The sequence below is a fragment of the Triticum urartu genome, chromosome 3 (genome assembly GCF_003073215.2).
Source record: "Triticum urartu cultivar G1812 chromosome 3, Tu2.1, whole genome shotgun sequence".
NCBI classification, from domain to species: domain Eukaryota; kingdom Viridiplantae; phylum Streptophyta; class Magnoliopsida; order Poales; family Poaceae; genus Triticum; species Triticum urartu.
In genome coordinates, this window is record NC_053024.1 from 659,843,643 (window position 1) to 659,915,731 (window position 72,089).

General features: G+C 43.7%; 2 protein-coding genes and 1 non-coding gene across 3 annotated transcripts; 2 read left to right on the forward strand and 1 right to left on the reverse strand.

Annotated features, from left to right (window-relative positions):
* Positions 1 to 24,258: 24,258 nt before the first annotated feature.
* On the forward strand, positions 24,259 to 33,592 carry LOC125545753 (mannosyl-oligosaccharide glucosidase GCS1-like). Its single transcript, XM_048709786.1, has 22 exons — positions 24,259 to 24,729; positions 25,373 to 25,446; positions 25,807 to 26,058; positions 26,271 to 26,445; positions 26,571 to 26,657; positions 26,739 to 26,807; positions 26,970 to 27,066; positions 27,339 to 27,421; positions 27,755 to 27,862; positions 28,047 to 28,168; positions 28,299 to 28,406; positions 28,523 to 28,596; positions 29,263 to 29,388; positions 30,546 to 30,613; positions 30,770 to 30,919; positions 31,004 to 31,054; positions 31,603 to 31,659; positions 31,740 to 31,880; positions 31,997 to 32,088; positions 32,725 to 32,834; positions 32,931 to 32,994; positions 33,094 to 33,592. Exons 1-22 carry the CDS (start codon positions 24,382 to 24,384, stop codon positions 33,245 to 33,247), a joined length of 2,610 nt encoding a protein of 869 aa, XP_048565743.1. The 5' UTR covers positions 24,259 to 24,381; the 3' UTR covers positions 33,248 to 33,592.
* Positions 33,593 to 35,808: 2,216 nt separating this feature from the next.
* LOC125545754 (probable arabinosyltransferase ARAD1) lies at positions 35,809 to 39,320 on the forward strand. The gene is made up of 4 exons (XM_048709787.1): positions 35,809 to 36,521; positions 37,882 to 38,178; positions 38,268 to 38,363; positions 38,560 to 39,320. The coding sequence occupies exons 1-4, from the start codon at positions 36,012 to 36,014 to the stop codon at positions 38,971 to 38,973; spliced, it is 1,317 nt and encodes a 438-aa protein (XP_048565744.1). The 5' UTR covers positions 35,809 to 36,011; the 3' UTR covers positions 38,974 to 39,320.
* Positions 39,321 to 39,858: 538 nt separating this feature from the next.
* Positions 39,859 to 40,055, reverse strand: LOC125549786. Its single transcript, XR_007301505.1, has one exon. It is a non-coding gene; the product is annotated as a U2 spliceosomal RNA (small nuclear RNA).
* Positions 40,056 to 72,089: the final 32,034 nt, after the last annotated feature.

Here is a 72,089-nt window from a genome sequence, read left to right on the forward strand (position 1 = left end):
GGGATGTCTGTCTAAGTGGGAGTTCATTAAATAATTTGATTAGATGAACTTAATTATCATGAAATTAGTCTAAAATGTCTTTACAATATGTCTTGTAGGCCCATGCTAATGTTGCCTTCAACTTCAACGCATTCCTAGAGAAAACCAAGCTGAAAGACGATGGTAGCTGTTGGGGAACGTAGTAATTTCAAAAAAAATCCTACGCACATGCAAGATCATGGTGATGCATAGCAACGAGAGGGGAGAGTGTTGTCCACGTACCCTCGTAGACCGAAAGCGGAAGTGTTAGCACAACGCAGTTGATGTAGTCGTATGTCTTCACGATCCGACCGATCAAGTACCGAACGCATGACACCTCCGAGTTCAGCACACGTTCAGCCCGATGACATTCCTTGAACTCCGATCCAGCCGAGTGTTGAGGGAGAGTTTCGTCAGCACGACGGCGTGGTGACGATGATGATGTTCTACCGACGCAGGGCTTCGCCTAAGCACCGCTACAGTATTATCGAGGTGGACCATGGTGGAGGGGGGCACCGCACACGGCTAAAAGATCAAATCAATTGTTGTGTCTATGGGGTGCCCCCTGGCCACGTATATAAAGGAGTGGAGGAGGGGGAGAGGGCTGGCCCCTATGGTGCGCCCTGGAGGAGTCCTACTCCCACCGGGAGTAGGATTCCTCCCCTTCCAAGTAGTAGGAGTAGGAGTCAAGGAAAGGGAAGAGGGAAGAGAAGGAAGGAGGGGCGCAGCCCCTCCCCCTAGTCCAATTCGGACTAGGCATTGGGGGGGCAGCCTCTCCTCTCTGTTTCCTCTAAAGCCCAATAAGGCCCATATACTCCCCGGCGAATTCCCGTAACTCTCCGGTACTCCGAAAAATACCCGAATCACTCGGAACCTTTCCGATGTGCGAATATAGTCGTCCAATATATCGATCTTTACGTCTCGACCATTTCGAGACTCCTCGTAATTTCCCTGATCTCATCGGAGACTCCGAACTACCTTCAGTACATCAAAACACATAAACTCATAATATAACCGTCATCGAACTTTAAGTGTGCGGACCCTACGGGTTCGAGAACAATGTAGACATGACCGAGACACGTTTTCGGTCAATAACGAATAGCGGAACCTGGATTCTCATATTGGCTCCCACATATTCTACGAAGATCTTTATCGGTTAAACCGCATAACAACATACGTTGTTCCCTTTGTCATCGGTATGTTACTTGCCCGAGATTCGATCGTCGGTATCTCAATACCTAGTACAATATCGTTACCGGCAAGTCTCTTTACTCGTTCCGTAATAGATCATCCCGCAACTAACTCATTAGTTGCAATTCTTGCAAGGCTTATAGTGATGTGCATTACCGAGTGGGCCCAGAGATACCTCTCCGACAATCGGTGTGACAAATCCTAATCTCGAAATACGCCAACCCAACAAGTACTTTCGGAGACACATGTAGAGCACCTTTATAATCACCCAGTTACGTTGTGACGTTTGGTGGCACACAAAGTGTTCCTCCGGTAAACGGGAGTTGCATAATCTCATAGTCATAGGAACACGTATAAGTCATGAAGAAAGCAATAGCAACAAACTAAACGATCAAGTGCTAAGCTAACGGAATGGGTCATGTCAATCACATCATTCTCCTAATGATGTGATCCCATTAATCAAATGACAACTCATGTCTATGGTTAGGAAACATAACCATCTTTGATCAACGAGCTAGTCAAGTAGAGGCATACTAGTGACACTCTGTTTGTCTATGTATTCACACATGTATTATGTTTCCGGTTAATACAATTCTAGCATGAATAATAAACATTTATTATGATATAAAGAAAAAAATAATAACTTTATTATTGCCTCTAGGGCATATTTCCTTCAGTCTCCCACTTGCACTAGAGTCAATAATCTAGTTCACATCGCCATGTGATTTAATACCAGTAGTTCACATCACCATGTGATTAGCACCCATAGTTCACATCGACATGTGACCAACACCCAAAGGGTTTACTAGAGTCAATAATCTAGTTCACATCGCCATGTGATTAACACCCAGAGAGTACTAAGGTGTGATCATGTTTTGCTTGTGAGAGAAGTTTAGTCAACGGGTCTGCCACATTCAGATCTGTAAGTATTTTGCAAATTTCTATGTCAACAATGCTCTGCACGGAGCTACTCTAGCTAATTGCTCCCACTTTCAATATGTATCCAGGTTGAGATTTAGAGTCATCTGGATCGGTGTCAAAATTTGCATCGGCGTAACCCTTTATGACGAACCCTTTTTTTGTCACCTCCATAATCGAGAAATATATCCTTATTCCACTAAGGATAATTTTGACCGCTGTCCAGTGATCTACTCCTAGATCACTATTGTACTCCCTTGCCAAAATCAGTGTAGGGTATACGATAGATATGGTACATGGCATGGCATATTTTATAGAACCTATGGCCAAGGCATAGGGAATGACTTTCATTCTCTTTCTATCTTCTGCCGTGGTCGGGCTTTGAGTCTTACTCAGTTTCACACCTTGTAACATAGGCAAGAACTCTTTCTTCGACTGTTCCATTTTGAACTACTTCAAAATCTTGTCAAGGTATGTACTCATTGAAAAACTTATCAAGCGTCTTGATCTATCTCTGTAGATCTTGATGCTCAATATGTAAGCAGCTTCACCAAGGTCTTTCTTTGAAAAACTCCTTCCAAACACTCCTTTATGCTTTGCAGAATAATTCTACATTATCTCCGATCAACAATATTTCATTCACATATACTTATCAGAAATGCTGCAGTGCTCCCACTCACTTTCTTGTAAATACAGGCTTCACCGCAAGTCTGTATAAAACTATATGCTTTGATCAACTTATCAAAGTGTATATTCCAACTCTAAGATGCTTGCACCAGTCCATAGATGGATCGCTGGAGCTTGCATATTTTGTTAGCACCTTTAGGATTGACAAAACTTTCTTGTTGCATCATATACAACTCTTCTTTAATAATCCATTAAGGAATGTAGTTTTGTTTATCCATTTGCCAGATTTCATAAAATGTGGCAATTGCTAACATAATTTGGACAGACTTAAGCATAGATACGAGTGAGAAACTCTCATCGTAGTCAACACCTTGAACTTGTCGAAAACCTTTTGCGACAATTCTAGCTTTGTAGATAGTAACACTACTATCAGCGCCCGTCTTCCTCTTGAAGATCCATTTAATCTCAATGGCTCGCCGATCTTTGGGCAAGTCAATCAAAGTCCATACTTTGTTCTTATACATGGATCTCATCTCAGATTTCATGGCCTCAAGCCATTTCGCGGAATGGGCTCATCATCCCTTCCTCATAGTTCGTAGGTTCGTCATGGTCAAGTAACATGACCTCCAGAACAGGATTACTATACCACTCTGGTGCGGATCTCACTCTGGTTTACCTATGAGGTTCGGTAGTAACTTGATCTAAAGTTACATGACCATCATTAGCTTCCTCACTAATTGGTGTAGTAGTCACAGGAACAGATTTCTGTGATGAACTACTATCCAATAAGGGAGCAGGTATAGTTACCTCATCAAGTTCTACTTTCCTCCTACTCACTTCTTTCAAGAGAAACTCCTTCTCTAGAAAGGATCCATTCTCAGCAATGAATATCTTGCCTTCGGATCCGTGATAGAAGGTGTACCCAACATTTTCTTTTGGGTATCCTATGAAGACGCACTTCTCTGATTTGGGTTTGAGCTTATCAGGTTGAAACTTTTTCACATAAGCATTGCAACCTCAAACTTTAAGAAATGACAGCTTAGGTTTCTTGCCAAACCATAGTTCATACGGTGTCGTCTCAACGAATTTAGATGGTGCCCTATTTAACGTGAATGTAGCTGTCTCTAATGCATAACCCCAAAATGATAGTGGTAAATCGGTAATAGACATCATAGATCGCACCATATCTAATAAAGTATGGTTACGACGTTCGGACACACCATTACACTGTGGTGTTCCAGGTGGCGTGAGTAGTGAAACTATTTCACATTGTTTTAACTGAAGGCCAAACTCGTAACTCAAATATTTTACTTCTACGATCATATCATAGAAACTTTTATTTTTGTTACGATGATTCTCCACTTCACTCTGAAATTCTTTGAACTTTTCAAATGTTTCAGACTTGTGTTTCATCAAGTAGATATACTCATGTCTGCTCAAATCATCTGTGAAGATCAGAAAATAATGATACCTGTCGCGAGCCTCAATATTCATCGGACCACATACATCAGTATGTATGATTTCCAACAAATCTTTTGCTCGCTCCGTTGTTCCGGAGAACGGAGTCTTAGTCATCTTGCCCATGAGGCATGGTTCACAAGCATCAACTGATTCATAATCAAGTGATTCCAAAAGCCCATCAGCATGGATTTTCTTCATGTGCTTTACACCAATATGACCTAAACGGCAGTGCCACAAATAAGTTGCACTATCATTATTAATTTTGCATCTTTTGGCTTCAATATTATGAAAGTGTGTATCACCACGATCGAGATCCAACAAACCATTTTCATTGGGTGTATGACCATAGAAGGTTTTATTCATGTAAACAGAACAACAATTATTCTCTAACTTACATGAATAACCGTATTGCAATAAACATGATCCAATCATATTCATGCTCAACGCAAACACTAAATATTTTAGGTTTAACACTAATCCCGAAAGTATAGGGAGTGTGCGATGATGATCATATCAATCTTGGAACCATTTCCAATACACATCGTCACTTCACCCTTAACTAGTCTCTGTTCATTCTGCAACTCCCGTTTTGAGTTACTATTCTTAGCAACTGAACTAGTATCAAATACTGAGGGGTTGCTATAAACACTAGTAAAGTACACATCAATAACATGTATATCAAATATACCTATGTTCACTTTGCCATCCTTCTTATTCGCCAATTACTTGGGGTAGTTCCGCTTCTAGTGACCAGTCCCTTTGCAGTAGAAGCACTCAGTTTCAGGCTTAGGTCCAGACTTGGGTTTTTTCACTTGAGCAGCAACTTGCTTGCCATTCTTCTTGAAGTTCCCCATTCTTCCCTTTGTCCCTTTACTTGAAACTAGTGGTTTTGTTTACCATCAACACTTGATGCTTTTCTTGATTTCTACCTTCGTCGATTTCAGCATCACGAAGAGCTTGGGAATCGTTTCCGTTATCCCTTGCATACTATAGTTCATCACAAAGTTCTACTAACTTGGTGATGGTGACTAGAGAATTCTGTCAATCACTATTTTATCTGGAAGATTAACTCCCACTTGATTCAAGCGATTGTAGTACCCGCACAATCTGAGCACATGCTCACTGCTTGAGCTATTAGCTATAGAACTTGTTGGAGACTTCATATCTCTCAACTCGGGTATTTGCTTAAAATATTAACTTCAACTCCTGGAACATCTCATATGGTCCATGACGTTCAAAACGTCTTTGAAGTCCCGATTCTAAGCTGTTTAAGCATGGTGCACTAAACTATCAAGTAGTCATCATATTGAGCTAGCCAAACGTTCATAACATCTGCATCTGCTCCTGCAATAGGTTTGTCACCTAGCGGTGCATCAAGGACATAATTCTTCTGTGCAGCAATGAGGATAAACCTCATATCACGGATCCAATCTGCATCATTGCTACTAACATCTTTCAACTTAGTTTTCTCTAGGAACATATCAAAAATAAAACAGGGGAGCTAAACGCGAGCTATTGATCTACAACATAGATATGCTAATACTACCAGGACTAAGTTCATGATAAATTAAAGTTCAATTAATCATATTACTTAAGAACTCCCACTTAGATAGACATCCCTCTAATCATATAAGTGATCACGTGATCCAAATCAACTAAACCATAACCGATCATCACGTGAAATGGAGTAGTTTTCAATGGTGAACATCACTATGTTGATCATATCTACTATATGATTCACGCTCGACATTTCGGTCTCAATGTTCCGAGGCCATATCTGCATATGCTAGGCTCGTCAAGTTTAACCTGAGTATTCTGCGTGTGCAAAACTGGCTTGCACCCGTTGTAGATGGACGTAGAGCTTATCACACCCGATCATCACATGGTGTCTGGGCACGACGAACTTTGGCAACGGTGCATACTCAGGGAGAACACTTTTATCTTGAAATTTAGTGAGAGATCATCTTATAATGTTACCGTCAATCAAAGCAAAATAAGATGCATAAAAGATAAACATCACATGCAATCAATATAAGTGATATGATATGGCCATCATCATCTTGTGCTTGTGATCTCCATCTCCGAAGCACCATCATGATCACCATAATCACCAGCGCGACACCTTGATCTCCATCGTAGCATCGTTGTCGTCTCGCCAACTATTGCTTCTACGACTATCGCTACCGCATAGTGATAAAGTAAAGCAATTACAGGGCGATTGCATTGCATACAATAAAGCGACAACCATATGGCTCCTGCCAGTTGCCAATAACTTGGTTACAAAACATGATCATCTCATACAATAAAATATAGCATCATGTTTTGACCATATCACATCACAACATCTGCAAAAACAAGTTAGACGTCCTCTACTTTGTTGTTGCAAGTTTTACGTGGCTGCTACGGGCTGAGCAAGAACCATTCTTACCTACGCATCAAAACCACAATGATAGTTCGTCAAGTTAGTGTTGTTTTAACCTTCTCAAGGACCGGGCGTAGCCACACTCGGTTCAACTAAAGTTGGAGAAACTGACACCCGCCAGCCACCTGTGCGCAAAGCACGTCGGTAGAACTAGTCTCGCGTAAGCATATGCATAATGTCGGTCCGGGCCGCTTCATCCAACAATACCGCCGAACCAAAGTATGACATGCTGGTAAGCAGTATGACTTGTATCGCCCACAACTCACTTGTGTTCTACTCGTGCATATAACATCTACGCATAAAACCTGGCTCGAATGCCACTGTTGGGGAACGTAGTAATTTCAAAAAGAAATCCTACGCACACACAAGATCATGGTGATGCATAGCAACGAGAGGGGAGAGTGTTGTCTATGTACCCTCGTAGACCGAAAGCGGAAGCATTAGCACAACGCGGTTGATGTAGATGTACGTCTTCACGATCCGACCGATCAAGTACTGAACGCATGGCACCTCCGAGTTCAGCACACGTTCAGCCCGATGACGTCCCTCGAACTCCGATCCAGCCGAGTGTTGAGGGAGAGTTTCGTCAGCATGACGGCATGGTGACGATGATGATGTTCTACCAACGCAGTGCTTCGCCTAAGCACCGCTACAGTATTATCGAGGTGGACTATGGTGGAGGGGGGCACCGCACACGGCTAAAAGATCAAATCAATTGTTGTGTCTATGGGGTGCCCCCTGGCCACGTATATAAAGGAGTGGAGGAGGGGGAGAGGGTTGGCCCCTATGGCGCGCCCTGGAGGAGTCCTACTCCCACCGGGAGTAGGATTCCTCCCCTTCCAAGTAGTAGGAGTAGGAGTCAAGGAAAGAGAAGAGGGAAGAGAAGGAAGGAGGGGGCGCAGCCCCTCCCCCTAGTCCAATTCGGACTAGGCATTGGGGGGGCGCGGCCTCTCCTCTCTCTTTCCTCTAAAGCCCAATAAGGCCCATATACTCCCCGGCGAATTCCCGTAACTCTCCGGTACTCCAAAAAATACCCGAATCACTCGGAACCTTTCCGATATCCGAATATAGTCGTCCAATATATTGATCTTTACATCTCGACCATTTCGAGACTCCTCGTCATTTCCCCGATCTCATCCGGGACTCCGAACTACCTTCGGTACATCAAAACACATAAACTCATAATATAACTGTCATCGAACTTTAAGCGTGCGGACCCTACGGGTTCGAGAACAATGTAGACATGACCGAGACACGTTTCCGGTCAATAACCAATAGCAGAACTTGGATGCTCATATTGGCTCCCACATATTCTATGAAGATCTTTATCGGTCAAACCACATAACAACATACGTTGTTCCCTTTGTCATCGGTATGTTACTTGCCCTAGATTCGATCGTCGTTATCTCAATACCTAGTTTAATCTCATTACCAGCAAGTCCCTTTACTCATTCCGTAATACATCATCCCACAACTAACACATTAGTTGCAATGCTTACAAGGCTTATAGTGATGTGCATTACCGAATGGGCCCAGAGATACCTCTCCGACAATCGGAGTGACAAATCCTAATCTCGAAATACGCCAACCCAACAAGTACCTTCGGAGACACCTGTAGAGCACCTTTATAATCACCCAGTTACGTTGTGACGTTTGGTGGCACACAAAGTGTTCCTCCGGTAAACGGGAGTTGCATAATCTCATAGTCATAGGAACATGTATAAGTCATGAAGAAAGCAATAGCAACAAACTAAACAATCAAGTGCTAAGCTAACGGAATGGGTCAAGTCAATCACATCATTCTCCTAATGATGTGATCCCGTTAATCAAATGACAACTCATGTCTATGGTTAGGAAACATAACCATCTTTGATCAACAAGCTAGTCAAGTAGAGGCATACTAGTGACACTCTGTTTGTCTATGTATTCGCACATGTATTACGTTTCCGGTTAATACAATTCTAGCATGAATAATAAACATTTATCATGATATAAAGAAATAAATAATAACTTTATTATTGCCTCTAGGGCATATTTCCTTCAGTAGCAACTATACGGATTGGGTCCGTAACTTGAGGATCATCCTCATAGCTGCCAAGAAAGCATATGTCCTTGAAGCACCGCTAGGTGACGCACCCATTTTCCCAGCAACTCAAGACGTTATGAACGCCTGGTAGTTGCGTAGTGATGATTACTCCCTGGTTCAGTGTGGCATGCTTTACAGCTTAGAACCGGGGCTCCAAAAGCGTTTTGAGCAGCACGGAGCATATGAGATGTTCCAAGAGTTGAAAATGGTTTTCCAAGCTCATGCCCGGGTCGAGAGATATGAAGTCTCCAAAAGTTCTACAGTTGTAAGATGGACGAAAATAGTTCTGTCAGCGAGCATATACTCAAAATGTCTGGGTTGCACAACCGCTTGTCTTAGCTGGGAGTTAATCTTCCAGATGACTCGGTCATTGACAGGATCCTCCAGTCGCTTCCACCTAGCTACAAGAGCTTTGTGATGAACTACAATATGCAAGGGATGGAGAAGTCCATTCCTGAGTTATATTCAATGCTGAAATCAGCGGAGGTGGAAATCAAAAAGGAACATCAAGTGTTGATGGTGAATAAAACTACTAGTTTCAAGAAAGGCAAGGGTAAGAAGAACTTCAAGAAGGACGACAAGGGAGTTGTTGTGCCTGGTAAATCAGTTGCCGGGAAGAAGCCAAAGAATGGACCCAAGCCCGAGACTCGGTGCTTTTATTGTAAGGGAAATGGTCACTGGAAGCGGAACTGCCCCAAGTACTTAGCGGATAAGAAGGCCGACAACGCCAAAGGTATATGTGATATACATGTTATTGATGTGTACCTTACCAGCGCTCATAGTAGCTCCTGGGTATTTGATACCGGTGCGGTTGCTCATATTTGTAACTCAAAACAGGAGCTGCGGAATAAGCGGAGACTGGCGAAGGACGAGGTGACGATGCGCGTCGGGAATGGTTCCAAGGTCGATGTGATCGCCGTCGGCACGCTCCCTCTACATCTACCTACGGGATTAGTTTTAAACCTCAATAATTGTTATTTAGTACTAGCTTTGAGCATGAACATTGTATCTGGATCTCGTTTAATGCGAGAAGGCTACTCATTTAAATCCGAGAATAATGGTTGTTCTATTTATATGAGAGATATGTTTTATTGTCATGCCCCACTGGTCAATGTTTTATTTTTGTTTAATCTCGAACGTGATGTTACACATATTTATAGTGTGAATGCTAAAAGATGTAAGGTTGATAATGATAGTCCCACATACTTGTGGCACTGCCGCCTTGGTCACATTGGTGTCAAACGCATGAAGAAACTCCATGCAGATGGACTTTTGGAGTCTCTTGATTATGAATCATTTGACACGTGCGAACCATGCCTCATGGGCAAAATGACCAAGGCTCCGTTCTCTGGAACAATGGAGCGAGCAACCAACTTATTAGAAATCATACATACTGATGTGTGCGGTCCAATGAGCCTTGAGGCTCGCGGTGGCTATCGTTATGTTCTCACCCTCACTGATGAGTTAAGTAGATATGGGTATGTCTACTTAATGAAACACAAGTCAGAGACCTTTGAAAAGTTCAAGGAATTTCAGAGTAAGGTAGAGAATCAACGTGACAGGAAAATAAAGTTTTTACGATCAGATCGTGGAGGAGAATAGTTGAGTCACGAGTTTGGCACGCACTTAAGGAAATGTGGAATTGTTTCACAACTCACGCCACCTAGAACACCTCAGCAAAATGGTGTTTCCGAACTTCGTAATCGCACTCTATTGGATATGGTGCGATCTATGATGTCTCTTACCGATCTACCGCTATCATTTTGGGGTTATGCTTTAGAGACTGCCGCATTCACTTTAAATAGGGCTCCGTCGAAATCCGTTGAGACGACACCGTATGAATTATGGTTTGGAAAGAAACCTAAGCTGTCGTTTCTGAAAGTTTGGGGATGCGATGCTTATGTCAAGAAACTTCAACCTAAAAAGCTCGAACCCAAGTCAGAAAAATGTGTCTTCATAGGATACCCTAAGGAACCTATCGGGTATACCTTCTACCTCAGATCAGAAGGCAAGATCTTTGTTGCCAAGAATGGATCCTTTCTAGAGAAAGATTTTCTCTCGAAAGAAATAAGTGGGAGGAAAGTAGAACTTGATGAGGTACTGCCTCTTGAACCGGAAAGTAGCGCAGCTCAGGAAGATGTTTTTGTGGTGCCTGCACCGACTAGAGAGGAAGTTAATGATGATGATCATGAAACTTTGGATCAAGTTGCTACTGAACTTCGTAGGTCCATGAGGACACGTTTAGCACCAGAGTGGTACGGCAACCCTGTCTTGGAAATAATGTTGTTAGACAACGGTGAACCTTCGAACTATGAAGAAGCGATGGCGGGCCCGGATTCCAACAAATGGCTTGAAGCCATGAAATCCGAGATAGAATCCATGTATGAAAACAAAGTATGGACTTTGACAGACTTGCCCGATGATCGGCAAGCCATAGAAAATAAATGGATCTTTAAGAAGAAGACAGATGCAGATGGTAACGTGACCATCTATAAGGCTCGGCTTGTCACTAAGGGTTATCGACAAGTTCAAGGGGTTTACTACGATGAGACCTTCTCACCCGTAGCGAAGCTGGAGTCCGTCCGAATCATGTTAGCAATTGCCGCATTCTATGATTATGAGATATGGCAAATGGACATCAAAACAGCGTTCCTTAATGGTTTCCTTAAGGAAGAATTGTATATGATGTAGCCGGAAGGTTTTATCGATCCTAAGAATGCTGACAAGGTATGCAAGCTCCAACGCTCAATCTATGGGCTGGTGCAAGCATCTCGGAGTTGGAACATTCGCTTTGATGAGATGATCAAAGTGTTGGGTTTACGCAGACTTGTGGAGAAGCTTGTGTTTACAACAAAGTGGGTGGGAGCTCTGTAGCATTTCTCATATTATATGTGGATGACATACTATTGATGGGAAATGATATAGAATTCTTGGAAAGCATAAAGGCCTACTTGAATAAGTGTTTTTCAATGAAGGACCTTGGAGAAGCTGCTTACATATTAGGCATCAAGATCTATAGAGATAGATCGAGACGCCTCATTGGTCTTTCACAAAGCACATACCTTGACAAGATATTGAAGAAGTTCAATATGGATCAGTCCAAGAAGGGGTTCTTGCCTGTATTGCAAGGTGTGAAATTGAGCATGGCTCAATGCCCGACCTCGGCAGAAGATAGAGAAAAGATGAGTGTCATCCCCTATGCCTCAGCCATAGGGTCTATTATGTATGACATGTTGTGTACCAGACCTGATGTGAACCTTCCCGTAAGTTTGGTAGGGAGATACCAAAGTAATCCCGGCATGGAACACTGGACAACGGTCAAGAATATCCTAAAGTACCTGAAAAGGACTAAGGATATGTTTCTCGTTTATGGAGGTGACGAAGAGCTCGTCGTAAAGGGTTACGTCGATGCTAGCTTCGACACAGATCTGGATGACTCCAAGTCACAAACCGGATACGTGTACATTTTGAATGGTAAGGCAGTCAACTGGTGTAGTTGCAAGCAAAGCGTCGTGGCGGGATCTACATGTGAAGCGGAGTACATAGCAGCCTCGGAGGCAGCACAGGAAGCAGTCTGGATGAAGGAGTTCATCACCGACCTAGGAGTTATTCCCAATGCGTCGGGCCCGATGACTCTCTTCTGTGACAATACTGGAGCTATTGCCCTTGCCAAGGAGCCCAGGTTTCACAAGAAGACCAGGCATATCAAGCGTCGCTTCAACTCCATTCGTGAATATATTCAGGTTGGAGACATAGATATTTGTAAAGTGCATACGGATCTGAATGTCGCGGATCCATTGACTAAACCTCTTCCGCGAGCAAAACATGATCAACACCAGAACTCTATGTGTGTTCGATTCATCACAATGTAACTAGATTATTGACTCTAGTTCAAGTGGGAGACTGTTGGAAATATGCCCTAGAGGCAATAATAAAGTGGTTATTATTATATGTAACATCCCAAAATTCTATATTTTAGAATGTTGTATTCAATAAATAAATAGGATTGTTTGTTTGATTGTTATGTGATGGATTGTGTGAAATTATTTTATTTTCACGAGAATTCAAACCTTTTGAGTTCTTGTTTAAAACTTTTTCTAATCATGTTATAAAAGTTGGGTAACATTTTGTCCAATAAAGATAACTATGGTTGGGGAAGTTTATTCAAGAAAATCAAAGGGCTTTAATTTTTGTTTGACTCTTTTTGAAATATTGGAAACCACAATCACAATTTTGGAGTGAGAATAAGATGACTTTCTCAAATGTGGTGGATGAATATTTCATATGGAGTTTGTTTGGATTTTGGAGTTCCAATTGAAATATGATATTATTTAGAGTTTTACTGTTGTTCAAATATTTCCAAATTATTCAAATAAAATTTAACGAGAGGAGATAATGTGACTTCTCCAAAAATATATTTGAAAATATTTAATATGGCACAATTATAATTTTGTGAATTTGCAAAACTCTAAATAATATTGAGAATAATGTAAACATTTTATTTTTCTGTTGTAAGTAAACTTTTGTACACGTACTGGACCAAGTCCATCTTCCTCTTGTTCATTTGTAATTCATTTTTATTTTATTTTTTGAAACCCACGGGTTATTTGCTCCCTCCAAACCAAATTTGGCTTGGACCACTTATTCCCTCTCTTGCCCAGCCCACCTCATCTTCTTCTTCCCCATGCGCATCTACAGAACCTAGAACGTACAGAGAACAACCATGGTTGCATCCACCTCTTCCTCCCCTCCTCTTCCTCTCCCTCGCCCAAAAACCCTCTGGACGGATCCCCCACTTTGCCCTAACTCCTTCCCTTCCGTTACCCACACTAAACCGCGCCCTAATGGCCACCTAGAGCGCAGTAACGTTCACCATTAACACCATAATATGGACGAACGCCCCTGCTCGAATTCTAACCTCCCCTGCTCCTATAAAAGGTACCCAGACGAGAGCCTCGAAGCCACTCACTAGCCCATCCGAACACCCCTCTCTGAACCTCCTCATGTGCGAGCAATTGCTCGTCAGAGTTCGGCAACTCCGACGGCCGCTCCACGTCGCCACGGGACAAGTCCGAGCCTGTGATCTTATCCAAAGGACTCCCCTTGTCGACCTCTTCGCCGTTCTGCTACTACTTGACATTGGGGGCCTTCTTCCTCAACTCCGGCGACCTTTTTCCCCAACTCCGGCGACTAACTCCGGTGAACACTGTGTAAATCCCGTAATTGTTTTTCAGAAAAATACTCAAACTTCGGAAATTCATATCTCCTAGACCGTAAGTCTGAATTCGACAAATTATATATCCACGGATTTGTTGAAACACGAAGTTTATCATGAGACGAAAATATTTCACTTTTGGTAAATTAAATTTGACACAAATTTAAAATTTTTATTTGAGTATTTTTGCTATATCTATTAATCTGTAATTCTTTTGAAAATGTTTCCTTCAGCAAAATTGATCTTTCGGTCCATATCTTGCTGTTAGAATTTTTTCCTAATTGTTCATCTATGTCTAGCCACTGTTTCAACCTTAACACTTCATATAGTTTTTCTTTTATTGTAATTCAATTTCATCATTAGTTTAATTTGATTCTTGATTCAGCTTTCTTGAGAAGATCATTAGGAACCTCTCTGGTCATATGCTATCATTATACAAATTTAGACTTCACGAGATGTTACATACATTTTGTAACATAAATCTTTGTGCCATAAACTCCATCTACCATTTTCATTATAGACTTTGTCGTAGAACCTTGCCTCACAACTCTTCAGCCTGTGATCTCCACTTTGACCCAACCCTAGAACAAAACCTATATCATATTTTCATTCTTGATCTTATCTCAACCCGTAACCAAGTTCTAACAACTTATGTAGGAATGTTTTTTATTTATTTGTATTGTAATTTGAATATTTTATTTGGATCCTTGTTTGTATGTTGTTGTGTGTTAAAGTACTTTCTTATATCATTAGATATATCGTAACAAGAAGGAGAGACGACTCAATAGAATATTTCATCTTCATCAACAGTACAAGGCAAGTTACATCTTGATCATATATTTTTATACCTATGTTTTATGTATGCATTTTGATGAGGACACCACAACCATCAACAAGTCTACAACAATTATAGGTCCAATCACAAGAAGTCGCGCCAAACAAATAAGTGACCAGGTGAACGCTAACTTAAGTTTACCTTGTAACCTTGATGACACAACTATGCTTTCATCTCCATTGTTGTTGGTTGAACTTAGGTATAACATGGAAGCAATCCAGCAACCTATGAGCTCTTGAAGCAACCGCTTTGGAGGAACAAGTTTGGAGAAAACAAGTTTCAAGTGAAGCTGATGCTGTCAGTTTTTACCTTTGATGTTTTGGTGTGGCACACCCATATGGTGGAGAGACGGGGCCATAGGGGTACATCAACAGAAGCTACATCAAATTATCTTTCCAATGCAAAAAACCTCACATCATTTGGAGTTGTGAGTCAAAAGTTCTAGTCATTCTCGTGGAAGGTGTCCAGGCTGTTAAGACTTCGCAAATTTCCGAGGAGCTCTGCAACAACTCCCAAAGTTGACTGCTTATTCACCCAAGGAAGCCATGCAAACCTGCTTACTTTTGAAAACATTTTCACACCTAGCTAAGGGGGGTTGTCCCTTCTATAAAACCCCATCTCCCCCATCCTCTAGACACCTTTTGTCAAAACATTCAGCTACAAGCTTATGCAGCAAGACTGCTAGAGAGATCCGAGAGATCTTGCTACCTTTTCTCTTGTGAGTTCATCGGATTCGCGAGAAGGAGTCTCTGGTTCCCCCTAGTTCGTGCTCTACGGTTCCGTCCATTTTGTGTGGATTAGTCCCGGTTTGTGGTTCTGCGATTGTTCGGACAGCGGGTTGGAGTTCTTGTAGCTTCGGTCAGCCATCCCCAACGTACGGGTTGCATCCAACCTTGGCAGGTATAAAGCTAGTTATCCCGGCTGCTTGCAGCTAGTTATCCCTCCCGATTCGATCCTACAACATGAAGATCGGGCCACCCTCGGGCGTGAACTCGTTCATCGGGTTCCCACCTATCACATTTAGTCCTTTGATGTAGGGTTTGCATGAATATGTTAGTTGGTTATATTATAAACCTAGTAGTGCAATGAGGTAGGTCTGAGCCTTTACTTCTTTGTCGCCAATGTTGTAGGAATTTTTGTTATGCCATTGTAGACGAGGATTGGTATGTGAGATCATGAAAGTTGCGAGTGATATAATAATTAAGGGTAACATTAAGGTGGCAACATTAACACACATCTGGGTGGATTGGTAAGGGGCACCCTGGAGAAACCAGTGGACTTGCCCAGGGGATCCCGGAGTACCCGTGTGATCACCCTATGGACTGCCACCCAGGCTCAAAGGGATTCATCAATTTTTCATGACTAGAAGCTTACCTGCACAGCCAGCTATTATGGGCTCTGGCTTAGTTGAGTACGTTGTGTGACCTCTTACAGTGGTAGACTAGCAGATGTAGTTATATATATGTAGGTGTACCGGTCTACCCAGGGTTAAGAGGGAACACTTCAGAAAGACTATGTCTCGATCTTCCGGCTCTCAAACACCAGGCAGTGCGAGGACTACAAAGGAGATGATCGAGTCTCGTGGGGAAAAGTGTGCAAAACTCTGCAGAGTGTAAAACTAATCGATTAGCCGTGTCCCTGGTTATGGACAATTTGAGCATCTAGAAAGTGGGAATTGAGCAATCCCATCACTCTAAATAATCAAATGGGTTTTAATGAATTTGGGTATAGATTGAATGGAGCAACCATCTCAATCATATTATGATGAATTGTGTAGTAACAATATGATATTCTTTTGATAATAGGGAAAAATCAGCTTTATGCAAATTAAATTTAGAACCAACCACCAACCATATTGCATGTACAAATAGGACATTTATTCATCTCTTGTGGTGTGACTTGCCAGTACATTCAATGTACTGACCTACACGGCTGCAACATATTATGTTGCAGGTATTATCCGACGAGTAAGTGATACGATAGGGTTACGGTCCGCACTCAACTTGCCGATGGCGTTGATGGGACTCCACACCCGTTTGCCTATTTCCGCTGAGATTCTTAAGGTATATATCAGCTTTTTTGTTACTTATACATGTGATTGCACTTTGATATATACATTGATGTACTGTGTGTGCTAGCATACCGATCCAGGGATAGCATAGATACACAGAGACTTGACCGTCTGAGGTCGGGTCGCTACATTATATTTTTGTGTTCATGATAATTGTCTATTGTTCATGCTATAATTGTATTAACTAGAAACAATAATACATGTGTGAATACATAGATCGTAATATGTCCCTAGTAAGCCTCTAGTTGACTAGATCGTTGATCAATAGATGGTCATGGTTTCCTGACCATGGACATTGGATGTCATTGATAACGGGATCACATCATTAGGAGCATGATGTGATGGGCAAGACCCAATCCTAAGTGTAGCACAAGATCGTGTAGTTCGTTTGCTAAAGCTTTTCTAATGTCAAGTATCATTTCCTTAGACCATGAGATTGTGCAACTCCCGAATACCGTAGGAATGCTTTGGGTGTACCAAACATCACAACGTAACTGGGTGGCTATAAAGGTGCACTACAGGTATCTCCGAAAGTATCTGTTGGATTGGCACAAATCGAGACTGGGATTTGTCACTCCATATGACAGAGCGGTATCTCTGGGCCCACTCGGTAATGCATCATCATAACGAGCTCAATGTGACTAAGGAGTTAGCCACGAGATCATGCGTTATAGAACGAGTAAAGAGACTTGCCGGTAACGAGATTGAACAAGGTATAGAGATACCGACGATCGAATCTCGGGCAAGTAACATACCGATGGACAAAGGGAATTGTATACGGGATTGATTGAATCCCCGACATCGTGGTTCATCCGGTGAGATCATCGTGGAACATGTGGGAGCCAACATGGGTATCCAGATTCCGCTGTTGGTTATTGGCCGGAGAGATGTCTCGGTCATGTCTACATGGTTCCCGAACCCGTAGGGTTTACACACTTTAGGTTTTGTGACGCTAGAGTTGTTATGGGAAATAGTATGTGGTTACCGAAGGTTGTTCGGAGTCCCGGATGAGATCCCGGACGTCACAAGGAGTTTCGTAATGGTCTGGAGATGAAGATTTATATATGGGAAGTCCTTATTGGTCGCCGGAAGTGATCGGGGGTTACTGGTATTGTACCGGGACCACCGAAGGGGTTCCGAGGGTCCACCGGGAGGGTCCACCTGCCCTGGAGGGCCCTATGGGCTGAATATAGAGGGGAACTAGCCCTTAGGTGGGCTGGGCGCCAACTCGCCCCTAGGGCCCATGCGCCTAGGGTTGGGGGAAACCCTAGAGGGGGCGCCCCCACCTGGCTTGGGGGGCAAGCCTCCCCTTGCCCCCCTCTATATCCATCTAGGGGGGCCGGCCCCCTCTCCATTGCCCCTGTATATAGTAGGGGTGGGAGGGCAGCCGTACCCTTCCCCTGGCGCAGCCCTCCCCCTCTCCAACACCTCCTCCTCCGTCGCGCTTGGCAAAGCTCTGCCGGAGAACCACGAGCTCCATCACCACCACGCTGTCGTGCCGCCGGAGTTCTCCCCCAACTTCTCCTCTCCCCTTGCTAGATCAAGAAGGGGGAGACATCCCCAGGTTATACGTGTGTTGAATGCGGAGGCACCGTTGTTCGGCGCTTAGATCGGAATCGACCGCGATCTGAATCGTTGCGTGTACGACTCCACCAACCGCGTTCTTGCAACGCTTCCGCTTAGTGATCTTCAAGGGTATGACGATGCACTCCCTCTCTCTCGTTGCTAGCATCTCCTAGATTGATCTTGGTGACACGTAGGAAAATTTGAATTATTGCTATGTTCCCCAACACCACCCACATATCAAATTATCAAAGTAGCGAACACAAATCAAACCAATATGATGAAAGTGACTAGATGAAATTCCCGTGTACCCTCAAGAACACTTTACTCATTATAAGAAATCATTTTGGCATGTCCTTTGCCTCAAAAGGATTAGGCTACCTTGCTACATACTTGTCACAATTATCGTTACTTGCTCGTTACAAATTACCTTTTTATCAAACTACTCGCTACTTACAATTTCAGCACTTGCAGACACTATCTTACTGAAAACTACTTGTCATTTCCTTCTGCTCCTCGTTGGGTTCGACACCCTTACTTATCGAAAAGAGCTACAATTGATCCCCTATACTTGTGGGTCATCGTTTAGCATGGGAGATATTGATAACTGATGGTCGTGAAGTAAATGAGAAGGGTGCATGTCTCAAAATATCATTTATCTCTGTTTTAAAAACTTGAGCTCTGGCACCTCTGCAAATCACTGCTTCCCTCTGCGAAGGGACTATCTATTTACTTTTATGTTGTGTCATCACCTTCTAAAATAAGCGCTAGAACCTGAGAGCACAATTGTCATGACTTATGCATTGTGTGTAGCTAATGTTGGGTGCATCATGACTGGATCTTTTCTACCATGAATTACAATGTTTAGTCACTGCTTGGACTTTGGAGGTGCTCTACATTTATGTTTTACGGTCTCAGAAAGGGCTAGCGAGATACCACTATTGTCATATTATATCATGGTTGTTTTGACAACGTGTTGCCGTTTGCGATGTCTTATTATTGCTCGCTAGCTGATTATGTCATTGATATGAGTTAATATAATCTTTAAGAGTTATTGTCGGCATGGTTAGTTATAATGTTGGCTGAAAACTTGGGTGTTGTTTAAGCTTATTTATGCAAACAAGAGCAAAAGAGTTCGTAAAAGTTTTTCTTTTCACATTCAGTTTATCAACTGAATTGCTTGAGGACAAGCAAATGTTTAAGCTTGGGGGAGTTGATACGTCTCTAACGTATCTACTTTTTCTAACGTTTTTCCTCTTGTTTTCGACTCTAATTTGCATGATTTGAATAAAACTAACCCCGGACTGACGCTGTTTTCAGCAGAACTACCATGGTGTTGTTTTTATGTAGAAATAAAAGTTCTTGGAATGGAATGAAACTTTGCGAGTAATTTTTATATAATATATAAGAATTTCTGGAGCCAAGACCTACTAGAGAGGGGCACCTGGGTGGGCACAACCCACCAGGGCACACCCCCCTCTCCTGGCGCGCCCAGGCGGGTTGTCCCCACCTGGTGGCCCCGCAGACTCTGAAACCGATGCTATAAAATCCTATTTTTTCAGAAAAAAAATTAGGGAGAAAGAATTATCCGATCCATGAGACGGAGCCGCCGTTACCTCCTGTTCTTCATCGGGAGGCCGGATCTGGAGTCCGTTTGGGGCTCTGGAGAGGGGTATCTTTGTTCTTCATCATCACCAACCCTTCTCCATCGCCAATTCCATGATACTCCCCTCCGGGAGTGAGTAATTCCTTTGTAGACTCGCTGGTCGGTGAGGAGTTGGATGAGATTCATCATGTAATCGAGTTAGTTTTGTTAGGGCTTGATCCCTAGTATCCACTATGTTCTTAGATTGATGTTGCTATAACTTTGCCATGCTTAATGCTTGTCACTTTGGGTCCGGGTGCCATGATTTCAGATTTGAACCGTTTATGTTATCACCATTATATCCATGTTCTAAATCCGATCTTTCAAGTTATAGTCACCTACTACGTGTTATGATCCGGCAACCCCGGAGTGACAATAGTCGGGACCACTCCCAGTGATGACCGTAGTTTAACGAGTTCATGTATTCACTATGTGTTAATGCTTTGTTCCGGTTCTCTATTAAAAAGAGACCTTAATATTCCTTAGTTTCCAATATGGACCCCGCTGCCACGGGAGGGTAGGACAAAAGATGTCATGCAAGTTTTTTCCATAAGCACGTATGACTATTTACAGAATACATGCCTACATTATATTAATGAACTGCAGCTAGTGTCGTATTGCCCTAGGTTATAACTGTCTCATGATGAATATCATCCAACGAGTCATCGATCCAATGCCTACGAATTTATCTTATATTGTTCTTGCTAAGTTACTATTGATATCATCACTGTTACACTTGCTACAAAATTACCGCTATCCTCCAGCCTCGAAACATGTGTTCATCGTCCCATCAACATCGTATGCATGTCCCCCGCTCGAACACAATCTGGGCACCTTCAACACCATCGACACTGGCCCCCCGGCTTCACGACCCTCGGGGCCGAAATTTCAGGCCACACCAGATTAACAATCTTAACATCCATTATTACTGAGGACGCGATGTGCTTCCTCAACAACCCCATACTAGGAAACGACCCCGTCACACAAGCAATGAAGGCCTTCAGGCGAGTGACATTTACTGCCCCTCTAGCTCCAGCAGAACAATGTGGAGGCCGCCGTGCAACAGGTGGGTGGGGGGGCATGAAACGATCAACAACGAGAAACATCGTCGAGCTCGGTGACCACAAGCAACCACCAATGCCACGGCCCACGCTAGTCAATACATCATCATGTAGCCAATACGTCAACTAAGAAAGAGCTAAAGAAAAAGAAAGCCAACCCGGACAATACCCAGAGCCACCATCTTCAAAATCACCACCTGACCCTGGTGGTTTCATAACGAAACTATACATTCAACCAGCAACAAAAAAACAAAAGTAGGTTGACATCAAACAAACTACTGGATCTTGATGACTTGGATCTAACCGCTTATTAGTGGGTCTCACGAAGTCCCTACTTCTTTTGGAGAAGAGAAGAAATCAAACACATATGCCCTTCCCTAAAAGAATTGCTCTCGGCTAGCAGTGAGAAACTCTAAAACCGCGCGTTGCACGATCATCATCTGAATTACCCAAAGACTGCTCATCTCAGAAATTTTAAGAAGTTGGAAAATATTTTCACAAAAGATAAGATAGTTGGAAAATGTGACATGCGGCGCCTGTACATGGGGAAAAGAAGACGTAATTCTCCTTTCCATCAACGCAGCACCGAGGCGCAAAGTGGAAGAACCCAAAGAGTCAATTACACCACAAGTGCTAAAACTTGGCGTGAAAATTTATTTGAGTGCCAAAACTTGCAGCATACATTGAACTGGTGCTACAACTTGGCTTTGGCGTGCATATACGGTGCAAATTGCATTTGTAGACGGACACGGAGCTGACTAGGCGCGCCATATGGCATCAGGCCCGCTGCCAGTCACTGAAGGGTACATATAGGGCGTGTCCTGTTATTTCGTGGAAAACCCCTCGGAATTATATTTTTCGAAAATAAATTATGGCCAACCGGATTTGACCCCCTGATCTGCAGCGTGGAGGGTTCATACCTCAATGCACCCAGAACAATTTTTTGTTATATTTTCAGATGTACTTTATATATCGAGGTGGACTTAAGCTAGCTGGAGACCCTAAACCAATTTGTAGTGTTATATTTTTAACAAAAACTAAACTATATGTAAATTATAATCTTTTTACGAATATGTAATTCATACTTGTGTGTCATGCCTTAAGATTTAATTTTAAATTTTCTATATATTTTAATAAATGCTTACAGAATTTTAAAATGTTCACAATTTTTTTTAGAAACAAATCTTCACAGTTTTACCAAAATATTAATGTAGTATATTAAAATGTTCATGCTTTAATAGTTTTTCTATATATTTTGATAAATGCTTATATAAGTTTATAAATCTTCACAGTTTTAATGAAATACCCATGTAGTCTATAAAAGTGTCCATGTTTTAAGAATAATATATTCATATAATGTAGAAATCGTTGGCTAGGATTCAGACCAGTGACATGTAAGGTGCGCGTAGCCACCACCCCACCCGACAGCGTTATTCTTTTCTTCAGAAATTTATAAATATATGTAAATTATAATATTATATATATATACATAATAGTATTACATTATAAAATTATTCATATATTATTTAAAAAATATCCATATGGTTAAATTATAAATTAGAAAATTATGCATGTAATAATTTTCATATTCAATAAAAATATCAAAGTATTTTTTGTTTTTCTATATATTTAAATAAATGATAATATATATTTATAATAAAATAGTTATGTATTATAAAAGTGTTCATTTTTATTCTGCAGTTTGTTTTGTTTATAATGCACAATTATAATTTGCATATAATTTATAATTTTTGTAGCGAATAACAGTGCAAAATGGTCAGTAGGGTGTCGAGCCTGCTTAAGGTCTACCGAATATATAGAAGAAGTTCATTTTCACCCTCAAATGTGCCTCAATGGACAAATCCCACCCTAAAGTCTAATTTGATATAATTTTGACCCTGAAATCTTCAAAACCGGACAAATTTGCCCCTTGAGCAGTTGCTGTAATTTTGCTAGTTTTAGGAGAAGATGTCGTCTTCTTCCTCTCTCCCTCTCTCCTCTGTGTCGTTCATCGACCGCCATGGTCGTCGATGTTCCCCACCAAGGTGCTACAGAGTCACCCTAGATGCCCCAGCCCCTCCTTCCCCTCCCCCCACCCTTCTCCCACCCTCTCGCGACGGGAATCCCGTGCCCCACACGCGTCCGTGCTGCAGTCAGCGCCGCCTCCGTTTGCCACCCACGCGGCCACCGGCCACCTTGAGCCACAACGCCATTTCAAGCGTCTCCGCCACGCCGCCCTCGCCTACTCTGGCACAGTAATTTGAGTGAGTCGCCCCCTGAATTATAGCGGGAACGTCGTCTTTCTTGTATCCAATCTGCTGTCGCTGTGCCTGATTCCCTAGCTCTGAGGATCCCCCAACGCCTCTGACGCCTCCCCTGAGATCCGTCTGGTGTTCCCGGTGCTGCTGAAGCCTCCCCAACAAGCTCAGCGACCCTGAGTTTTTTCCTCCCCGATATTGTGCTCCGGTGGTTGCCGCAGCCATCATTGACACCGCTGTCGTCCTTCTCGGCCTAGCGTGCGAGGCTAGGGCGAACTCCTCCTTGTTTGCCTCAGTTTCCCCAAAGCACTCTCTCCCCCTAACTTGATTCCCGCATGGAGTTGCCTAGGCTCGCCGCCGCACTAGCCCGTTGCCGGCCACCTTCTGTTCACCCTACGACCCAATCCAATGAAAACAATGCCACGTCATCCCCGAAAACCAGCAAAATTACAGCAAAACCGCTCAAGGGGTAAATTTGTTCGGTTTTGGAGATTTCAGGGTCAAAATTGTACCAAATTAGACTTCAGGGTGAGATTCATCCATTGAGGCACATTTTTGGGTGAAAATGAACTTCTTTTAGGACGAAAAACGGTTCTCGACCCATTGGTTAGGCAGACGCGCATCCATGCTGCAGATCATGGGTTCAAAAATACATCAGCCACCAATTTTGCACATAATTTGCTCGCTGACAAATGGATCGGCACGTGGCAGTGGCCTTTTTGTGAGAAAAAATAATTTTGATGGGATTCACAAAATAACAGGCCACAAGCCCTATCTCTACCATTCAATGGCTAACAGTGGGTCCCATGTTATATGACGCATCTAGTCAGCACTATATATGTATATAAATGCGATTTGCACTGTATATGCACGTCATGGCATCAGTTCAATGTAATTGACTCAAACCCAAACCCCTCTCCTCTCCCCCTGCAGTCTCCGGTCCAGTCTAGCCGAGTGGCGAGTCCACGAACCAAACCAGAGAAAGCGGGGAGATCGCCGGGAATTCTCCGATGACCGGCGGCAGCGGAGGCACCACCCGGCGTCCATCCGCCGCCTCCAGGAGCCGCGGGGCCCCCTCCTCCTCTGCCCCGGATCCGGACGCGCGCCGGGCCGCCGCCGCCGCCGCAGCGCGGCGCAGTGGCCGCGGCGACCATGGCCCGCTGCGCGTCATGGCCGTGAGCGCCCGAACCCTCCTTCTCCTAGGGATTGCTTCCGTTGCCCTCCTGTCCGTCGCCTTCCTCGCGTATACCGGCGGGTGGTGGCAGGCTGAGGCGGAGTCGGAGGGCGCCGCGGCGCTGCGCAGGATGGCGCGCTCCGTCACGCCGCTTGATGCGCCCCGGATGATGGATCTGCCTCAGGTGAGGGTCATCACCTCGTAGCGTCACAATTGACTAGGCAGGTGTTATGTCATTCTGCAAGGTGCGTGCTCTGCTAGAACCTGCAACAGTGGAACTTAGGACATTGGAATTATGTAAGAGCTACGCAAATTGGGGAAGGACACCACTGTTATACTGTATGTCTCAACCACTCGGTATAGATGGTAGCTAGTTAATGATGAGTTTTGGTTACATCAGTACAATGAACTACAGATTGTGTATGCTTTATTAGTGCTCTGGTGAAGTAACTTTTAAGGCCTCCTTTGGTTCATAGGATAAGAATATCATGCGAATAGGAAAACCATTCCTACAAACAAAAGGGCTTCAAGGGACTTTTTCCTACAAAATTCCTATCCTTCAGAATTCCTACAAAATTCCTGTAAACCAAAGGAGGCCCGTGTGGTAGTAAATCCTCCCAGTGATTTGCCATAGGTCGTTAAACTTGTTAAGAGGCGTGAACTAGAATAGGGTGTGTAGGTGAGATAAAACTGCTTTCGACTATAATGTGTATGCATTCTAGTTCTTTACTAGGCGAGTATTTGATTTATTCTGTTCTAGATGATTTATATTGATTTTTGGTTGTAAACCAATTAGATTTCTGATGGTTAATGTTGACTGGCTGCAGTTCCAAGGTGATCACAAAGAAAGCTTGTATTGGGGTACTTACAGGCCAAATGTATATCTTGGAATTCGTGCTAGGTACTTAACTTTGGTGATCTCTTCCTCTTTCCCTTATAACATGCTAGTTGGAATGATTCTGTTCTCTTAGTCCTCTTGGACATGCTAGAACTATCCATGAAAACTTATATTGCTAGCATCATTAGTTGTTATGCTGTGAATTTACTTGTCTCGTGAACACGAGGCAAACAGAGGTATTTTTTGTTCTCATTACTCATTAGGTTAGTTCCATTGTGGAGGGCTGGAGTTGTGGTATACAATTTCTGCTGCTGGTGCAGCACGCTGTTTTCCATTAATCAGAAGAAATAATATGTGTGTGTGATGGCAGCTTTGTACTACCAAGCTTGTGAAAAATCCATACTAATACAATTTATATTTCAGAACTCCATTGTCTCTAATTGCTGGGTTGATGTGGATTGGCGTGAAAAATGGACAATATTTTATTCGCCATGTCTGCCAAGATTCTGACGAGCTTAGCAAATATGGGTGGGCAGATCACAATGGTAGGGATTATGGACGTCAAGAGTTGACTGATCATGGCTTGCACTTGACCACTAGCTTTCTAAAAGAGAAAGGAGATGGCAGTGGCTATGGAGGAGACTGGGCAGTTCGATTGGATGCTAAGAATGAGGGGTAAGTCCATATTCATTAGGCGCAAACTGAAAAAAAAAATCTGATTTAAATAAAGTAATGTTTGACACGAGATGGAAATACTGTTATTGTTTACTTGAGTTGACCTCTTCATCACCAAATACAACATTTGGAAGTTGCCATATGTTCTTACTCCTGCAACATTATCTAAGGAACAAAAGGGAATTCATCTCATGCCATTACAATTAATTTAGGTCAAGTTTAAGTGAAGCCCAAGAAAGCACCACACATCTGTTCTTCTATATTGCTGACGAAGCAGGAAAGTTGATCACTATGGGCTCACATGAGCCTCCGTCGAGAGGTCCTGTTCTTTTGGCCTCTGGATCGCATGAAGAGATTGGTGATTGGGAACTTTACCTGAGATCTGAGGTATACATATACTGTGGCCTTGTTAGTCCTAGTTTTTAGGGGGGTTTTGTATCACTTGATACTATTATGTAACATGATGCCATATGGTTGACATCTCTATCGTCATTTATGGAACGCTGTCACAGGACAATTTGGAAATTCACAGAGCTGGATTCCAGACGATCAGTATGCACAATCTAAGCGACCTAGTACAGCATGCCCTTGTGACTAATGTAATTCCTAAACTCTTGTTCCTTTACCTGTATATTATAAAGTTGGTTTGCATTTATAGCTACATCTGTGGAACTTTGTAGGCAAGGCAAAGTGGGAACCTTAATCTGCCAGACATGACAGAAGACTCTTCAAATGCAATGATCTATCAGGTACTTTAAAGGTGAAGACACGTTTTTTCCCCTGTCAAGTTATTCCATCAATATACAGTACATCCTCGTGTATGTGTCAAATCAAGAATGAGTCAATAACACCCAGAACTTGAGTAATATTTTTTTGCCTTTCTAATTTATGTTTTCCCTCTGTTTCCACAGGTTTCAATAAAACTTCCTGCCAAAATAGACATGGTGTTCTTGTCAGGGGCTGGCTCAAAAAATCCAATGACTGCAGAACGTGTTAACAGGCTAACAGGTGATTCTGCTGCACGGTGCAATACTGCTTATAGATAGGAGACATATTCATTATTGGATTACATGGACATCATCTATAATATGCATGCTCTGAACATTTTGAAGGAAGTAACGCGAGATTTTGACTTTGTCTTGCTTCCCCGCATCAGATATGAGATCCGTTTTACCTTCATCTTGTCCTTACGTTGAACCTGAACTTCAGGAGTTTTGGAGGCACGATGTATTCATTTTGTTTGTTAATTGTTATATCAGTAATGATGTCAAGATTTTCAGGTCCCATGCTGAGCACCCGCCTTGAATCAAAACAGAAAGATTTTGAAGAGAGATATGATCAAATTTTCAACGTAAATAATAAGGTGTGCTCCTTGGGTCAGTTTTGTACTTTCCACAAGCTCTTTTTTGCAGTCTCTAGAGTTATTTTTCCCACTGTAGCACTGCTTCCTAGGAACCCTGAATTTAATTTCCCAAATCAAAAGTATTTGTACTTACTCTTGCATTTGTGTCCGTGTTTATGGGGCTGTACATGACAGTTACGTTTTTGTTATTGGTTGTGTGCTTTACAGTTGTAGGATACTTTAATGCTAATGGATTTTTTGCTAGATAGATAAATATTGTTCCAGGCAATCAGTAAAGCTTGGCTGAGGACTATGTAATGGACCTATGTTGATGCTAGTGTTGCTCTGATGCAGATTGTTTCCAAAGAACTATCTGTTGGTAGAGCTGCCTTGTCAAGTCTACTTGGCGGTATTGGCTACTTCTACGGGCAGTCAAAAATTGCACTTCCCAAAGGTTTTTCAGTAAGTTTTAGAGTTTCACCTGATATTCTTATCTATGTCTTTCTCATGGCTGTTTGCCACCTTATGTATGTGTAGTAATCTACTCAACTGTGCTGAATCTATTTCTTTTGGGCAGTAGACCAGATACAGATTCTAGGTTATTACCATCACACAAACAAATAATGTTGAAGATTTTTTGTTGCAGCAAAAAAATGGAGATAAATATATTCCATATTGGCCTGCTGCACTATATACAGCTGTGCCCAGTCGCTCATTTTTCCCTAGGGGATTCCTGTGGGACGAGGGCTTCCATCAGTTAGTCATTTGGTAAGCATTCTATCAATTCATAATGTTTGGTGCATGGCTTCTGCTACTCCATTCGTTATCTGGACAACTTCCCTGCCTGTGCTGGTATTATTGCTCTCTGTGAACACACTTCCTTGATGATGATGTACAGGCGCTGGGATGCCCATATATCCATGGACATAATTGGCCATTGGTTGGATCTAATTAATGCGGATGGATGGATTCCTCGAGAGCAAATATTAGGGGCTGAAGCTTTAAGGTTAGTATCCACTACGAGGGATGGACCCTCCAACATTCTTATCTATGTCCTTCTCATAGCTAGTCATAAATTTGATATGTCAGTTCTTATATCATCTAGTTTTTGGCTTCATGCAGTAAAGTTCCTGAGGAATTCGTTCTGCAGTATCCTTCCAATGGAAACCCTCCGACATTATTTCTTGCGCTGCGTGGTAGGACCAATTCTGTTCATCGGTGTTGATAATTGAGATATCTAATTGCTTTCTTGGTTTTTCTCTTTAATTATTCGGATTATTTGGTTTGTACACACTAGATGCTTTAAATGATAAATGTTGATGTGTAAGGCAGAAATTCAGCTTACATACTAATGTTCCCTGCCTCTACCCCTTCTTTCTTCTTTTGAAATTTGACTAGCTTCTCTCTTGGACTTACTCAATTACTCTCTCCGTCCCATAAGAGCATTTTTGACACTACTAGTGTCTATTATGGGACGGAGGGAGTACTAAAGAACGATATGGCCAGATAGGCACCCAAATTGGTCATATGACTCTAACCCGGGTGGTCGGTTGGGAGGTTAAACAGCTTATTTACTGGCCGGTTCCCCCATCCCTCCCACTTTAAATATCCGAGGGCATGACAACAACACTCACGCAACCGTAAAAATGACTTTGAAGTCTTACAAATTATGTTAGGTTTATTTTGTTCGTGCATATGTATCCAATTATGTGTTGAGAGAGAACTGCTCACAGTGGCCTAGCATCAGAATCTTATTAATGTGTGGATCTGGTCAAGCATCAAAAACCTGTTTATGTGTAGAAGTGTGTGAATTATGATCAAGTGATTGCGGTCCAGTTGGTTTAATACATTTTCTCTCGCAGACTTGGCAAGTGCCATACATGCACACCAGTTTTCGGATGAGGAAGCTGAAAAGATATCCACTTTCCTTAAAAGGGCTTATGTACGGCTGAACTCTTGGTTCCAGTGGTTCAACAGTACGCAATCAGGTGAGCTTTGCTGTTCCAATGTCTTATACTCGGTCATAGGTCATAACTAGTAAGAGTAAACGATTGGTGGCTGTGAAAATGGAACCAGTATGCTTTTCTTCTGCCAAGCACGGAAAAGTATGTATCGGTTGGATCTTCACTTTATTTTAAGTCATGCTCATCATAGTGTTTAGAGCACGCATGAACATGCTGAACTGCATGCTGTTACTGATTTATGGACATATTGTTGAACATGAGTATTACCATGCTTAGTTGTCTTCTGTTAGGGGCTATCTGTGATTTTATGGTAAGAAGAGTAGTTACACTTGACTACTTGAGCTTCCAAAGCCTTGACTCGGCTATGCTATTTTTAAAGAGCATTTGAGATATTTACTCTTGGTTCATTAATTGTAGAAAGCATTTCAGCATAAATACCAAAAAGCATAACCGAAGCTAGATCAAGGGTGCAAACATCTGGCACAGATGATAATCGTCTCTTCTGTTGACCATCTATATCTTCTTACGTTATGTATAGGAACACATCAAAGTTTTCAGAAGTTTATCTGTTTCCCCTTCAGTTTCTCTGGTTCCTTTATATATACTCTTCTCAAACTGACGCAAATAAAGTAATCCTTGATTAGTTTAGCAGACACTGTATCTCAGATCAACTGTTCTGATGAGAGAAATGTGTAACCAGCTGCCAGAATATGGAACACTAATATGCCCTGTCGAAGGATCTGCCTGTCCAAAGTTAGAAACTAACACTTTTTCAGGTTACAGTACCATGTGCCTGGGTTTTGATGGCCTGGAAAGAGATATGCTTCATTTCTTTGCACTGTTCTAAAGGGTAACACCTAAGCCTGTCTGACTGGTTGGCGGCTATGTGCTAGTTGCCAACCTGCCACTGCAGTGTCTCCCTAGCCTAAGTGCTTTATAGAACACTTTTTCTGTCACACGGCATTACGGTGTGCATTTAACCTTTCTGCGAACTGGTGTAAGCTGTAAAATATTATATATATATATGTTTTGTACTGTTAAAAGTCAATGTTTATTGTTGGGTCAGTCAACTGTGGATATTAATTTCCATTATATGCAGATTATCCTTTATGTTTTTGCTCGTCATGTCCGAACTTTTAGCTTGTTTATCATGAAGGTCTATTGACTTGATTGTTTTTTAGGGAAATATGAAGGGACGTTTTTTTGGCATGGAAGAGACAATATGACAACAAGGGAGTTAAACCCAAAGGTTTTTGAACAATTCTTAGTTGCTTGCTCCCACTCTGATCAGTTGATCCTAAAGTATATGCAAAAGCTATGTTGTTGGCAAATAGAGTTTATTCCCTTGTCTTTCTGTATAATTGCATTAGTGAGATCACTCCCAATGTTTCTAACTCCTTTACAGACTTTGACATCTGGGTTGGATGACTATCCTCGTGCATCTCACCCTAATGACGAAGAGCGCCATGTTGACCTTCGGTGCTGGATGCTTCTAGCTACAAATTGTATGCGCTCAATCGCCGGGTTTCTTAAAATGGACAGCTCTCTTGAGAAGGTACTGTATGAATATCTGCACTGGCTTTGTCTCAGCCATTTACCGACTTACTCTTTTTCTTGAAAAATCTATTATCTTCTGCAGGATTACTATAAATTGTCAGATCAACTTTCAGATTTTGAGACACTTAACAAGGTATTGCCTTGAAAGTTCTGGTAGTTTATTTTCGTTCATGAATGTTGTTTTTATTGTGTAGATCAATCAGATATCATCCTTTTAAGTCAATTAACTAATGGTATTACATTTTTGGATATGAATAGAGGCACTTGTTCAATGCTAATAATTATGATCCGGTACAATCTTTTTTTATATGACCCTTTAAACATAGACAAAGAACTGTGCTAATTTACCAATAACTCCAGTGAATGCTGTGGTTTTGGTTCCTGCCCAACTTCATGGGACCATATAAGCAAATTGTCTGGGGATAGTTTTGGGAAAACATGCTGAGCTTTCTGTTTGCTGCTGAGTATTACAGTATTATGGTTTCGTATGCCAGTAGGAGACAAAAAGTATGACACAAATGCCTTTGAATTCATGATGTGTTGTGTAGTCTTTTTTCTTTCTTCCAAAGAGCAGCTATCCACTAAATGCTTGTTATCGACTTATTGGGTTTTGCATGTAACAAGCTGTGTTCAAGCAATAACTAGGCTTCCATTGTTCAATTGTTTGTTGCATTTTGACAGATGCACTTGGATGACAAAACTGGTGCCTATTTTGACTTTGGTAACCATACAGAAAAGGTTGGTGTTGCGCTTCCTCTCAGCCTTGTGATTTAGCTTACAGGCATGATTACTGATTTTGGTTGTAAGATCATTGTTAGGTTCGTTTGAGATGGTATGAAAATAGGGAGGCTATGAAACGAGAACTCCTGCGGGAGACATTAGAAGCCCCACATCTGCAATTAGTACCTCATGTTGGTTATGTCAGCCTATTCCCATTCATGATGGGGGCCATTCCACCTGTATGCTCACTACCTCCCATCTGTTTGCTTCTCACTTTTACCGTGTTTTTTTATCCCAGCCCAGTCATGCTCATCCTAAACTCCTACATTGATAAGCACTATTTAACTCTATTCAGGAATCGTGGGTTCTTGAGAAGCAGCTTGACCTTATATCCAACAGCTCTGTCCTATGGACGGATTATGGCCTCCGGTCACTTTCTAGAACAAGGTATATCTAAATATCTGTATTTATTCACTTTGCTAAGGAGCACAGCTCGATGGTTAAAATTGGAGGTACTCGTGACTTTGGAACTTCTAGAGCATCCATGTGGAAAACTGTAACTTCACTAGAGGGCCCAGTGTAGAAGACTTGGGGCAGTTGTATTACTATTACACTCAGGGCTAGTTTGGTAGCCTGTGATGACGGGGGGATCCCCGTCAAATACCGGGGCACAGAGCCCACGAGGAAAACTCGGCCCATGGAAAACCATGACGACGTTTGGTCGCTCGCTCGCTCGCTAGGGATATGTTGCCCCGGTCCCCTTCCTTTCCCCGGGTGAGAGATCCACACCCAGATAGGTTGGGGAGAAAAGCCACGACTCGCATCGAGCGATCTCCTCCAGCGCTACCTGAGCACTATACCTGGCGTTTTTTCTGGACGTGATCTTCTTCCCTCTAGCCTTCCAAACTACCATGGTGATCTCCCCTGGTAGGAGGAGGGATCCCCGATGGCCATGGCAATCCTCTGGTGGAGGATTAGGGCCCTGGGAAGCTATCCCCTTGCAACCAAATTAGGCCTCACTGAACAATATTACTAGGTCATTCAGTTAGTAGTTTCTGAATTATTTGCTGATCCATGGTCCAGCTCAATGTATATGAAGCGTAATACGGAGCATGATGCTCCGTACTGGAGAGGTGCTATTTGGATAAACATGAACTACATGATTCTTTCAGGACTCCATCACTATGCACACGGTAAACTCCTCGAACAATGCTGTGAAATGTACCAATACTTACCTTTCACAAATTTCACTGTATGCATCACACTCTTAACACTGCGTTGCCCTGTAGAGGATGGCCCATACAGTGTCAGGGCAGGGGAACTGTACGATGAGCTAAGATCGAACCTGATCCGGTATGTCCCAACTTTCTAGCACGAGAAACCGAAATGCGCTGAATTTCAGCCTCTCTAATGGACGCTTGGTGGTGCTAACTTATCTGCCTGCATTTACAGGAACATCGTGGGGAACTACCAGGAAACCGGGTTCTTCTGGGAGAACTACGACCAGAAGAACAAAGGGAAGGGGAAGGGCGCGAGGTCGTTCACCGGATGGACGTCCCTCGTCGTCCTGATCATGGCCGAGTCCTACCCATCGTTGCACAGGTAGATAGATGTATCGGTGTATCCCGAGCGGCCGCACCTGAGGTAGAAATCCCAACTGTAAAGGAAGGCCTGATCAGTGATCACCAATGTTGAGCTTGATTTTGACCGAAATGCCGGGAAGAGCTTCCCTTAGGAGCGTTGCCGCTTTACTCGTTGGATTTTGGGGGTATAACTGCTAGTCACTCAATCATGATATATTCGGGTTTTGTTCCTTGCCGCGGCAGTTATCCCCTGATTCCGTAGATTGGTTTCTCGAGTATGCCTTGTTTTTCCTGGGCTTGGAGATGCCAACGAGAAGTATTTATGAGCATGTAGACATCAGAGACAACGAAGTTGAGTATTACTGTCATCTGCCAACGAGTCATATCACAGCACCTTATTTATATTTTTTGACGGGGATAAATCTCGAGCGAACAGAGTTCTTTTCGTAGCGTTCCTTCCAGGGGAAAGAGCCCCGCCTGACCGGTGAGCCCTGGGTGCTGGGTGGGTAGACCTGCTGCTTTTGTCCCTTGTGGAACGGCCCCGAGTAGACTTGGAACTCGGAAGCATCGGCTGCTCTGCTCCGGTCTCGCAGACTCGCACGCACGCAAAGCTACGGATGCGCGCGCTTTTCGGCGTCGTGACGGACAAGTCGATCCCCGCTTTGAATGGAACCACGGGATACTATACTAGTACTGCTCTTTGTACACGCCCTCTACCACCAGCGAATCGTCCTGCTCAGAGGCGGTAATTCTGTTGATTTTTTTCAGAACAGAAATAAATGGAGGTCGTGGTCCTGGCAGGCAGAATCTCTTGCAATCAACGCGTGGTTCTGCCGCACCCATCGCTCGCCGTAGACTTGAGAAGTAGTAGCACTTGGCGCTAGTGCCGGACTGTAATTTTTTTTTTATGGAACTACCAGGGGAGGTGGCGGCATCATTCTAGCCGGGCCGTGGCGTGCTCGTCGAAAGAATGAAAGAATCATGTGTTCTAAAAAACCAGAGGGACTCGTGTGGGCTAATCATCGTAGCCATGTTGTCTGACCAACCCATTGGCGGGATCAATGGTCACATGACCGCCCAACTAATTGAACACCGCAATCATTTCTACGCTCACGATAAGCGCACTTGAAGAGTTGAAGTGTGGATTTCATGGAAGCCAAGGTGAGAGTGGGAGCCCGTGTGAAGGCATGTCTTTGTCGAATCTCGCCCGAATCGGTCGGCGATGGTCTTCAGTGGATCTGTTTGGTCCAGTCTTGCATTCTTCATCTGCGTGTTGACAAGATTGATCCTTCTGATCTACGTCTCTCTTCATCGGCGACGGATCCTGCTCTGGTGCGCTGCGCGCTTCTATGGGGCCTTAGCACAACGGCTTCTCGACTGTCTACCACAACAAGGTTTGTTTGATTCTGGTGAGCCGACGTGCCTTCGACTCACTCATGTACTTGTATTTGTCGCTGGGTGATCTATCGACATTGTTGTAGTTTGTGTTACCTCTGTTGTTTTCTATACTATCATGATTGATTATGAATAGATCAAAAAAAATCTCGTATCTATTAAGCAACAACCCACAAAGAAGAAAAACTATAGCAAGCCTCGGGGAGCCAAACTTGTCAGAAGGAGTCGTTGGCGCGCTGTGGCGCAATGGGAGTTTGATAGTGCACTCTTGAACCCGGCTCGACAAGCCGGGAGAGGTGTCTACCATTTCATGGGCACAAACCCAAAATCCAAAGTGCGACTTACAAGAGGGATTAATCGGCGTTCAGCGGTAAAAAAAATTCGGTTGTGCTTTACGTTTTCCTAGTCATGAGTATCTACCGCATTTTTGCTTATCGACTTATGCTTTAAACCAAAAATTGTACTTTGAGGTGTGGTAAGGGCATGTTGTGTCTACATCATACACAAATAAAACATATTCAAGTCAATTCTCGAAATGGTAAAACAAGTAATACAAAACCATTGAAGCTCGGCCATATTCCCACTTTCGGAGCTGATCATTTTACCTTTTTTTTGTTTGGTTAATAGCATAGAAGTTAGATGAGACCTTGTTAACTCTCATCTATATGAGAATTAGTAAATCTAAAATATAAAACCATTTCTACGTCACTGTCTAAGGGACTTCTACCAGGCTTTAGGACGAGCGTAAATATAAAAGTGAGGACACAATCAAGATCTTATAGCTATAAGTAATTGATTTGAGAAATAATTATTTCAAAGTCGACAAAGCCAAAATCACCCTCTTGTTTTTTCTCACGGTGCATCAAGACCTGGACTGTGTCGATAGCTTGAAAAAATAAGTCTAAGAAACTGCGATACATATGAACAATCCATGTCTAATATTTCGTAAACTGCAGTACCCAAATTTGAAACACAGCTTGCAAGCAGGGTTTATCGGGCATTCAGCGGTAACAGATAGTTTTGCCAATCATTACTATGAACACTAGTTGTGTCTGTCATTCTTGTTTCTTAAGGAATGTGTCCCACTTAAAAATTTGTGGTGTGATAACTCATGAGCACATGTTGTGTCTACATCATACATAAGTAAACATATCCAAGTCAATGCTCAAAAAGGTAAAACCAGTAGATTAAAAAACCCCTTGAGGCCCAACCATATTCCCCACTACGGAGACCGGAGCTGCACCCATAACCAACCACGGAGCAAAAAACCAAAGAGCCATCGTGCCTATTACAACGCCCCGACGCGGCTGGGTTGGTTAGTTGTTGCCCGGCCCTGTACCCCCACCACACCCCAAATCCACCGGGGACGCCGGCGGGCGGCACGGCACGGCCATGGCCACCGCGCCGGGCGTCCGCACGGTGGCCGCCGTCTTCGGGCTGCTGCTCCTCGCCTTCGCGCTCTCCTCCACCGTCATCTACCTCGCCTCCCCGGCCCGCGCCGCCTCCCCCAGCAGCATCCTCCTCAACCTCCGCCCCTTCGCCGCCCGCTGCCCGCCCACCCCGCCGCTCCGCGTCTTCATGTACGACCTCCCCCCGCGCTTCCACGTCGCCATGATGGCCTCGTCGAGGAACGGCGGCGGCGGCGCCGAGGGGAACTCCACCGCGTTCCCCGCCTGGCCGCCCTCCGCGGGCGGGATCAGGCGGCAGCACAGCGTGGAGTACTGGATGATGGCGTCCCTTCAGCAGCAGCGGCAGCAGGGGGGAGCGGCGGCGGAGGCCGTCCGCGTGCGGGATCCGGACGCCGCCGAGGCCTTCTTCGTGCCCTTCTTCTCCTCGCTCAGCTTCAACGTGCACGGCCGCAACATGACCGACCCCGACACCGAGGCCGACCGCCTCCTTCAGGTAGCAGCCGCTCCTCCACGCCCCCTTATCTCGCTGCTTTTGCTGGTGGCTCTGTCCTGTGGCCTGGAACGGATCATATCGGCTCCGATTGAGACGTCTCTGCTCTGAATTGCGTTTTGCGCTGTGGAAAATCGTTTGCGTAGGCACGACCATCCACGAACAGCCAAATTGCCCGGTGAAAACTGTACTTGCTACAAAACACACTAAACGGACGAAAGATCTCAATAGATTAATGATCCATTGAACACTGTAAGCTCATCAAAGATAAACACCCTGGCTTTGAACATTGCTCTCATGGCAGGTGTTCCATCGCTGTCGGCCACACTATTTAGCCGCAGTGGTCTCCCCAAATTATGGCAGACATGACAGGCCGCTATCTCCTTTACTTACAATGTGGCTTGCCTTGAAAGAAAAGAATGTTTGAGAATTAGCAAGTATAATTTGTGAGGTGTAGTGATATGGGTTTCCCTGTAAGCTATCTGGCTGGTTTGTGTATGAGTTGTAGTGGCAGATTAGTAGGCTCTGATCACCATGGATGTTCTTTGTGGAACTGAATTATAATTGCGGAATGAAATGCTGAAGTAACCTATTGTCTACTACACTTGACAGTACGTGTTCGTATGGTTTGATCTTGTAAGAAATTCTCGATTGGATATGGTGTGTGATGCTCCCTGTGCATTTTGAGGGCTAATTGATACTCTGTCCCAAAATAAGTGTCGCTGATTTAGTACAAAGTTTCACTAAATCAACGACACTTATTTTGGGACGGAGGGAGTACTACTTATTGTGCGTAGTATGGCCACAAGCAGACTTGATGCACATAACTTCTATGCATCATTCGTCGTGCTTACCAGCCACTGCAAATTTATAGCCGGCAATCAGGCAACGTTGGTTCTGTAAACTGTATTAGGATGATAACAGAGTAACTATGTGCTCTGTGACGATGACAATGAGGCTGGATTACATGTTTCTGTGTTCAGTGTCTCTCAGAATTGTGCACTGCACAGCCCATTATGTGTAATCCTAAGTAAATATGCTCCCAATCAAAGACCTGTCATATGGTGAAACCAATCAAAGCACATTATTTTGCTTGCATCGCATGTCACTTGATTATTATTTTGTTATGTCAACCTATAAAGTTTGCTTAGCCACAAAAAAATGTTTTTCTTAACTGTGGAAAATCCTGTAAGGCTTGGGTGAGAATAAAAATCACACAAAAGCTGTCTATAACTCTATCGGCATGCTCCCCTGTAAATGTGTAATTCTGTCCTCATTATGCGTAATCCTAAGTAAATATTTCATCAAGTATAATAACTAAATTAAACTGCCTTTTGAACTTGTTTCTATCTTGTTCTTGTAGGTGGAACTTATGGACATTCTATGGAAGTCTAAATATTGGCAACGATCTGCGGGACGTGACCATGTGATTCCGATGCATCACCCAAATGCTTTTAGATTTCTGCGAGATATGGTGAATGCATCTGTTCTTATAGTTTCAGACTTTGGGAGATACACGAAGGAACTGGCTTCCTTGAGGAAAGATGTTGTAGCACCATATGTGCATGTTGTAGATTCCTTCCTTAACGACGATGCATCTGATCCATTTGAGGCTCGCCCTACACTGCTTTTCTTTCGGGGGCGTACAGTCAGGAAAGATGTATGGAATTGGTTTATGTCTCAGCCTAGCATTTACTGTAGTGGGATTGTCTTGAGAGTATGGGATCCTAAGGGTGTTTTTTTCCCCAGGAAGGGAAAATCCGTGGAAAACTCGCGAAGTTATTAAAGGGCAAAGATGGTGTGCGCTTTGAAAATAGTCTTGCCACAGGTGACGGCATTAAAATCGTAAGCATTCTCTGTCATTCATACCCTTCTGTTTTTAGTGACATGGAATTAACTGGACTTGCCCCTCACCATACTAGTTCCTTCTAAGTGTGTAGTGGCTTTTGTTTATGGTTTCGATATGTTGATGTGATTCTCTTCTCTGTTGAGGCTTCTTGATACGAGAACTGATATTTTATAAAATGTTTACTCCTTGCAGTCTACAGATGGCATGCGATCATCAAAGTTTTGCCTCCATCCCGCCGGGGATACTCCTTCGTCATGCCGGCTGTTTGATGCCATTGTCAGCCATTGCATTCCTGTGATTATCAGTAGCCGGATTGAGCTCCCTTTTGAGGATGAGATTGATTACAGCGAGTTCTCGCTTTTCTTCTCAGTTGAAGAAGCTCTAGAACCTGATTACTTGCTCAACCAGCTCAGACAGATGCCTAAAGAGAAGTGGGTTGAGATGTGGTCAAAGCTAAAAAACGTCTCTAGTCACTATGAATTCCAGTATCCCCCCAGGAAGGATGATGCCGTGAACATGATATGGCGGCAGGTGAGGAACAAAATCCCCGCGGTTAACCTTGCGATCCACAGGAGTAGGAGACTAAAAGTTCCAGACTGGTGGTGAGGATTTGGTGAATTGTGTACATATTCTCATATCGATGGCGAGACCGGCATCATTCATATGGTCCATGACGAAGCCATGGCGGTCCATACCTTGTGCATCATGACACTGGATCCAGGAAGATGTACTGACAGACACAAACATTTTTGCCCCTTTTCGTTGATCTTACAACACAGTAACCATTACCCCCCCTTGAGGTCATGATATAGTGAGAACGTGTAGTTATGTTATAGAGCATGTGCATTAGAAACACGCTTACAAACATGTGTACCAACAGACTGGATGTTGCAATGTATTCAAGTAGATATAATTTCTCTTACTAATTGGTACGTACTTCTTGAGCCCTTTAACAGCCAAGGTATCTTTTTTTGTTTGTTGATTGTTTTTGAGATAGCTGACCACTCATTTCAAGTGGTAACAGCCAAGGTATCTTTTGATATGTTCATTCTGTGTTTCCTATGAGAAAATCTCTGGGTGGCTGGGATCGACTGCTGGCCTGCTTATCTCATTGACTTGTTAGTAGTGGTAGCACACTAGGTTTCCAGGAAGTGAATCAGGATGTAAGAATTTTATATGGTGATGAGGAACAAACTGACTATGGTGTGGCCTGTGGAGAACACTTTTATCATGGGCTACTGATTTCTAGCTTGTCATGTCGGTCCTGTTTCCAGCAATTTTTTGGTGGGTATTGTGGAGAAGTAATTGGTGGCTGTGTTTCCTCCAACATCCAGACTGACAAGAAAAATCCCTGCAGATGATCTTATATTCACAAGAGTAGGAGATTAAAAGTCCCAAACGGCATCATTCAACTGGAATACTCGCCCTGAGACTGTAAAGAGCCAGAGCCCACTGCAACTCAAAGGATCAAAGTTTAATTTTAAGATCTGGTTGGGGTGCGCCTGCCCAGGCAGTAGTGCAGTGCACTGGGCGACACCTAAGGACCCCAATGGCAAGCCACTGTGGTGAGCCCTCCCCCACAAAAAATAAATTTAATATCATTGTGGGCACATAGCCCACATATCAGATATTAAACTGATAAGAACAGATACTACACTTGATCTTAGCCAAAAGGCCGAGAAAGGTATGAGTTGCAGCGTTGCTCTGCCCCTCTATTTGTAGCCTGCTCGCCCTCCCGTCCCCTCTTCGCTGGGCGAGGTGGTACTAAACGAGTCGCCTCTCGCGCGCGGCTGCGGAGCGCGGACGCTGCGCTGCGTGCCCCCCTGACCCCGAGCCAGCCTCTTTTTTGCATGGGCCTCCAGCGAGACGGCCTTTCCCGATGAGGCCTGTATTATGGGCCTGAGTTGCTCTCGGCTCTTGGAGGCCGAGCGCTGCCGGACTGCTCCATGCATATATATGGCGGCGCTTCTTGTACGTGGGATAGGTCAGCAGCGTTGCCACGTACGTACGGTGCACAAGACGCCAACGTAGCATCATACCAGCATCGAAGCGTGGTACGGCGGTGTTTAACAAAAGCAACCTAATCTAATCTTTGTGTGACACCCCATAGAACGTGAGTAATCTAATCTTTTCGAGAGAGACACGTGTAGTGGAAGAGATAGTTCACTTCCCAAGCAAAAAAAAAGACGGAATATCATGCATCCAATTCCTAGACAAACAAACCATTTCAGTTGTGCAAAATTTCTTACATGTATACATGAACTTATACAAGAATGGAAAAATATCAACCAAGTTGCAAGCAAATCATTCTAAAGGTACCTGACATAGCTCATTTCATTTCATTTGTAAAGGAGTTTACTGGGAAATATCAAATATATACCGCGTCCACATCACAAAATTACAGAGCCCCAATCCTGTCACAGTAAACCACCATAACAGCATGCCAAGCGCAAAGTCTTATCTTTTTATTCACTACTTGTTTGAACAAAATAACCAATTTCTTGTAATTACAAGCTCAAATTAGTTCATAGAAAAGGTGAATATACTAACTTGTAAACTTGTTGTTTCTGATGCTTGTTTTTGAAAAAACTACTCTTTTATTTTCAGATACTGGCTAGACCATTCCCACTGTGATACCAATCATCACATGTATACTTTATACCGACATCCATATATTAAGCAAAATTCAAACCGGCTTCATCAAGAGCTTACTATTTTCTTTTGATTCAAATCTACTTTGTGTCAGCGAGCAACATCAAAACGTTGAGCATCCTCAGTCGAGCATCATCAGACAAAGGACAGACCAACATCTGGCTATGAATACGAACTAAAGTTCTTGGGATATTGGTGTCATGGACCTGTTCCCTCTGCTCAGCCTTAGATGAAGACCGAGACATGGGGAGGCCACCAACGGGGGTTGGGGGGGGGGGGGGGGGCTACAATGTCGTGGGGAAAGGTGGCGTGGGAGCGTGTGGGGAGGCATGATGAAGGATTTGGATGAGGTGTGTGGGTGTGTGCGCCAGGGGCAGAGGCAGGGGGTGCGAGCAGGGGTCAGACACCCCCCATCGCCTCGCCCCCCCCCCCCCTACGAGGTATCGTTACTTGGTTCTAGTACTGGTAGTTTATACGTATAGGTAACCTGTCGCAGACTTGCGGTTTTAATGAAAATGGCCGAGCATCGCAACTTCCTGGCCCAAAGCCCATAAAGCATCGAGTGACGTTGTACGTACACATCAGAAAAAAGGATTACGCGCAACTGTGAGATCGAGTTGTTTTAATTTCCTATCTTCCCGTAATTTTGTTCGTGGCTTCTAGGTCTGGTAGCTACGTATGACCTTGCGCCGCCTCCTGTGGCAGCGTCGCCTATAGCACTCTCGCACTCTCGCCTGTCGCTCCTTCCGCCGTTGTGGCACAAGCACAACCGGGGTAGAAGGCACTCTTCGGGGCAATTGAATCCGCGCGCGAGAGAGAGACTACACTGATTGTTTGCTTCACCGGCGTCATGCATGAACAGATTAATTTCAAGGAATCGAGGTATATCACTGCTATATACTCCAGTAATATTTCTTTTTTGCGGGAATCCAGTAATCTATTTGAACCAGTACAATACCTTACAAGGAATGGTTTAATTTATTCATTAGGTAAATCTGTAAGTTAGAAATCTAATTCCACTCGTTGTTTAGTGTCGCAAGAGTTGAACAATAAAAAGTCAATTTTCAAGCTCATTGCTTCTAGCTCAAATATTAGTGAAAATGCAAACCCACTCACGGACCAACCAGTCGTAGATGATAACTCTTACCGATGTTATTATCTATCAAACATATGTTGCCATATGCCCATACCAATTTTTTTTGTATTGTGTCTCGCCCCCCTCATGGCTAAATCCTGGCTCCGCCCCTGGTGTGCGCGCGCGCCCTTGTTTGTTTGTTTTTCTGGTTTTTGCTTAACGTACACGGGAGGAAAGAAAAAACGGTCAATGGGGATGTACGACGACAAAAAAACCGGCTTGTAGGCAGGAGTAAACCTTGGAGGCGAGGAAGCGAACGGCCAATTCTCATTTAATAGTAGAGATCCATGGTCGAATACCCTCGATTTATAATAGTGAGAGGTGCATTGCGCGTGCAAGATCACTAAATTAATAAGAGAAACAAAGATGTTATAGATATTTCAACATGGCCCCAAACTATTGTAGATATCTATATTCTTTGTGTTGAAAATATGCCCTAGAGGCAATAATAAATAAGTTATTATTATATTTCCTTGTTCATGATAATCGTTTATTATCCATGCTATAATTGTATTGATAGGAAACTCAGATACATGTGTGGATACATAGACAACACCATGTCCCTAGTAAGCCTCTAGTTGACTAGCTCGTTGATCAATAGATGGTTACGGTTTCCTGACCATGGACATTGGATGTCATTGATAACGAGATCACGTCATTAGGAGAATGATGTGATGGACAAAGACCCAATCCTAAGCCTAGCACAAAGATCGTGTAGTTCGTATGCTAAAGCTTTTCTAATGTCAAGTATCATTTCCTTAGACCATGAGATTGTGCAACTCCCGGATACCGTAGGAGTGCTTTGGGTGTGCCAAACGTCACAACGTAACTGGGTGGCTATAAAGGTACATTACAGGTATCTCCGAAAGTGTCTGTTGGGTTGGCACGAATCGAGACTGGGATTTGTCACTCCGTGTAAGCGGAGAGGTATCTCTGGGCCCACTCGGTAGGACAACATCATATGCGCAATGTGACCAAAGAGTTGATCACGGGATGATGTGTTACAGAACGAGTAAAGAGACTTGCTGGTAACGAGATTGAACAAGGTATAGGGATGCCGACGATCGAATCTCGGGCAAGTACAATACCGCTAGACAAAGGGAATTGTATACATGATTGATTAAGTCCTTGACATCGTGGTTCATCCGATGAGATCATCGTGGAAAATGTGGGAGCCAACATGGGTATCCAGATCCCGCTGTTGGTTATTGACCGGAGAACGTTTCGGTCATGTCTGCATGTCTCCCGAACCCGTAGGGTCTACACACTTAAGGTTCGGTGACGCTAGGGTTGTAGAGATATTAGTATGCGGTAACCCGAATGTTGTTCGGAGTCCCGGATGAGATCCCGGACATCACGAGGAGTTCCGGAATGGTCCGGAGGTAAAGAATTATATATAGGAAGTGCTATTTCGGCCATCGGGACAAGTTTCGGGGTCACCGGTATTGTACCGGGACCACCGGAAGGGTCCCGGGGGTCCACCGGGTGGGGCCACCTGCCCCGGGGGGCCACATGGGCTGTAGGGGGTGTGCCTTGGCCTATATGGGCCAAGGGCACCAGCCCCAAGAGGCCCATGCGCCAAGAGAAGAGAAAAAGGGGAGAGTCCTAAGGGGGAAGGCACCTCCGAGGTGCCTTGGGGAGGATGGACTCCTCCCCACCCTTGGCCGCACCCTTCCTTGGAGGAAGGGGCAAGGGCTGCGCCTCCCCCTCTCCCTTGGCCCTATATATAGTGGGGAAAAGGAGGAGCAACAATCTAAGGCCTGGCGCCTCCCTCTCCCTCCCGTGACACATCTTCCTCCTCCGCAGCGCTTAGCGAAGCCCTGTTGGAATCCCGCTACTTCCACCACGCCGTCGTGCTGCTGGATCTCCATCAACTCTCCCTCCTCCTTGCTGGATCAAGGCATGGGAGACGTCTCCGTTCCGTACGTGTGTTGAACGCGGAGGTGCCGTCCGTTCGGCGCATAGGATCATCGGTGATTTGAATCACGACGAGTACGACTCCATCAACCCCGTTCACTTGAACGCTTCCGCTTAGCGATCTACAAGGGTATGTAGATGCACTCTCCTTCCCCTCATTGCTGGTCTCTCCATAGATAGATCTTGGTGACACGTAGGAAAATTTTGAATTTCTGCTACGTTCCCCAACAGTGGCATCATGAGCTAGGTCTATTGCGTAGATTCTATGCACGAGTAGAACACAAAGTAGTTGTGGGCGTTGATTTTGTTCAATATGCTTGCCGTTACTAGTCTTATCTTGATTCGGCGGCATCGTGGGATGAAGCGGCCCGGACCAACCTTACACGTACTCTTACGTGAGACCGGTTCCACCGACAAACATGCACTAGTTGCATAAGGTGGCTAGCGGGTGTCTGTCTCTCCTACTTTAGTCGGATCGGATTCGATGAAAAGGGTCCTTATGAAGGGTAAATAGCAATTGGCATATCACGTTGTGGTTTTGCGTAGGTAAGAAACGTTCTTGCTAGAAACCCATAGCAGCCACGTAAAACATGCAAACAACAATTAGAGGACGTCTAACTTGTTTTTGCAGGGTATGCTATGTGATGTGATATGGCCAAAAGGATGTGATGAATGATATATGTAATGTATGAGATTGATCCATGTTCTTGTAATAGATGATCATGGAGCCCCAAGATGGAGATCAAAGGAGCTACATGATATTGGCCATATCATGTCACTATTATTTGATTGCATATGATGTTTATCATGTTTATGCATCTTGTTTGCTTAGAACGACGGTAGTAAATAAGATGATCCCTCATTAAAATTTCAAGAAGTGTTCTCCCCTAACTGTGCACCGTTGCTACAGTTCGTCGTTTCGAAGCACGCCGTGATGATCGGGTGTGATAGATCCTTACGTTCACATACAACGGGTGTAAGACAGTTTTACACATGCAAAAACACTTAGGGTTAACTTGACGAGCCTAGCATGTACAGACATGGCCTCGGAACACAGAAGACCGAAAGGTCGAGCATGAGTCGTATAGAAGATACGATCAACATGAAAGATGTTCACCGACGTTGACTAGTCCGTCTCACGTGATGATCGGACACGGCCTAGTTCACTCGGATCATGTAATCACTTAGATGACTAGAGGGTGTCTATCTAAGTGGGAGTTCATAAGATGAACTTAATTATTCTGAACATAGTCAAAAGGATTTTTGCAAATTATGTCGTAGCTCACGCTATAGTTCTACTGTTTAGATATGTTCCTAGAGAAAAATTAGTTGAAAGTTGATAGTAGCAATTATGCGGACTAGGTCCGTAAACTGAGGATTGTCCTCATTGCTTCATAGAAGGCTTATGTCCTTAATGCACCGCTCAGTGTGCTGAACCTCGAACGTCGTCTGTGGATGTTGCGAACATCTGACATACACGTTTTGATAACTACATGATAGTTCAGTTAAACGGTTTAGAGTTGAGGCACCAAAGACGTTTTTGAAACGTCGCGAAACATATGAGATGTTTCGAGGGCTGAAATTAGGATTTCAGGCTTGTGCCCACGTCAAGAGGTATAAGACCTCCGACGATTTTCTTAGCCTACAAACTAAGGGAGAAAATCTCAATTGTTGAGCTTGTGCTCGGACTGTCTGAGTACAACAATCATTTGAATCAAGTGGGAGTTGATCTTCCAGATAAGATAGTGATGTTTCTCCGAAGTCATTACCACCAAGCTGCTAGAGCTTCGTGATGAACTATAATATATCGGGGACATGTATGATGATCCTTGAGATGTTCGTGATGTTTGACACCACAAAAGTAGAAATCAAGAAGGAGCATCAATTGTTGATGGTTGGTGAAACCACTAGTTTCAAGAAGGGCAAGGGCACGAAGGGATACTTCATAAAACGGCAATTCAGCTGCTGCTCTAGTGAAGAAACCCAAGGTTGAACCCAAACCCGAGACTGAGTGCTTCTGTAATAAGGGGAACAGCCACTGGAGCAGAATTACCCTAGATACTTGGTAGATGAGAAGGCTGGCAAGGTCGATAGAAGTATATTGGATATACATTGTGTTGATGTGTACTTTACTAGTACTCCTAGTAGCACCAGGGTATTAGATACCGGTTCGGTTGCTAAGTGTTAGTAACTCGAAATAAAAGCTACGGAATAAACGGAGACTAGCTAAAGGTGAGCTGACGATATGTGTTGGAAGTGTTCTCAATGTTGATATGATCAAGCATCGCACGCTCCCTCTACCATCGAGATTGGTGTTTGCGTTGAGCATAGACATGATTGGATTATGTCTATCGCAATACGGTTATTCATTTAAGGAGAATAATGGTTACTCTGTTTATTTGAATAATACCTTCAATGGTCTTACACCTAAAATGAATGGTTTATTGAATCTCGATCGTAGTGATACACATGTTCAAGCCAAAAGATAGTAATGATAGTACCACCTACTTGTGGCACTGCCACGTAAGTCATATCGGTATAAAACGCATGAAGAAGCTCCATGTTGATGGATCTTTGGGCTCACTCGTTTTTGAAAAGTTTGGGACATGCGAACCATGTCTATTGGTGTGTATGCATGAAGAAACTCCATGCAAATGGACCGTTTGGACTCACTTGATTTTGAATCACTTGAGACATGCAAATCATACCACATGGGCAAGATGACTGAAAGCCTCGTTTTCAGTAAAATGGAACAAGAAAGCAACTTGTTGGAAGTAATACATTTTTGATGTGTGCAGTCTAATGAGTGCTGAGGCATGTAGTGGATATCGTTATGTTCTTACTTCACAGATGATTTGAGTAGATGTTGAGTATATTTACTTGATGAATCACGAGTCTGAATTATTGAAAGGTTCAAGTAATTTCAGGGTGAAGTTGAAAGATCGTCGTGACAAGAGGATAAAATATCTATGATATGATCATAGAGATGAATATCCGAATTACGAGTTTGGCACAGAATTAAGACATTGTGGAAATTGTTTCACAACTAATACAGCCTGGAACACCATAGTGTGATGGTGTGTCCGAACATCATAACTGCACCCTATTGGATATGATGCATACCATGATGTCTCTTATCGAATTACCATGATAGTTTATGGGTTAGGCATTAGAGACAACCACATTCACTTTAAAGAGGGCACCACGTAATTCCGATGAGATGACACCGTATGAACTATGGTTTAGAGAAACCTAAGCTGTCATTTCTTAAAAGTTTGCTGCTGCGACGCTTATGCGAAAAAGTTTCAGACTGATAAGCTCGAACCCAAAGCGGATAAATGCATCTTCATAGGACACCCAAAACAGTTGGGTATACCTCCTGTCTCAGATCCGAAAGCAATAAGGGATTGTTTCTAGAATCGGGTCCTTTCTCAAGAAAAAGTTTCTCTCGAAAGAATTGAGTGGGAGGATGGTGGAGACTTGATGAGGTTATTGAACCGTCTCTTCAACTAGTGTATAGCAGGGCACAAAGAGTTGTTCCTGTGGCACCTACACCAATTGAAGTGGAAGCTTATGATAGTGATCATGAAACTTCAGATCAAGTCACTAACAAACCTCGTGGGATGACAAGGATGCGTACTACTTCAGAGTGGTACGTAGTCCTGTCTTGGAAGTCATGTTGCTAGACAACAATGAACCTACGAGCTATGGAGAAGTGATGGTGGGCCCGGATTCCGATAAATGGCTCGAGGCCATATAATCCGAGAGAGGATCCATACATGAAAACAAAGTGTAGACTTTGGAAGAACTACTTGATGGTTGTAAGGTTGTTGAGTACAGATGGATTTTAAAAGGAAGACGGACAATGATGGTAAATATCACCATTAAGAAAGCTCGACTTGTCGTTAAGATGTTTTCCGACAAGTTCAAGGAGTTGACTATGATGAGACTTTCTCACTCGTAGCGATGCTAAGAGTCTGTTGGAATTATGTTAGCGATCACTGCATTATTTATGAAATCTTGCAGATAGGATGTCAAAACATTGTTTCCTCGACGATTTTTGAGGAAAGGTTGTATGTGATACAACCGGAAGGTTTTGTCAATCCTGAAAGATGCTAATAAGTATGCAAAGCTCCAGCAATCCTTCTGAGGACTGGAGTAAGCATCTCGGAGTTGGAATGTACGCTTTGATGAGATGATCAAAGATTTTGGGTTTATATAAAGTTTATGAGAAACTTGTATTTCCAAAGAAGTGAGTGGGAGCACTATAGAATTTCTGATGAGTATATGTTGTTGACACATTGTTGATCAGAAATGATGTAGAATTTCTGGAAAGCATATAGGGTTATTGGGAAAGTGTTTTTCAATGGAAAGCCTGGATTAAGCTACTTGAACATTGAGCATCAAGATCTATAAGGATAGATCAAAACGCATAATGGTACTTTCAAATGAGCACATACCTTGACATGATCTTGAAGGTGTTCAAGATGGATCAGTCAAAGAAGGAGTTCTTGCCTGAGTTATAAGGTATGAAGTTAAGACTTAAAGCTCGACCACGGCAGAATAGAGAGAAAAGACGAAGGTCGTCCCCTATGCTTAAGACGTAGGCTCTACAGTATGCTATGCTGTGTACCGCACCTGAAGTGTGCCTTGCCATGAGTCAGTCAAGGGGTACAAGAGTGATCCATGAATGGATCACAGGACAGCGGTCAAAGTTATCCTTAGTAACTAGTGGACTAAGGAACTTTTCTCGATTATGGAGGTGGTAAAAGAGTTCGTCGTAAAGGGTTACGTCGATGCAAGCTTAATACCTATCCGGATAGCTCTGAGTAGAGATACCGGATACATATAATGGAGCAACAATTTAGAATAGCTCCAAGTAGAACAGTTATTTGGAATAGCTCCAAATAGAACGTGGTGGCTACATCTAGGAGATGACATAGAGATTTGTAAAGCACACACGGATCTGAAAGGTTCAGACCCGTTGACTAAAACCTCTCTCACAAGCAACATGATCAAACCTAGAACTCATTGAGTGCTAATCACATAGTGATGTGAACTAGATTATTGACTCTAGTAAACTCTTTGGATGTTGGTCACATGGCGATGTGACCTGTGAGTGTTAATCACATGGCGATGTGAACTAGATTATTGACTCTAGTGCAAGTGGGAGACTGTTGGAAATATGCCCTAGAGGCAATAATAAATAAGTTATTATTATATTTCCTTGTTCATGATAATCGTTTATTATCCATGCTATAATTGTATTGATAGGAAACTCAGATACATGTGTGGATACATAGACAACACCATGTCCCTAGTAAGCCTCTAGTTGACTAGCTCGTTGATCAATAGATGGTTACAGTTTCCTGACCATGGACATTGGATGTCATTGATAACGAGATCACGTCATTAGGAGAATGATGTGATGGACAAAGACCCAATCCTAAGCCTAGCACAAAGATCGTGTAGTTCGTATGCTAAAGCTTTTCTAATGTCAAGTATCATTTCCTTAGACCATGAGATTGTGCAACTCCCGGATACCGTAGGAGTGCTTTGGGTGTGCCAAACGTCACAACGTTAACTGGGTGGCTATAAAGGTACATTACAGGTATCTCCGAAAGTGTCTGTTGGGTTGGCACGAATCGAGACTGGGATTTGTCACTCCGTGTAAGCGGAGAGGTATCTCTGGGCCCACTCGGTAGGACAACATCATATGCGCAATGTGACCAAAGAGTTGATCACGGGATGATGTGTTACAGAACGAGTAAAGAGACTTGCCCGGTAACGAGATTGAACAAGGTATAGGGATACCGACGATCGAATCTCGGGCAAGTATCGTACCGCTAGACAAAGGGAATTGTATACGGGATTGATTAAGTCCTTGACATCGTGGTTCATCCGATGAGATCATCGTGGAACATGTGGGAGCCAACATGGGTATCCAGATCCCGCTGTTGGTTATTGACCGGAGAACGTCTCGGTCATGTCTGCATGTCTCCCGAACCCGTAGGGTCTACACACTTAAGGTTCGGTGACGCTAGGGTTGTAAGATATTAGTATGCGGTAACCCGAAAGTTGTTCGGAGTCCCGGATGAGATCCCGGACGTCACGAGGAGTTCCGGAATGGTCCGGAGGTAAAGAATTATATATAGGAAGTGCTATTTCGGCCATCGGGACAAGTTTCGGGGTCATCGGTATTGTACCGGGACCACCGGAAGGGTCCCGGGGGCCCACCGGGTGGGGCCACCTGCCCCGGGGCATGGGCTGTAGGGGTTGTGCCTTGGCCTATATGGGCCAAGGGCACCAGCCCCAAGAGGCCCATGCGCCAAGAGATGGGAAAAAGGGGAGAGTCCTAAAAGGGGAAGGCACCTCCGAGGTGCCTTGGGGAGGATGGACTCCTCCCCACCCTTGGCCGCACCCTTCCTTGGAGGAAGGGGCAAGGGCTGCGCCTCCCCCTCTCCCTTGGCCCTATATATAGTGGGGAAAAAGGAGGAGCAAACCAATCTAAGGCCTGGCGCCTCCCTCTCCCTCCCGTGACACATCTTCCTCCTCCCGCAGCGCTTGCGAAGCCCTGTTGGAATCCCGCTACTTCCACCACGCCGTCGTGCTGCTGGATCTCCATCAACCTCTCCCTCCTCCTTGCTGGATCAAGGCATGGGAGACGTCTCCGTTCCGTACGTGTGTTGAACGCGGAGGTGCCGTGCGTTCGGCACTTGGTCATCGGTGATTTGAATCACGACGAGTACGACTCCATCAACCCCGTTCACTTGAACGCTTCCGCTTAGCGATCTACAAGGGTATGTAGATGCACTCTCCTTCCCCTCGTTGCTAGTCTCTCCATAGATAGATCTTGGTGACACGTAGGAAAATTTTGAATTTCTGCTACGTTCCCCAACACTTTGATCCAAGGGTCATACGATCTCTTAACTTATATAAGAGGTAAGATCAGTAAATAGGCAATTTTATTTCTATTTGTTAAGGCATCGACTAATAATATGGAAATATATTGCTAAGCACTCTCGCAATATTGAGTATTATGTTAAAATAAAATAAGAACTTTCAGAATTAGGCACATGCTTTTAATTTATATACGTCAATATGTTTGCAATGTTGATAAGTCACTAAGTTGACATGTGGATGTAATTCTACATACAACTTTAAACCATTGCATTTGTTTTCAATCAAACTTCTGTTTCTTCAAAACAAAAACAGAGAATCCATCGACAACGGTTTGTTCCACATACAAAATTAACTCGGGCTTATTTTTTTGAATCTTTTAAGGCACACACAATTTGGCTAGATCCTTTTTAAAATATGTATAAGACTCTTAGAATTCATATATTTCATCTCCAAAAAAGTGGAGAATTAATGTGATCTCCTTAATTTCCTGAATAAAGTGTATGTTTTTTTAGGAAAAACAGTAATGTGCATTAGTATTCCCCTTTTATGCCACGATGCATTAATTGGAGGATCCGATATACTAATAAATATCAGCAATTTTGGAGGAAGATAAATATCAACAAAAAGATAGCAGCACTCCCTCCGTTTCTAAATATATGTCTTTGTAGATATTTTACTATGGACACATACAGATGTATGTAGATGCATTTTAGAGTGTAGATTCACTCATTTTGCACAATACTAATAAATATTAGCAATTTTTTAGGAAGTTAAATATCAGCAATCAAAAGTAAGGATCCGGAGTACCTAGGTCGCACCACAGTCAGAAGGACCTCAACAATGGCTCAACTTCTGGTTGTACATTTTGTTGTTTATTCGAAAGATAAAAGTACAAGGATGCACACATAGCGGATACAAATATGGAATCCAAATAGAGGCCTATCGAAAACAACACATACACTAAATGCGACTGAAGAGAAACAATAACGCTAAGGCCTAGAGTTGATCTCATATGGACAGAACCAGGCCGACTTTGTTGCCAAATTTACGCAGAACATTATTAGGAATTCAACATCGCTAAGTCTTGATCAAACTTCCTTCCATAAGTTCACCATTCTTACTGGCTGAACAGCATGTTGGCGTGCTGGTAGAGGTCCTTGTAGTAGATCTCCCTGATGGTCCCCTCGCTGACGCCGGTGGCCATGGACACGTCGCGGATGGATCTCCCGACGCCGGCGCGCTCGATGGCCATGTACATGACGGCGGCGGCGATGGAGTCGGGGTTGTGCCTCACGTCCAGGTTCTTCTCCAGCCTCGTCGCTGCCTCCAGCGCGGCGCCCACCTCCTTGTCCTCCATCCCGAGCAGCGAGCCGAAGCGGCGCATGTAGTCGCCCGGCCGCGCGATGGCGCCGATCATCATCATCTGCCCTCCCGCCTGCCCGCCCTCGTCATCTCTGAGGTAGTCCTTCATGACCTTGACGAGCCTCCCGATGTCCTTGACCCCCGCCGTGGCGCTGTCGCCCGTCACGGACGCCAGCTCCTTGAACGTCCGCGGCGTGCCCTCGGCGCGGCACGCCATGTGGAGGCAGGCCGCGTAGAGCGCCTGCCGGTTCCGGCACTTGCCGCCCTTGGGGAACGCCTTCGTGTTCTCCAGCTTCCTGATCACGTCCCTGGCGCGGTTCTTGACGGCCGCCGTCAGCTGCAGCCGCGCCGCCATGTCGTCGATGCCGTGGAAAGACTCGGCGAGCGCCCTGTCGGGCACCGGCCCCACCGCGCCGCGCATCCTCGGCGCGCCGCCGCCGCCGCCGCCCCGCGAAGGGCCGGCGCCGACCGCGCCGCGCATCCTCGGCAGTGGTGCCGAGGAGGCGCCCTCCCCCGCGTGCGTCCCGGCGTGGCCGGCCGCCTTGGAACGCTCGTCGCCTGCGGCGGGGTAGGCGACGGTGACGGCGGCCTGGGCGGGGGAAGGGTCGGCGGCACCGCCGACGCTGCGGCCGTCGACGCCCCCGACCTGGTTGAGGAAGGTGCGCCACTCGGAGGACTTGTCGACGTAGCGCTGGCCGAGGACGCGCGCGCACAGGGCGCAGACGGTGTCGCCGGAGGCGCGGTTGATGGCCACCGCGACGGCGCGGCGGCAGTCCGGGCAGTAGCGCATGGCGTTCGCGACGTCGCCCATTGCTCCGGCTGCCGCTCTCTCTCGCTAGGACTGAATTTGGTTTCGGGTTTGTGCTTGCGCTCCCTTGGGTGTGGCTTCTGGGTCGGTTGGTTGGGGTCTGGGCATCGCGCGATGGCCCCTTTTATAGACCCGTGGCCGTGGGCGATAAGGTCGGTGGGGGCCCGACTCCAACTCGCGCATCCATCATCTCCTCGTCTCGTTCCGGATCCAACACGAGCGTTTCTTTCCGATTCCGACCGGGAAACAAGTGCCGAGAGAGAGACCCACCTACCTACTCCCCCTTCCATAGGGTTTGGGCTTCGGTGCACCTACAATCTCAGCCTTGGGGTGCCGTCGAAATTTGACCTTTTTTTTACGGTGTGGATAGTATAATTTGGTCAAACCAATGTCATAGCCTTGACAAATAGTCTTAAAATCGCATTAATTTGTATGGTATTTGGTGTAGTAAAAATTCTTTTGCAACGAGGAAGAAAGGCCGTCCATCCGATGTGATGGTCCCCAAGATCCGCCCTGCTTCGGTGATGATGGTGGCGATGGCAACGAGGAAGAAAGCCTGTCCATCCGATGTGATGGTCCCCTTCACAGTTGCCAGTGACTGATCTAGGAGACGGAGTTTGCGTCATCCCACACTTCTGACTTTGGTCGCTGCTGGACTGTGCCAAAACCGACGTACTACGTCATGGTCAATGGTTCATCCTATCCTTGGATTTAGATAGGCGTGTAGAGTCTCCGGGCTGCGCCGACGGTAGAGATATGGATTTTGTCCTACCTTTCCCGCTCCTTCCTGGCTCTAGCGCGATTAGGGTTTGCATGTGAAAGGGGAGGGTGATGAGGTCGTCTCCTACTCGGACCCAGGGAAAGCCCATGGGGGCCCAGGCCCACATTCACCAAGTAACGGAATGTTGACCAACGTAACTGATTCTTCACTCGGACAAAAGAAGCTCGACGGCCGAAAGCATTGATTAAGACGTTTCCCTAATCATAAGAGCCTGCCGTTACTAGTGTATCAAGGCGCTCGTTGCAGTAGATAGTGGACATGCATAATTGCTAGATTAATTGACCTGTAACATAGAAGGCAAGGGGTAGCGAAATCTATATAAGCATCTACTTGACGATTGCCTACGGTTCGAAACTTTTGCACACACACATCCATAAGCAAGAGACACCATCTCCTCAGAACATGGCCTAGGATTTTTACCTCCATCGCAAGGGGTTTGAATCTGCACATCTTCTTGTATCACCCTCCCGTGTCTAGCGTGATCAAGCCTCATTCCCCCTCTCTTACTGTTAGAATCCCCCTCTCCCCCACGACAGAGGGGGAGGTCATTTCTAAAGGAGAAGGTACCTACGATGGAAAGATTCACCCTCTGATTTTACCAAGAATCATGCATGCGGAGGCCCACCTAAGATTTCTGATGTATTTTATATATCCCACCACATAGAATTTCACTATTTCACATGATTTAAATAATTAAAATAAATTTCACAACTGACAACAACTATTTTAGAAGGATTTAAATTATTTCATAGCGACTTCCCTAATCATAAGAGCATGGTCGTTACTAGTGTATCAAGGCGCCCATTGTAGTAGATGGTGGGCATACATAATTGCTAGATTAATTGACCTGTAACGTAGAAGGCAAGGGGTTAGTGAAATCTATATAAGCATCTCCTTGGCGACTGCTTATGGGTTCGGAACTTCTGCACACACACATCAATGGGGGCCAGGTCCACATTCACAAAGTAACGGAATGCTGACCAACTTGGTGGTTTACTCACTCGGGGGACACCCAAATGGAGATCCATTCGGAAGGAAGAACACCCATTCGGCTGATTCTTCACTCGGAAAAAGGAAGCTCGACGGCCAGAAGCATTGATTAGGATGTTTCTCTAATCATACAAGCCTACCGTTACTAGTGTATAAAGGCGCCCGTTGCAGTAGATAGTGGGCATACATAATTGCTAGATTAATTGACCTGTAATGTAGAAGGAAAGGGGATATTGAAATCTATATAGGGACCTCCTTCACATTTGCTTACGGGTTCGGAACTTCTGCACACACACATCCATATGCAAAAAACACTCTCTCTAAAGAAGATGACATACGGTTTTTATCTCCATCGCAAGGGGCCTGAATCTGCATATCTTCTTGTGTCACCACCCTGCGTCTCGTGTGATCAAGCTGAAGGAAATATGCCCTAGAGGCAATAATAAAGTTATTATTTATTTCCTTACATCATGATAAATGTTTATCATTCATGCTAGAATTGTATTAACCGGAAACTTAGTACATGTGTGAATACATAGACAAGCAGAGTGTCACTAGTATGCCTCTACTTGACTAGCTCGTTGAATCAAAGATGGTTAAGTTTCCTAGCCATAGACATGAGTTGTCATTTGATTAACAGGATCACATCATTAGAGAATGATGTGATTGACTTTACCCATTCCATTAGCTTAGCACGATGATCGTTTAGTTTGTTGCTATTGCTTTCTCCATAACTTATACATGTTCCTATGACTATGAGATCATGCAACTCCCGAATACCGGAGGAACACTTTGTGTGCTACTAAACGTCACAACGTAACTGGGTGATTATAAAGATGCTCTACAGGTGTCTCCGATGGTGTTTGTTGAGTTGGCATAGATCGAGATTAGGATTTGCCACTCCGATTGTCGGAGAAGTATCTCCGGGCCCTCTCGGTAATGCACATCAATATAAGCCTTGCAAGCAATGTGACTAATGAGTTAGTTGCGGGATGATGCATTACGGTATGAGTAAAGAGACTTGCCAGTAACGAGATTGAACTAGGTATTGAGATACCAACGATCGAATCTCGGGCAAGTAAGATACCGATGACAAAGGGAACAACGTATGTCGTTATGCGGTTTGACCGATAAAGATCTTCGTAGAATATGTAGGAACCAATATGAGCATCTAGGTTCCGCTATTGGTTATTGACCGGAGACGTGTCTCGGTCATGTCTACATAGTTCTCGAACCCGTAGGGTCCGCACGCTTAACGTTCAGTGACGATCGTATTATGAGTTTATGTGTTTTGATGTACCGAAGGTAGTTCGGAGTCCCGGATATGATCATGGACATGACGAGGAGTCTCGAAATGGTTGAGACATAAAGATCGATATATTGGACGACTATATTTGGACATTAGAATGGTTCCGGGTGAGATCGGGCATTTACCGATGAACCGGGAGGTTACCGGAACCCCCCGGGAGGTATATGGGCCTTATTGGGTCATAGTGGGAGAGAGAGGAGAAGGGAGCAAAGGAGGGGTGCCCCTCCCCAAGAACAATCCGAATTGGGAGGGGGGGTCGCCCCCTCCCCTTCCTTCCTCCTTCCTCCCCCTCCCTTCTCTCCTAATCCAACTAGGGAAAGGGGGGAATCCTACTCCCGGTGGGAGTAGGACTCCCCTTGGGGCGCGCCTAGGAGGCCGACCCCCTCCCCCTCCTCCACTCCTTTATATACGGGGGAGGGGGGCACCCCATAGACACACAAGTTGATCATTGATCTCTTAGTCGTGTGCGGTGCCCCCTCCACCATAATACACCTCGGTCATATCGTAGCAGTGTTTAGGCGAAGCCCTGTTCCGGTAGCATCATCATCACTGTCATCACGCCATTGTGCTGATGAAGCTCTCCCTCGACACTCTACTGGATCGTGAGTTCGTGGAACGTCACCAAGCCGAACGTGTGCAGATCACGGAGGTGTCGTACCTTCGGTGCTAGGATCGGTCGATCGTGAAGGCGTACGACTACATCAACCGCGTTGTCATAACGCTTCCGCTTACGGTCTACAAGGGTACGTAGACAACACTCTTCCCTCTCGTTGCTATGCATCACCATGATCTTGCGTGTGCGTAGGATTTTTTTTTTGAAATTACTACTTTCCCCAACAGTGGCATCCGAGCCAGGTTTATGCGTAGATGTTATATGCACGAGTAGAACACAAAGGAGTTGTGGGCGTGGGTATATACATATTGCTTGCCGTCACTAGTTGATTCTTGATTTGGCAGTATTGTTGGATGAAGCGGCCCAGACCGACATTACGCGTATGCTTACGCGAGACTGGTTCTACCGACGTGCTTCACACATAGGTGGCTGGTGGGTGTCAGTTTCTCCAACTTTAGTTGAATCGGATTCAATGAACATGGTTCTTTCTGAAGATCAAAAAGCAATCACTATACCGCGTTGTGGTTTTTGATGTGTAGGTAAGAACGGTTCTTGCTCAGCCCGTAGCAGCCACGTAAAACTTGCAACAACAAAGTAGAGGACGTCTAACTTGTTTTTGCAGGGCATGTTGTGATGTGATATGGTCAAGACATGATGCTAAATTTTATTGTATGAGATGATCATGTTTTGTAACACAGTTATCGGCAACTAGCAGGAGCCATATGGTTGTCGCTTTATTGTATGAAATGCAATCATCATGTAATTGCTTTACTTTATCACTAAGCGGTAGCGATAGTCGTAGAAGCAATAGTCGGCGAGACGACAACAGTGCTTCGATGGAGATCAAGGTATCAAGCCGATGACGATGGTGATCATGACGGTGCTTTGGAGATGGAGATCAAAGGCACAAGATGATGATGGCCATATCATATCACTTATATTGATTGCATGTGATGTTTATCCTTTATGCATCTTATTTTGCTTACTTCGACGGTAGCATTATAAGATGATCTCTCACTAAATTTCAAGGTATAAGTGTTCTCCCTGAGTATGCACCGTTGCGACAGTTCTTCGTGCTGAGACACCATGTGATGATCGGGTGTGATAAGCTCTACGTTCACATACAACGGGTGCAAGCCAGTTTTGCACACGTGGAATACTCGGGTTAAACTTGACGAGTCTAGCATATGCAAATATGGCCTCGGAACACTGGAGACCAAAAGGTCGAACGTGAATCATATAGTAGATATGATCAACATAGTGATGTTCACCATTGAAAACTACTCCATCTCACGTGATGATCAGACATGGTTTAGTTGATATGGATCACATGATCATTTAGATGACTAGAGGGATATCTATCTAAGTGGGAGTTCTTAAGTAATATGATTAATTGAACTTTAATATATCATGATCTTAGTCCTGATAGTATTTGCATAACTATGTTGTAGATCAATAGCTCGCGATGTAGCTCCCCGTTTATTTTTGATATGTTCCTAGAGAAAAACTATGTTGAAAGATGATAGTAGCAATGATGCGGACTGGGTCCGTGATCTAAGGATTATCCTCATTGCTGCACAGAAGAACTATGTCCTTGATGCACCGCTAGGTGATGGACCTATTGTAGGAGCAGATGCAAACATTATGAACGTTTGGCAAGCTCGGTATGATAACTACTTGATAGTTTAGTGCACCATGCTTTATGGCTTAGAACCGGGACTTCAAAAACGTTTTGAACGCCACGGAGCATATAAGATGTTCTAAGAGATGAAATTGGTATTTCAGACTCATGCCCGAGTCGAGAGGTATGAGACCTCTGACAAGTACTTTGCCTACATGATGGAGGAGAATAGCTCAACTAGTGAGCATGTACTCAGATTGTCTGAGTACTACAATCACTTGAATCAATTGGGAGTTAATCTTCCAGATAAAATAGTGATTGACAGAGTTCTCTAGTGAAAGTGCAACTATCCCTAGGTCGTTTTTGGTAATTCCTAACAACATATATCTCATTGAGCTAATGCTATTTCAAGATTAATATTTCAGGAAAGCTCAATGATTGGCATGGCATGGATGAGAAAAGTGAACCCCTCAAAATGCTAAGGACAAAAGGATTGGCTCAAGCTCAAAGCTCAAGACTCTACATTTTCTATTTTAGTGATCCAAGATCACATTGAGTCTATAGGAAAAGCCAATACTATCAAGGAGGGATGAGGTGTTGCTTAATGAGGCTGATATGCTCCAAAACCCTCAACTACTTTCTCACATCCACATATGACCTAAACCAAAAGTCAAACTAGGCCCCACCTATTCTTTCTATCCGGCGCCACCAAGTTCAGGTGTCATAGCCACTGCCACAAACCCTAGGCAAATCGGTCTCACCGATAGGGATCTCGGTCTCACCGAGATGGGATTGTAATCTCTCTGTTTCCCTTCGTAACGTTTCGGTCCCACCGAGATGAGCGATCGGTCCCACCGAGATTGCAATGTAAACTCTCTGTTTCCCTTTCGTAACATTTCGGTCTCACCGAAATGAGCGAATCGGTCCCACCGAGTTTACCTGACCAACTCTCTGGTTAGCTTATTACCAAAATCGGTCTCACCGAGTTTGTGTAATCGGTCTCACCGAGATTACGTTATGCCCTAACCCTAACCATATCGGTCCTACCGAGTTGCATGTCGGTCCCACCGAAAATCCTAACGGTCACTAGATTTGCTGAATTGGTCCGACCGAGTTTATCAATTCGGTCCCACCGAGATTGGCAAGTTGCGTGTAACGGTTAGATTTTGTGTGGAGGCTATATATACCCCTCCACCTCCTCTTCATTCGTGGAGAGAGACATCAGAACGAACCTACACTTCCAACTTACTTTTTCTGAGAGTGAACCACCTACACTTGTGTTGAGGCCAAGATATTCCATTCCTACCATATGAATCTTGATCTCTAGCCTTCCCCAAGTTGCTTTCCACTCAAATCTTATTTCCACCAAATCCATATCCTATGAGAGAGTTGAGTGTTGGGGAGACTATCATTTGAAGCACAAGAGCAAGGAGTTCATCATCAACACACCATTTGTTACTTCTTGGAGAGTGGTGTCTCCTAGATTGGCTAGGTGTCACTTGGGAGCCTCCGACAAGATTGTGGAGTTGAACCAAGGAGTTTGTAAGGGCAAGGAGATCGCCTACTCCGTGAAGATCTACCGCTAGTGAGGCAAGTCCTTCGTGGGCGACAGCCATGGTGTGATAGACAAGGTTGCTTCTTCATGGACCCTTCGTGGGTGGAGCCCTCCGTGCACTCGCGCAGCCGTTACCCTTCGTGGGTTGAAGTCTCCATCAACATGGATGTACGATAGCACCACATATCGGAACCATGACAAAAACATCCGTGTCTCCTATTGCGTTTGAATCCTCCAAACCCTTCCCTTTACATTCTTGCAAGTTGCATGCTTTACTTTCCGCTGCTCATATACTCTTTGCATGCTTTCTTGAATTGTGTTAAGATTGCTTGACTTGTCCAAAGTTGCTAAAATCTTCCAAGAACTAAAATTGGGAAAATGATAAGTTTTATTTGGTCAAGTAGTCTAATCACACCCCTCTAGACATACTTTCGATCCTACAAGTGGTATCAGAGCTTTGGTCTCCATTTGCTTTGATTTCCATAGCTTTTGGTAGTCATAGCCTTGGTTTCACAACCTAGGAGAGTATGGCGTCTAGCGAGGGAAATTACCACCATAGAGGTCCTTACTTTGATGGTACTAATTTTGCTAGTTGGAAGCATAAGATGAAAATACATAATCTTGGACATAACACCGCCGTATGGGCTATTGTGTGTATTGGCTTGCAAGGTGAATTCTTTGATGGGAGAGAACCGAACCGTGAAGCTACCGCGGAAGAGTTGAAGATGCTGCAATACAATGCTCAAGCTTGTGATATCCTCTTCAACGGATTGTGCCCCGAAGAATTCAACAAAATTAGTCGTCTTGAGAATGCAAAGGAAATTTGGGATACTTTGATTGATATGCACGAAGGTACCGACTCCGTCAAGGAATCCAAGTTGGATGTGCTTCAAAGTCAGCTTGACAAGTTCAAAATGAAGGATGGTGAAGGTGTCGCTGAAATGTACTCTAGGCTTGCTCTTATCACAAATGAGATCGCCGACTTAGGAAGTGAAGAGATGAACGAAAAATTCATCATCAAGAAAATCCTAAGAGCTTTGGACGGAAAATATGATACCGTATGCACATTGATCCAAATGATGCCCAATTACAAAGATCTCAAACCAATGGAAGTCATTGGAAGAATTGTTGCTCATGAGATGTCACTCAAGGATAAGGATGAGCTCCATAACAAGTCAAGTGGTGCTTACAAAGCCTCATGTGAAGCTCCCACATCATCAAGTGAGAAACAAACCTTCAATGAAGAATTGAGCCTAATGGTGAAGAATTTCAACAAGTTCTACAAGAGTAGAAGCAAAGAGAGAAATTCCAAGTCAAGGTCCTACAATGACAAAAGATCTTCTAGTCGAGAGCAAAATTGCTGTAATTGTGGAAGACCCGGACACTATTCCAATGAGTGTAAGACACCCTACAAGAGAAGAGAAGATTCTCCAAAAAGAAGAAGTAGAAGAGAAGAATCACCATCAAGAGAGAGGAGTAGGGATGATCGTTATGAACGAACAACATCCCAGAGAAGCAAGGATTCGGAAAGAAAGGACAAGTCATCAAGGAGCTACACAAAACGAAGACATCAAGCTCATGTTGGTGAATGGGTATCCAGCTCCGACTCCGACAATCACTCCGAGAGAAGCTATCACTCCGACTCCGAATATACTCAAGATGAAGGTGTTGCTGGTCTAGCACTTGTGTCAACCAACTCCTACGACATATTTGATTCACAAAATGAAGGACTTGGAAGATGCTTCATGGCTAAAGGCCCAAAGGTACCACACCCCGGGTATGTTGATTTCAATAGTGATGAAGATGACTTGTTAGGTGATGATGATTTGCTTGTTGACAACTCTAGTGATGAATACTATGATAAAACGTTAATTAATCATGCTAGTCAAGATAAACCGAATGACAATGATAAGGAGAAGATTGAGTTTCTAACTAAAGAACTAAACACTCTTAAGTTAGCTCATGAAACTATCTTAGGAGATCATCGAGAACTTTTAAGGACTCATGAGAAATTACATTTTGAAAAGCTCAACCTTGAGCAAGAGCATGAGTTATTAAAGGCAATCAATGATGATCTTCGCAAGAAAAGTTCTTCTTACATTGCCAAGCGTTTACTCTTATCCACTTACATGCCTCAAGTCAAGTCTAGTAACAAGAACAAGAAAAATTCTTCCTCTAGTAGTAACAATAATCATGCTAAATCTAATGTTGTTGCTTCTAGTAGTTCTCTTGATTCCACTAATGATTCTCTTAGCCAAGTTACACTTGAGCAAGAAAATAGCTTATTGAAGGGAATTATAGAGAAAGGTGTTTACAAGAGCCTTGCCAGGAGTAAGCAATTCGAGGAAATTGTACGCAAGCAAGGAAGGCACCAGAAGAACCAAGGTGTTGGTTTTGAACGAAAGTTCAATGCCAATGGAGTTGAGTGGGAAGAAGATCAATACCCCAAGATGAAGTTTGTTCCTCAACAAAAGAAGTATGATCCTACTTCCTTCAAAGGGACACATGCTCAAGATGATCTCCCACCACATGACCATGAGCAAAAAGGCAAGGATAAGCTTCAAGAGGAAATTGATGCATTTGAAGAAGCACCCAAGGCCTTGGTTAAGTGGGTTCCCAAGACTACATCAAGTTCTACTTCATCAATTACGACTACAACTCCAAGGATTCCCATCAAGATGATGTGGATCCCGAAGAAGAAGAACTAGAGAGTTCCTGAGGGTGACTCCGCCAACATACTTCACTCTTATCATTTTGGCAAGAACAAGTGCAATCAACTTCCACATCTTGCACTAGTTCAAGGAGTCACAAACCCTCTTGTTGGTAAGACAAGGGACAAGGTAACCTAATGCTTTCATAGACATCATCTTGTGTGTGCATCACTCTATGTCTATGGATATCCTTGTTTGTTCCTTGTGGGACTAACCCGTGTAGGTATTGAAAGTGCAACTCACTCCAAAGGATTGCTCCAAATGATCTACATCAACATTGAGCATCCACATCTTCAACACCTACATGAAGTCATTATCGACAAAACCCAAGGTTAGTTCATCCCTCTTAGGGGGGGGGGATCTCACATCTAGGGGGAGCTTTACTCTAATGGTGTGAACACAAAAACGCTTTATGTAAAAGTGATAACCCCACTTGTGCTTAAACGATGAGTATGACCTATGATCAAATGTTCTCATTTGAATCCTAAGTCAATATACTCATATATAGATGACCTAGTCATCGCCAATTGCTTGATAGATGCTAGAATTGGTTGTGCATGCTTTGCCACATATTTCATTTGCCATTTTATTGTGTGAGCATGTTGGTTGCATAATTTACTCATTCGAGGACATCCACTTGTTGTTTTGATTGCTTGGTTCCTTTTTCTTTTGCCAAGTGGATGGACAAGAATGCCTAAGAACCTTCTCTAGCTATCTATGCTTTTCTTGTCTCAAACTCTATTCATGCTACATCACAAAGTTTGATCAAGTCAGATTCGAACCACTGTGTGAGGAGCACTCGGAGTCCCCGATTCGTCATAGACTTAAACTTCCAAAACTTCTTTGTGCGTTTCGGTCTGACCGATTCATCCATTTTGGTCATACCGAGATCACTAAGTCGATCTAGGTTTTCAATCTCGGTGCAACCGATTTGAACTTTTCGGTCACACCGAGTTGCAGTAACTGCTTGCAGTTATGCATCTCGGTGCCACCGAGTTGTTCCACTCGGTCACACCGACAAAGTTAGGCTATATATATCCCCGGGCCAAAATTTGGAAAATTCTCCAAACCCCTTCGCCCGCGCTCAGCCTGCTCTGCCTCCCTGGGTCTCCGGATTGTCCTCCTCATTGCCAGCTGCCTCCCGCCGCTAGTCTCCGCCGCCATGAACAGAAATCGTCTCCGCCGTTGCCGCCGTAGCAGGTCCATCACCGCACTTAGGGTATGGACTTGATCCTTGTGCTAATCTCACTCCGATTCTTAGCACATTGTTTTGCCATGTATCTTGCCACGATTGAGATCACTCTATCCAGCGAAATCACTCTGTAGTTTAGTTGTGGATTGAAAATTTAGGGTTAGGTTTGCGCCAAAATCATCTCGGACCAACCGAGTTGTTGAAATCGGTTCCACCGATTTGTCTAAGGCCATTGCACATGTGATTCTCGGTCTGACCGAGAATTGCAAATCGGTGTGACCGATTTCAATTCTTTGTGAAACCCTAGCAGTCTCGGTGCCACCGAACTGTGACTCGGTCTGACCGAGTTCACTAGTTTAGGCTCCAAAAGCTGCTTCGGTATCACCGAGTTTTCAAATCGGTAGATCCGAAATGCTTTTTGTGGAAAACTAAAACTAAGTTTTTGACTCATTCTTTTGCAAAAACCTCTGCATTTTGTGATGCTCATCCAATCTATCTCATCTATATCTATTCAGAGGGTCTGCTGTCAGTGTTTGCATCATGTCAGATCAGAGTGGCATTCAGAACAAGTCTGAGGAGCAAGTTCACATAAGTGAGGGCACTAGTCCCTCTAGCAGCTATGATGAGGGAAGCAGGAGTACACCCAGCAACTTGCCTAAGGCAGCCACCAGGGCCAGAAAGAAGAGAACCTCAGATTCTGAGGATGAGGACTATGTGGCTGTTGAGGAAGAGGCCACCTCAAAGAGGAAAGTTTTGAAAAAGGAATATGGCACAACTGCTGCCACTAAGCCAGGAATAAAGACAAATATTCCTGCCAAGAGAGTTCCTATGTCAAAGGCCAGAACATCTACTCAAGAAACTTTGTATCTGCACCCAAAGAACAGGTTGTGGCAGAGAAGAAAAGGAAGGAAAGGGTTAAGAAGGCCACTGCCAGAGTGCTTGGCAGATCATCAATTATGAGAGATGATGATGAAGAGGATGCAGCACCAGCACCCAAAGCTCAAAAGCTTATGGGGATGCAATTAAGGCAGGGGCTGCTCCATCTAAGCCCAAAACTGCTCCTAATACTGCTGCTCCAGCTCCAAAGCCAAAACCCAAGAGGAGCACCAGGAACATCCCTACCGAGGAGAAGAATAAGGCCCCAGTGCCTCAAGTTGCTGAAGAAGAAGAGGAAGATGATTCTGTTGTTTTGAGGAAGTTGAAGCCCAAGATCCCTGATCACAATGATGCACACCCAGTTGCAGAGAATATGAAAATCAGGAAGGATTCAGGATTGAGGCTATGGAGAGAGTCTGATCCATATGCCACTAGGAGAAGGGCTGCTGTGGACTACAGATTCCACACAAAGGAACAGCAGGACTTCTATGAGACAGTGTTGCTTGACAAGAAGCCTATAGTCTGTGATATGAGATGGGTGGACTGGGAGTACATCAGGGAAAATGAAGAACACTATCCTGGTGTATATGACAGCTTCAAGGCATGTGGAGTTGATGAGTCTGTGGCTCAGAAGCTCACAAAGTGGAATGATGAGCTTATTATGCAGTTCTACTCCACAACTCATTTCTACCCAGATGGAAGGATTGTCTGGATGTCTGAAGGTACTAGGTACCAGTCAACAGTTGAAAAATGGGCAAAATTGATCATTGCTCCCGAGGAGAATGAAGATGACTTGGATGTCTATGCCAAGAAGAAGAAGGATCATAACACCATGGCACATATGTACAGAGAGATCCCAGATGCTTCTCTTGAGACACACAAATTTGGATCAGTACATTACCTTATGTCAGGTTTGCCAACAATCAACTGGATCCTCAGGCACACTCTATTGCGAAAGTCAGGTGATCACAAGATGATCATAGGCCATGCAATTAACCTGCTTCACATATTTGATGTGCCTCAAAAGTTCAAAGTCATGAGCCTAATTGTGGAAACTATAAAGAGAATAGCTGCAGATCAGAAAAGAAGTTGTGGGTATGCCCCACAGATCCAGGAGCTAATCAACTCCAAGATGGGCACCGGCACATATCTCTTGGACAAGGAACATATGCCCATCTACCCAGACTTTGAGGACAACACTATGGTGATGGATGAGAATGAACCATCTTCTGTGTAAGCACAAGCAATGAGGGAGAAGGCAAGGATTGAAAAGGCTGCAAAGATGCCAACCATTGATGAGGCATCTCAATATCTTCTGAAGAGCAAGCAAGATCAGCTTGGCTACTTGATTGCCTCCACTCCGAGGATTGAGAAGGGATTGGCCACCCTGACTCAAAACCAGGAGAGCTTGGAGAGGACCATGGAGCAGAAGTTCTATGATTTAGATGTGAAGGTCACTGAGATACAGTCAGTTGTTGAGCAACTTCAGAATGAAGTGCAAGAGAAGAAAGGCAAGTCTACCACTGATGCTTTTGCTAGAGTGCCTAGAGGACAGAGATCTGCTGCAGTGCCAGTTACATACACCAGAGCAACTTCATCTGCACCAGCTACAACTTCAGTGCCACCAGCTCCAACACCCACTCCACCAGCTCCATCTACATCAACTGATGCCTTCGTCCTTGGAGTTTTATCTACACCACCACCTGAAGACCAAGCCTGAGAGTCAATCTAGCACTATGCATTTTTATGAACTTTTTGGTAACTTGTTGCCAAAGGGGGAGAAAATGTATAGATCATAGGCTTCGAGAGAGAGTGTTGCTCTTTGTTCTCTCTTGTTTGTTTGGTGGTTGAACTTTGTCATTTGCTTGTTTGAGATACTTTATGATTTTGTGTGATACTTGGATGATCATGTGTTTGATCATATGCTACCTTAATGCTTGTTGGATGGCATTATCCTTTTATATCCCCATATGATCATTCACTTTGCTTGGTGATGAGTGCATGTATTTACTTATTATCATTTTGAGCGCTCCACCAAGATGTATGTGACATGGAAGAGTAACCCATGATCCTAACTCATTGTGCATTTGCTGTCCAAAGCAAATCTTAAACTATGCACAAATTTAGGGGGAGCTCTTGCTTTTCACATACTTCTCAAAGCGACAATGTTTTTCACTCTTATTATCATTTGTCGAAGGTTTGATCTATATGTTGTCATCAATTACCAAAAAGGGGGAGATTGAAAGTGCAACTATCCCTAGGTGGTTTTGGTAATTCCTAACAACATATAGCTCATTGAGCTAATGCTATTTCAAGATTAATATTTCAGGAAAGCTCAATGATTGGCATGGCATGGATGAGAAAAGTGGACCCCTCAAAATGCTAAGGACAAAAGGATTGGCTCAAGCTCAAAGCTCAAGACTCTACATTTTCTATTTTAGTGATCCAAGATCACATTGAGTCTATAGGAAAAGCCAATACTATCAAGAAGGGATGAGGTGTTGCTTAATGAGGCTCTTGCTCAAAATGCTTAGTGATATGCTCCAAAACCCTCAACTACTTTCTCACATCCACATATGACCTAAACTAAAAGTCAAACTCGGCCCCACCGATTCTTTTTATCCGGCGCCACCGAGTTCAGATGTCATAGCCACTGCCACAAACCCTAGGCAAATCGGTCTCACCGATAGGGATCTCGGTCTCACCGAGATGGGATTGTAATCTCTCTGTTTCCCTTCGTAACGTTTCGGTCCCACTGAGATGAGCAATCGGTCCCACCGAGATTGCAATGTAAACTCTCTGTTTCCCTTTCATAACATTTTGGTCTCACCGAAATGAGTGAATCGGTCCCACCGAGTTTACCTGACCAACTCTCTGGCTAGCTTATTACCAAAATCGGTCTCACCGAGTTTGTGTAATCGGTCTCACCGAGATTACCTTATGCCCTAACCCTAACCATATTGGTCCTACCGAGTTGCATGTTGGTCCTACCGAAAATCCTAACGGTCACTAGATTTGCTGAATCGGTCTGACCGAGTTTATCAATTCGGTCCCACCGAGATTGGCAAGTTGTGTGTAATGGTTATATTTTGTGTGGAGGCTATATATACCCCTCCACCTCCTCTTCATTCGTGGAGAGAGCCATCAGAACGAACCTACACTTCCAACTCACTTTTTTTGAGAGAGAACCACCTACACTTGTGTTGAGGCCAAGATATTCCATTCCTACCATATGAATCTTGATCTCTAGCCTTCCCCAAGTTGCTTTCCACTCAAATCTTCTTTCCACCAAATCCATATCCTGTGAGAGAGTTGAGTGTTGGGGAGACTATCATTTGAAGCACAAGAGCAAGGAGTTCATCATCAACACACCATTTGTTACTTCTTGGAGAGTGGTGTCTCCTAGATTGGCTAGGTGTCACTTGGGAGCCTCCGACAAGATTGTGGAGTTGAACCAAGGAGTTTGTAAGGGCAAGGAGATCGCCTACTCCGTGAAGATCTACCGCTAGTGAGGCAAGTCCTTCGTGGGCGACAACCATGGTGGGATAGACAAGGTTGCTTCTTCGTGGACCCTTCATGGGTGGAGCCCTCCGTGGACTCATGCAGTCGTTACCCTTCGTGGGTTGAAGTCTCCATCAACATGGATGTACGATAGCACCACCTATCGGAACCACGACAAAAACATCTGTGTCTCCTATTGCGTTTGAATCTGCAAAACCCTTCCCTTTACATTCTTGCAAGTTGCATGCTTTACTTTCCGCTGCTCATATACTCTTTGCATGCTTGCTTGAATTGTGTTAAGATTGCTTGACTTGTCCAAAGTTGCTAAAATCTGCCAAGAACTAAAATTGGGAAAAGGATAAGTTTTATTTGGTCAAGTAGTCTAATCCCCCCCTCTAGACATACTTTCGATCCTACATCTAGTCACTATCACCAAGTTACTGGAACTTCGTGATGAACTATAATATGCAAGGGATGACTAAAACGATTCCCGAGCTCTTCGTGATGCTAAAATCGATGAAGGTAGAAATCTAGAAAAGCATCAAATGTTGATGGTTGACAAGACCACTAGTTTCAAGTAAAAGGGCAAGTGAAAGAAAGGGAACTTCAAGAAGAATGGCAAGCAAGTTGCCACTCCCATGAAGAAGCCCAAAGCTAGACCCAAGCCTGGAACTAAGTGCTTCTATTGTAAAGGAAATGGTCACTGGAAGTGGAACTGCCCTAGATACTTGGCGGATAAGAAGGATGGCAAAGTGAACAAAAGTATACTTGATATACATGTTATTGATGTGTACTTTACTAGTGTTTACAACAACCCCTCAATATTTGATATTGGTTCAGTTGCTAAGAGTAGTAACTCGAAACGGGAGTTGCAAAATAAACATATACTAGTTAAGGGAGAGATGATGATGTGAGTTGGAAGTGATTCCAAGGTTGATAAGATCACCATTGCACACTCCCTTTACCTTCGGGATTAGTGTTGAACCTAAAATAAATGTTATTTGGTGTTTGCATTGAGCATAAATATGATTGGATCATGTTTATTGCAATATGGTTATTCATTTAAGTCAAAGAATAATTGTTGTTCTATTTACATGAATAAAACCTTCTATGGTCATACACTCAATATAAATGGTTTATTGAATCTTGATCGTAGTGATACACATATTCATAATATTGATGCCAAAAGATGCAAAGTTGATAATGATAGTGCAACATACTTGTGGCACTGCCGTTTAGGTCATATTGGTGTAAAGCGCATGAAGAAACTCCATGCGGATGGACTTTTGGAATCACTTGATTATGAATCATTTGATACTTGCGAACCATGCCTCATGGGCAAGATGACTAAGACTCTGTTCTCTGAAACAATGGAGCGAGCCACTGACTTATTGGAAATAATACATACCGATGTATGCGGTCCGATGAGTGTTGAGGCTCGCAGCGGGTATCATTATTTTTTGACCTTGACAGATGATTTGAGCAGATATGAGTATATCTACTTAATGAAACACAAGTCTGAAACGTTTGAGAAGTTCAAAGAATTTCAGACTGAAGTGGAGAATCATCGTGACAAGAAAATAAAGTTTCTACGATCTGATCGCGGAGACGAATATTTGAGTTTCAAGTTTGGTCTTTAATTAAAACAATGTGGAATAGTTTCACAAATTCGTGGCACCTGGAACACCACAGCATAATGGTGTGTCCGAACATCATAACCGTACTTTATTGGATATAGTGCAATCTATGATGTCTCTTACTGATTTACCACTATCGTTTTTGGAGTTATGCATTAGAGACATCTACATTCACGTTAAAAAGGGCACCATCTAAATCTGTTGAGACGACACCGTATGAACTGTGGTTTAGCAAGAAACCTAAGTTGTCATTTCTTAAAGTTTGGGATTGCGATGCTTATGTGAAAATTTTCATCCTAATAAGCTCAAACCCAAATCGAAGAAGTGCATCTTCATAGGATACCCAAAAGTAACTGTTGGGTACACCTTCTATCACAGATCCGAAGGCAAGATACTCGTTGCTAAGAATGGATCCTTTCTAGAGAAGGAGTTTCTCTTGAAAGAAGTGAGTAGGAGGAAAGTAGAACTTGATAAGGTAATTGTACCTTCTCCCGAATTGGAAAGTAGTTCATCACATAAATCAGTTCCAGTGATGCCTACACCGATTAGTGAGGAAGTTAATGATAATGATCATGAAACTTTAGATCAAGTCACTACCGAACCTTGTAGGTCAACCAGAATACGTTCCACACCAAAGTGGTACGGCAATCCTGTTATGGAAATCATGTTACTAGACCATGACAAACCTACGAACTATGAGGAAGCGATGATGAGCCCAGATTCCGTGAAATGGCTTGAGGCCATGAAATATGAGATAGGATCCATGTATGAGAACAAAGTGTGGACTTTGGTTGACTTGCCCGATGATCGGCAAGACATAGAGAATAAATGGATCTTTAAGAGGAAGACGAACATTGATAGTAGTGTTACTATCTACAAAGCTCGAATTGTCAAAAAAATGTTTTTGACAAGTTCAAGGTGTTGACAACAATGAGATTTTCTCACTTGTATCGATGCTTAAAAGTCTGTCCGAATCATGTTAGCAATTGCCGCATTTTATGAAATTTGGTGAATGGTGGTCAAACCTGCATTCCTTAATGGATTTCTTAAAGAAGAGTTGTATATGATGCAACCAGAAGGTTTTGTCTATCCAAAAGATGCTAACAAAGTGTGTGAGCACTAGTGATCCATTTATGGACTGGTGCAAGAATCTCGGAGTTGGAATGTACGCTTTGATAGTGTGATCAAAGCATATAGTTTTATACAGACTTGCGGTGAAGCTTGTATTTACAAGAAAGTGAGTGGGAGCACTACAACCTTTCTGATAAGTATATGTGAATGACATATTGTCAATCAGAAATGATGTAGAATTTTCTGGAAAGCATAAAGGAGTGTTTGAAAGAAGTTTTTTCAAAGAAAGCCCTCGGTGAAGCTGCTTACATATTAAGCATCAAGATCTAAGGAGATAGATCAAGACGCTTGATAAGTTTTTTCAATGAGTACATACCTTGACAAGTTTTTGAAGTAGTTCAAAATGGAACAGTCAAAGGAAGAGATATTGTCTGTGTTGCAAGGTGTGAAGTTGAGTAAGACTCAAAACCCGACCACGACAGAAGATACAGAGAGAATGAAAGTCATTCCCTATGCCTCAGCCATAGGTTCTATAAAGTATGCCATGCTGTGTACCAGACCTATTGTATACCCTGCCTTGAGTTTGGCAAGGGAGTATAATTTTGATCTAGGAGTAGATCATTGGACAACGGTCAAAATTATCCTTAGAGGACTAAGGAAATATTTCTCGGTTATGGAGGTGATAAAGAGTTCGTCGTAAAGAGTTACATCGATCCAAGCTTTGACACCGATCTAGATGACTCTAAAGTCTCGATCTAGATACATATTGAAAGTGGGAGCAATTAGCTAGAGTAGCTCCACGCAGAGTATTGTAGACATAGAAATTTGCAAAATACATACGGATATGAATGTTGCAGACCCGTAGACTAAACTTCTCTCATAAGCAAAACATGATCACTCTTTGAGTGTTAATCACATAGTGATGTGAACTAGATTATTGACTCTAGTAAACCCTTTGGGTATTACTCACATGGAGATGTGAAATAATCACATAAAGAGGCAATAATAAAGTTATTATTTATTTCCTTATATCATGATAAATGTTTATTATTCATGCTAGAATTGTATTAACCGGAAACTTAGTACAT

Coding starts and splice junctions, on each gene's coding strand:
- LOC125545753 (XM_048709786.1), top strand. CDS start 24,382: ATGACCGGCGGCAGCGGAGGCACCACCCGGCGTCCATCCGCCGCCTCC. Junction 25,447..25,806: donor TATCTTGGAATTCGTGCTAG/GTACTTAACTTT, acceptor TTTATATTTCAG/AACTCCATTGTCTCTAATTG. Junction 28,407..28,522: donor TTAGGGGCTGAAGCTTTAAG/GTTAGTATCCAC, acceptor GGCTTCATGCAG/TAAAGTTCCTGAGGAATTCG.
- LOC125545754 (XM_048709787.1), top strand. CDS start 36,012: ATGGCCACCGCGCCGGGCGTCCGCACGGTGGCCGCCGTCTTCGGGCTG. Junction 36,522..37,881: donor AGGCCGACCGCCTCCTTCAG/GTAGCAGCCGCT, acceptor TTGTTCTTGTAG/GTGGAACTTATGGACATTCT. Junction 38,364..38,559: donor CAGGTGACGGCATTAAAATC/GTAAGCATTCTC, acceptor TACTCCTTGCAG/TCTACAGATGGCATGCGATC.